Source organism: Lynx rufus, unplaced genomic scaffold, assembly GCF_022079265.1.
Source record: "Lynx rufus isolate CCGP_SWC_20201006 ecotype Redwood Valley unplaced genomic scaffold, mLynRuf1.p SCAF_3, whole genome shotgun sequence".
Classification (NCBI taxonomy): Eukaryota; Metazoa; Chordata; class Mammalia; order Carnivora; family Felidae; genus Lynx; species Lynx rufus.
This window is the reverse complement of record NW_025814845.1, coordinates 69,034,066-69,106,154: the sequence shown is the minus strand read 5'-3', so window position 1 is coordinate 69,106,154 and position 72,089 is coordinate 69,034,066. Positions and strand designations below refer to the sequence as shown.

Below are 72,089 nucleotides of genomic sequence, written 5' to 3'. Positions count from 1 at the left end.
GAAGTGTGAGATCATGCCCTGAGCTGAAGTCAGACGCTTAACCTACAGCCACCCAGACTCCCCATGCCTTGCTTCCATTATTGAGCCATTATTGAGAAATGTGCAAACCAGACATTCACACTGTGGGGAGACAATAGATGCAGATGGGGAACTCAAGTATGAAGGAAGGGACAAGTGTGTCTGGGTAAATGCTTTGACAGTGTAAAAGAATCAAAGTCCTGTTACTTTGAAGGCGTTATAGCAGCTCCATCATTTCAACCACATACATGTCCTGTTTTTTTCAATATCTTAGGGGCATTATTCTGAACAACAGTTTTCATTTTGTGCTAGAGATGTGGGTATACGTACCAATAGTGTTGATCAAAGGCCAAATACCTTAGCTTGACACTTTAATAATTTAAATACAACCTGATGAAATTCATTTCTGTCTGACAAGCCTTCAGCAGTTGGCACATCATGTCCTGCTGGGTTGCTGATGCGTATTCCACCTCCTGGCTTCCTTTCTGTTTGAGGTCTGAGGTTTGAGGCTTGTCTTGGGCTCTGAGGTCAGAAGATCTGGGAGAGTCTCAGCTCCATGTGACCTTTAGTAGCCATGTGATCTAGGGCAAGAAACAGGCATTCAGTGTTTCATGTTCCTCCTCTCTAAAGTAAGCGTACCAGGAGTTGCAGGCTCATAGAATTATTGTGAGAATTAAATGAGATAAATAATGAAATCGTGCAAAATGCATAGCACAATTAAAGCCTTTAATAGGCTATTTGTCACGTCCTCCTCAGTCCCCCAGCACACTGCAACACTATCTAATAATGGTAACTCCTAACAGAAGTTAGCTTTTATTTAGAACACAATGTATAACAGAATGCATTGTAACTCTAGGGTCCAACCACCAAGAAGCTTAGTTACTCAAAGCACCGTAAAAATATCAGATAAGATATTCTTTTGTTGCCAGCCCATAGGCCAACTGCCACCAGGGGAAGATAGTTGGTGAACAATAGAATGGAGTGACAGACCACAAAAATAAAGCAATAGAAGGTGTGACTAGCTTAATGGTATAATCAGTTTTACATAGTTTCTTATGTAGTCCCTGCATTTGCCAATTGATTTTTTTTTTGCTTACCCTTTGAAGTAGTATTTAAAAAATAAATGCTAGGTTTTTGTCACCGGTTTTGTTTTTATTTGCCAGATGCCTCTCGGGTATAATAAATAGAGCAAAGTCAAGAGACTAAATTGCAAAAGAAAATTTCTACCTGCCAGACTTCCAGGTCTAGCTGTTTTGAAATTAAGTAGCTAAGATTAAAAAGTTCTTTTTTCCATTTTGGCACATAGATTACAAAACTACTCTTTTTTTCACATCTGATGTAAAAAACACGTAGTTCTTTAATGATCCTTGCATGCAAACCTTCCTTTGTAACTCTTAATGATGCAGATATTTGTCTTATTTTTAAAGGTGAAAGCAGAAATTGGAGATGTTAGTATTTTAGTAAATAATGCTGGTGTAGTCTACACATCGGATTTGTTTGCTACACAAGACCCTCAGATTGAAAAGACTTTTGAAGTTAATATACTTGCACATTTCTGGGTAGGTATGACTTCTTTTACAAGAACATTCCCTTTTGTAAAACCCAAAGACTATGTTTAAAGTAGAGCTTTCAGTAGACATAAAGATGTGTCAAATCAATACTGAAGTTTTCTCCAGGCACTAAGGATAATGTCATACAAAGAGGTCATTTTTGAGGGTGCCTGGCTGGTGCCATCAGAAGAGCATGCAACTCTTGATCTCAGAGTCATGAGTTCGAGCTCCATGTTGGATGTAGAGATTACTAAAAAAAATAAAGAAACTTTAAAAAAACAAGTCAATTTTCTTTTATTTTTTAAGAATTTTTTAGTGTTTATTCATTTTTGAGAGAGAAGGGGGGAGGGACAGAGAGAGAGGGAGACACAGAATCTGAAGCAGGCTCCAGACCCCAGGCTCCCAGCTATTAGCACAGAGCCTTACATGGGGCTCGAACCCATGAACAGCGAGATCATGACCTGAGCCAAAGTCGGGCGCTCAACCAACTGAGCCACCCAGGTGCCCCCCAAAGAAGTCAATTTTCTTTCTTCCCTTTTTTTTTAATGTTTATTTATTTTTGAGAGAGAGAGAGACTGAGCATGAGTGGGGGAGGGGCAAAGAGAGAGAGGGAGACACAGTCTCCAAAGCAGGCTCCAGGCTCCAAGCTGTCAGCCCAGAGCCTGTCGTGGGGCTCGAACCATGAGATATGACCTGAGCCAAAGTCGGAAGCTCAACTGACTGAGTCACACAAGTGCACCCAAACAGTCAATTTTCATGCTGTGGTCAAATCTCATCAACCATTTTCCCTCCCCGCCCCTTAAAAATATTAATAATAATAATTAATTAATAATAAACTTCAGCTGTTATATATGTTTTAATTTTGAACTGGATTCTTAAAAAAAATTAAAAACAAAAATAAACTAGATTCTCACATCTCTATGTGATCTTATTTATGAAAGAAGGAATTAGAGATAATCCAAGTCCTCGTCTGTGGTTCTGTTAAAAGTGAGCCCAGTTTGCTTTTCAGATTCTCAGGAGACTCAGGCCTTGAGTATTTTCTGGCCCCAAAGCTGCAAACTTTATTATAAATCTCACCATTCAAGGTCTATAGATTATATATATAGAGAGAAAAAAAAAAAAGAATTTCTGAAGAGGCTGAAAATTGCCCAAATAGCCCATTCCTGAAAGGGCCTCTCAAAGTTTTCTTGGATGTCAGTTTGGGAAGCATAATCTCAAAAGAATGTTGGAGTTGGTAAAAATGCAGTATTATCTTATGTCAGTATTTCCAAGTTATTGACCTATGTCTTTGTATTTTTATAACTTACAAGTTTGCCTGTCTTTCTGCCTCTGTTAGAATGTAGGGCATTGCCTTAATTGTTTTTGAATCCTCATCACATAATAGGTGCTCAGTAAATATTTATTGCATTCGGTGACTACTAGAAGATTGCTGTTCACTTCAGTATTTTGGTAAATGACATAACCAAACTATTTGCTAACAATTTCACATTGCATATAAATTCTTTTGATAACTATAGATTATTATATCTATTCAATATATGAAATGATAGAAAGTATCAGTGACAAAAGGTAAAGAGAGGACCAGGGCATATTAGAAGTTCACAATTGAAGTGAAATGGATTCTTAAAGTTTTCAGTATCCATTGCCTTGCTTAATTAGTTTTTCTAATCCAGGCATCCTATCCATTTGCCTCATGTGGCCACATTTGGCAGTTAATCTAAATTTTTTTTTCTTTTATACTAGGAAAATGTTAATGAAGTATAGCTTTGTCTGGAAATCTTCCCAATAGGTCTACAAAATCAGAAATAACAATATACCATTGTCTCTTAATCAACACTATTTCTAGACTACAAAAGCATTTCTTCCAGTGATGATGAAGAATAATCATGGCCATATTGTCACTGTGGCTTCAGCAGCTGGGCATACTGGGGTCCCCTTCTTACTGGCATATTGGTAAGTCAGGATGTGGTTCCTTAATTTGTTCCTAACTTGTATGTGATTTCTTACCCTAATGAAAACTACCATTAATGATGATAAACTTGAAGTTGCCGAAATAGTCAGTTGCACAGTCTCTTGTACAATAGCTTTATCAATCATTAATCCTCTCCAGGCTGACCATTCTAGAGGTGGCTGCAGGGAAATTGTCCAATTAGAAGGCAGCTCTTAAAGCACTTCTCATCCCTTGTAGGAGCAAGAAATTATACAACAAGAGTAATCTTTTTGTACCATGAATAAAAGTTAATAATTTTTAATAAAGTAACTTTGTGGAAACAAAGTAGTATAAAGAGAAAGTATAATCCAGGATTCTAAATGTTGTAAACATCTAAATAGTGGAATTGTTGTAAAAAAAAAAAAACTATAATAGTTATCCATTTAGAAATCCCTGCCATTGTAATAAGTGAAGAACTTAACTATCACAAGCAGGTAACAGTAATGGTGTGCTCCACTGTATACTGTAAAGACAATTCTTTGCAATATAGTGAGGCCACCATAGCCAACAGGAACCTACGAGTTGCACACACCTCAACAGTGCTTGGCCAATTTCTAGAAACAACAGATATAGTTGTATGCGTATAAATATATAAACACAGGCATGGGTGGGTATCTTGTTTTTATATAATATCTACACGTGTATACATACATATGTATGCATATATATAAAAGATATATATCTTGCATTTAAAAGTTTGCAAGGTGGGAATGCAAGCTGGTGCAGCCATTTGAAAACAGTAAGGAGGTTCCTCAAAAAATTAAAAATAGAACTACCCTACAACCCAGCAATTGCACTACTAGGTATTTATCCAAGGGACATATGCACCCCAATGTTTATAGCAGCACTATCAACAGTAGCCAAAGTATGGAAAGAGCCCAAATGTTCATCGATGGATGAATGGATAAAGAAGAAGTGGTATATATATACAATGGAGTATTACTCAGCAATCAAAAAGAATGAAATCTTGCCATTTGTAACTACGTGGATGGAACTGGAAGGTATGATGCTAAGCGAAATTAGTCAGAGAAAGACAAATATCATATGACTTCACTCATATGAGGACTTTAAGAGATAAAACAGATGAACATAAGATAAAGGAACACAAAAATAATATAAAAACAGTGAGGGGGACAAAACATAAGAGACTCTTAAATATGGTGAACAAACAGAGGATTACTGGAGGGGTTGTGGGAGGGGGATAGGCTAAATGGGTAAGGGGCATTAAGGAATCTACTCCTGAAATCATTGTTGTGCTATATGCTAACTAATTTGGATGTGAATTTAAAAAAATAAAATTAAAAAAAAAGAAAAATATGATAAGATGGTCCACAGTAATTAACTCATATATATTAGTATTTCCCAATATGTTAAGGAAAAGGCAGGTATATCTACTGAAAGTGCCCAAGGAACAGCTTGAACTTTTTAGGTAGGTTAACCAATGAAGAAACTTATATTCTATAATTAAAATAGAATCAACTTTTATCCAGAGAATGCAGTAATTTAGCCTTAATGACTGACATTTGACAGGGGAGACCAAGGTCATTCTAAGACGTCTGATTCTTAAGTTGCACTCTTTACAATCTTTCCACAAAACTCATCTCCCATAGGAAACCAAATCAAATCATTATTTGATATGCCTTAAGGTTACTAAAGATGAGGAGAATAAATTGTTTTAGTGTCTAGACATTTTCCTTTAACAAAAGTTGTTAATATCCTGGTCAGAAACCATGCCTAATTATGTGTTCTCTACTGCACTTGGACCTCAATACCTATTAAGTAACAACAGCAACAAGAGGGGTGTGTGGTTCCCAGCCTCATCCCTAGACTGTTGCAAAACTCCTCTGTCACATGGTATGCATAAGCTAAGACTTTCCCATCCAGTCCAAAAGGAAATAGTCCAGAAACAATTCAGTTATCTTTTACCTGAGGGTCCCATATACTGTGGGTATAGTAAGTAATTCATGAATGTTTATCTTCCTTGAAAAGTCAAGATGAGCTTCCTGTGCTTCTGTTTATCTGTTTTGTTTTGTGTTTACTATTTGATCTCTCATGAACAGTTCATTGTAGCTTTATCCAGAAGCCATTGAAATGAGAGTTATCTAATTATCTTTGAACTTTACTGCAGTGGCAGAAATCATTCTAAGCATTGTAATTTGTGTATTACATATCTTAGTGATGTTAAAGATGGAATTTATTTTCTAATGTGACCTTGTGGCATGTACTATAACCCCCAAAAGCCTGTAACTATATTTTCTAATATGGCACAAAAAAGTATATAGACACTTATTAAATCTGGAATTATGTGAAAAAAATAAATAAAAGTTTGCAAGGATATATACCAAGCCATTTTACTCAAACCACACCTAGAGAGTGGTTATTCTTTGGTAATGACAAGTAATTTTATTTTGTTCATCTATATTTTCTGTCTTCCTTTCCTTCCCTTCCCTCCCTTTTCCTTTCTTAACATATATTTGTTTTCTAATAGTTTCTAAAATGGGGTGCCTGGGTGGCTCGGTTGGTTGAATGTTTGACTTTTGTTTTTGGCTTAGGTCAAGATCTTACATTTCATGAGTTTAAACCCTACATTGGACCCTGCACTGGTAATGGGAAGCCTGCTTGGGATTCTCTCTCTCTCTCTCTCTCTCTCTCTCTCTCTCTCTCTCTGCCCCTTCCCCACTTACTCTCTCCATCTCCCTTGAAATGAATAAATAAACTTAAAAACATTTTCTTATGAACATAGACTTGGATTGAGTTTTTGGGTTTTGGGGGGGTTTTGTTTGTTTTTTAAGATGAAATAGCTGTTGAAGCAGTTACAGAACAGATGTGTGATGCAGATCATGTATTGTCTCTTTCAAACCCAGTTTAGGTTAGGTGATTGTCTCCTGGCCATCAAAGGCTCACATCATTTGGCATTGTTTTCCTTGATGAAAGCTAGCTGCAGGTGTTGCTACTCAGCTACTACACGAATTTCTACTCTTTGCCAGATTCTTAGTCCCCAGGCATTGAGGTAACCCAAGAGAATCAGAGGATCCAACAAGGGCTGTGAATGCCCTGTCATGCTTCCTCCTCTTTGCCATGGTAAATACTGTAACTCTCTTGATTCTAATTTGATTCTACTCCACTGAATGTTTAGCTATGAAAACCAAGAGAGAACATGTTCTGTATGAGAAACTATTGATAGTGCTTTCAGCAGAAGTAAAAGTTCTCATCAAGTGTTGTCAAAGCAGGAACGACACACACAGTTTGTGCGCAGATTGCACACTACACAATTCTAGGGGGCACTGTGCATATTCGGGTCCCCTTAAACTTAAAAAATCTTCCAGGAGATGGCAGTAAAGTAGCTTTAGAAGAGGAGTAGGTTTTTCTGACTCACACAAAGGTACCCTTTGGGCTAGAAATAGAAATGTGCTGTGACTATCTGGATGTATATATGACTGAACCCAAAAGGCCTGTATATAAACTTGTAAGATTCTGGCAGGTGGGTGTGAGGACCTCACCCTGCGGCTGCCCAAGACAAACCTCCAGGTTCCCTTACTTGTTAAATCTGCCACTTGCCAATCTGGAGTGGCCTGCCTCTTTCTTTGCTCTCTCCCCGCCCTCTGTGTGCAGGGGAGGGGTGGGGGCAGTTTCAGATCGTACCCAAGGAGCTCCAGAGGAGATTGCAAACCAACAACCCCCACAGTGCTTCAGCTTCCTTTTTGGTAAATGGGGATCATAGTAATACCTATTTCAAAGAGTTGTTGTGAGGAGCAAATGCAGTTAATACATCGGAAAAACTGAGGACAGTGCCTGACATGTAGTAATCAATTTTACGTGCGATTATTTTTGTGTGGTTTTTCAAGTTAAGATTTACATTTTTCTTTCTGTTTTTTTTTAATTTTTTTTTTTTAATGTTTATTTCTGAGACAGAGAGAGACCGAGCATGAGTGGGGGAGGGGCAGAGAGAGAGGGGGACACAGAATCGGAAACAGGCTCCAGGCTCTGAGCTGGCAGCACAGAGCCGGACGCGGGGCTCGAACTCACGGGCCGGGAGCTCATGACCTGAGCCGAAATCGGACGCTTAACTGACTGAGCCACCCAGGCACCCCAAGGTTTACATTTTTCATGAGTAAAACTAGCCATCTATCTTTTAAGCCTTCAGTATATATCTAAGGTTTAAAAGAAAAAAAAAGTTGAAAGAGAACTTTGCATAGCTTTGTATTTTCCAAAGCACAGGTTAATTGGCAAGAATTTACAGCTACTTTGTGTAATTGCTAATAAATACAGACTTAGAGAAAAATAATCTAGTAATTGATGGCGCTGAGTTGCACATTTTAAAATGGTTAAAATGGCAAATTTTATGTTATGTGTATTGTCACACAATTTAAAAAAATTTTTTAATGTTTATTCACTTTTTGAGAGAAAGAAATAGAGAGTGGGGGGGGTGGGGCGGGTGCTGAGAGAGAGGGAGACACAGAATCCAAAGCAGGCTCCAGGCTCTAAGCGGTCAGCACAGAGGCTGATGTGGGGCTTGAACCCACGAACCATGAGATGATAACCTGAACTGGAGTCAGTCACTTAACCGACTAAACCACCCAAGCACCCCTATTTTCACATAATTTTTAAAAATCAGTAATGTAATATTCCAAAAACCACTGAATTATACACTTCAAGTGGGAGAATTATATGATACATGAATTTATTTCTCAATAAAGCTGATTTAAAAAGAAAAAAAAACCTAACTGGAAAATTAATGTCTGCTTAAAATATTATTAATTTGCCTCTCTTGGCAAATGAAGGAGCTGTGACAGTAAGAATTGCTTTGCATTTTGATTTATTTATTTGACAAATATTTTTTGAGCAGCTATTATAAGCCAAGCACTGTGGTAGGCCCTGGGGATTCCTTGGAAACCAAAATAGTCACAGACTTATAGTACAAGTTTGAGGGACAGACGTTAAAAAAAAAAAAAAAATTCACCCAAACAAGTATTTAATCACAAATCCAAAACAGGCTGTCATGTAAAACTGAAGATTACTACATAATGAAATAATTTAGACTAGGGGTCAGGAAAGGCCTTGTTGAGGAAGTGAAGCAGAGTCTGAAAGGGAAAATGGGACTTGTCCAGGAGAATTTACCCAGGAATTCCCTGGATGTATTAAATAATTAACAGGCTATGGAGACATTAAATCTTATGGAAACAGCAACAACAAAAACCAACGCTTCACCAGTTTTCCTAGCAAGACCTTTAAACCCACTCAGTTCTCGCTCCAATAAGTGTTCTGTGTCAATGCTTCTTAGACTTTAATGCCTATAAATTTACCTGAGGATCCGTAATGCACATTCTGATTTGGTAGGTCTGGGCTGGACCCTGAGACTCAGCTGATGGCCATGAGGCTCGGCGGAGGACCACACTTAACTAAAGAAAACAGACATCTGAATTCAATAGATACCACAGCTTTCTCTAATTATCTTCTGGCCTCTCTGTTTATTTCCAGTTCAAGCAAATTTGCTGCTGTCGGATTTCATAGAGCTTTGACTGAAGAACTGGCTGCCTTAGAAAGAACCGGAATCAAAACAACATGTCTCTGCCCTAATTTCATAAATACTGGCTTCATCAAAAACGCAAGTACCAGGTAAGTTGAGACAGAAATGAAGACGACAAAAGGATTGGTGATTGCTATGAATATCAGCCATTCCGTGGGTTTTCTTAAATATTTTAATCCTTAAAACACCTGACATTCAATTCCCTTAGCTCATCTCAATTTCAGCTCCTGTAGATTGTGGGAAAGCAGGTGAGGCAAAGAGAAGGGGAGAATATATGTAAACATAAATATGAGGAACTCAGGTGAACTTGGTAATCTTCCTTTTTTTTTCTTGTCCTGAGCAGTGGTTTTCTGACTTAAGTATACATACCTTTCACCAGGAGTGAGTGCTTGGGAACCATGTAGAGGTCCGACTCCCAGAGATGTTGATTGCTTGCGTTTGGCTAGGAGAGGGTAGTGGTGGGGAAGGGGACTTGGGACTCTGTTTAACAAGCATCATCGGTAATCTAGAGATTATCCTCCATAGTGAGCACTAGTCTTTACTTAGTTAAAAAATAGCTTAGTTAAAAAAAAGCTTAGGGTTTGTGAGTTGAAACCCCATATTGGGCTCTCTGCTGTCAGCTCAGAGACCTCTTTGTTCGGATCCTCTACCTCTCTGTCTGCTCCTCCCCTGTGTGCACTCTCTCTCTCTCTCTCAAAAATAAATAAACATTTTTTAAAAACTTATAAAACTATAAAGGATAAGCTCTGAGGTTAGTTTTTTTTTTTTAAGTTTATTTATCTTGAGAGAGACAGAGACAGCACAAGTGAGGATGGGCAGAGAGTGAGAGAGAGAATCTCAAGCAGTCTCCGAGCTGCCATCGTAGAGCCTGATGTGGGGCTCAAACCCATGAGGCTGTGAGATCATGACTTGAGCTGAAACCGAGAGTTGGATGTTAACCATTTGAGCCACCCAGGTGCCCCAGAGGTTAATTTTTAATGTTTCTTTTCTTTGGGAGTAGTTTTAATGTCTTTGTAACATGATGCATAACTTTAAAAAATTCCAACATACAGAAAAATACGAATAAGTAAGAAAGTTTATTTTTAAATTGCCTTGAAACCTTCTATCTACTGCAAACTACTCAACATTTTGATGAACATCCTTCCAGACATCTCTCCATGTATAGCTTAAATGTCTAAATTATATGTAACTGGCATATATTACACGTGGGGTTCTGAAAACTGTATGTAAACTACTTATTTCCCTCAGCCTTATGTCATGGACATCATTTCATGTCAGTAAAGACAGAACTTTATCATAAATTGTGTTGGTTACTTAGTCTGAACATTAGTATCTACTAGTGATTTTTACCCTGGCACAGCTGCAATGAACACCCTAGTGATAAAGTTTTGGGGTGATGGGGGGTTCGTAAGGTCCAGAGTTGACAGCCAAGAAAGAATTCTTGAAGACGTTTTTGGTGCCAAACTAGTGATTTTATTAAAGCATGGGGACAGGACCCATGAGCAGGAATAGCCACATGGGGTTGTGACAGGTAACTCATTGTATACCCTCAGGTTGGGGCAGAGTCAAGGATAGAGTTAGTCTCTAAGGTATTTTGGAAGCAAGGTTTTTAGGACCTTGAGTGGCTAGCTGTTCCTAGGGAAACACCACTTATTACCATTTAATAAAACCCCAGTCATGAGACTCTTCAGATGTATATGGGGGGGGGGCATAAACTTGGAGGATGATTGACAACCTATATCTTGGGGCAGTTGAGATAAAGGAAGTAGACTTACAGGATCCTCAAGGTTGTCACAGTGTTAAGCCAAGGTTCTCTTTTGCCCCTAGCAAACTGTCATCATCCAGGCAGCTGAGCCCCTATAGAGGGAGGTCACTCTGCTGGTTTGAAGGACTTGTCAATGGGCTGTAGGCAGTAAGGGAATTTAGTTTTTCATTTGTCTTAGTTTCCCACATCACCATGGCAATTTTCTTTGTTCTTCGGTAGCCATGAGTGTCTGAGGAATATCACACACATTCCACCTGGGGGGTGGGGGGAGTGGGTATGTGTGTGGCAGCCTGTATTTTGCCCTCAGCTTGCCCCAAGCTCCCTCATCACTAATGCGCACATATTTTCACATTTTGGTGGTGTCTCCTTCAGGTAGATTTTAGAAGAGGGATTACTGGGTCAAAGGGTGTACACATTTTAAATATTCGTACGTGCTGCCAAACTGCCCCCGAAGTGTTTCACCAATCTGCACCTGTACCCACGAGGGAGGAAGAGTGCCACTGCTTTTCTACTTCCTCAGCAGCCTGCCTTCTGGTGATGTTCTGCCCTTTCCATACAGGAAGGATCATCTTTGTTTCCTGATGACCTAGTAGCTACATTAAAGTGTTTTCTTATGTTTTTTGGTAGTAGGGCTTCTTTCCTTCTTTTTTTTTTTTTTTTAGGTTTATTTATTTATTTTCAGAGAGACACAGCACACACACAAGGGGGGGGTGCAGAGAGAGAGTGTGTGCGAGAGAGAGAGAGAGAGAGAGAGAGAGAGAGAGAATCTCAGGCAGGCTCCCCACTGTCAGTGCAGAGCCCATGAACTGTGAGATCATGACCTAAGCCATAACCAAGAGTTGGATGCTTAACCAACTGAGCCACCCAGGTGCCCCTTTTTAAATTTTATTTAAATGTTTATTTTTTGGTAGTTTGACGTCTTTTTTTTTTAATTTTTTAAAATGTCCATTTATTTATTTTGAGAGAGAGACTGTGCAAGCAAGGGAGGGGCAGAAAGGGGAAGGTGGAAAGAATGCCACGCAGGTTTTGTGCTGTCAGCACAGAGCCTGACACAGGGCTCGATCCCATAAGCCATGAGATCATGACTTGAGCCGAAATCTAGAGTTGAATACCCAGCTGACTGAGCCACCCAGGCACCCCAGTAGTTTGACTTCTTTTGTGAATTGCCTGTTTCATGACCTCTGCTCACCTTTTCTATTGAGCAATAGAGTTTTAAATTAATATCTATAAGTTCATTGTACATTCAAGATACTATCTTATATGTCATACACATTGCATATATTTTTCCCCAGTTTGCTATTTGCCTTTCAACTTCTTTTTATTTAGTTTTACATTAAAACTTCTCAGTTTATTTTCCATCATGGCCTATAGGTTTGGCGAGATATTTATAAAGGTCTTTTTCAGCCTAAGCTTATAAAAATACCCACCTATATTTATTTCTCCAGTACTTTTATGGTTGGATTTTCACATTTGGAGCTTTGCTCCACACAAAGCCTCTGACTCTTGATTTCAGCTCAGGTCATGATCCCAGGGTCATGAGATCGATCGAGCCCTGTGTCCCTGCTTGGGATTTTCTCTCTCTCTCTCTCTTTCCCTCTTTCTCTCTCTCTCTGCCTGTCTCCTCTGCTTGCATGTTCTCGCCCTCCTTCTAAAATTAAAAAAAAAAAAAGTCACCGTATAGCTTGTTTTTCCCAAATAGTTAATGCATTATTTTGCATTATTTATTAAATAATACATCATTTCCTTCACTACTTTGAAATGTTATCTTTATAGTAAATCTGCATACATACTGGGATCTATCATGCTGATAAGATTCAATTTTTATTTATTTATTTTTTAATGTATGTTTAGTTTTGAGAGAGACAGAGTGTGAGCAGGAAAGGGGCAGCAAGAGAGGGAGACACAGAATCTGAAGCAGGTTCCAGGCTCTGAGCTGTCAGTATAGAGCCCTACATGGGGCTTGAACTCACAAACCACAAGATCATGACCTGAGCTGAAGTCAGATGACTTCACCAACTGAGCCACCCAGGTGCCCCTAAGATTCAATTTTTAAATTTCATTTTGCCTCTTTCCCCCAATTCATCTGCCTTTGGTAAAAATATATTTTAAATTAATGAAGAATATTCAATGTGGCACTTTGGGAAAATATCAGGTTCTATTTAAATACATCTTAATGTAAATATGTCTACCCACAGGTATAGAGTAGAAAGCCAACGTCAAGTAGAAATTTGGTAGCTGTGCAAAGATCTGATGCCCTACAAAGAATCTATCAAATTGTCCTAAAAGTCCCTTTTTAAGATACAATTTTGTTAGAAAACAAAAGCATATTTATTTCAGAAGACCTAGTGTTTAAACTCATCTGTATTAATCAAATAAATCCTAATTGGACTCTGAAGAGAAAACAAAAGATGAATTATTTCGGGGTCCTGAGAAATGGAACTTATCAGAAGTAGAAAGAGGATAAAACTTCATTAAACTGTCAAACAAGTACTGTATGATCTCACTTAAGTGTGGAATCTAAAAAAGCTGGACTTATAAAAACACAATAAAATGGTGGTTACCAGGGGTGGGGGAATTGAGGAGATAATTGTTTCAGGATATAAGCTTGCAACCAGTAAGTTAACTCCTGGAGTTCTAATGTGCAGCATAGTGATTATAGGCAGCAATACCATATTATAAACATCAAAGTTGCTAAGAAGCTAGATCTTAATTGTTCCCATCACACACAAAAAATAACCATGTGATATGATAGAGGTGTTAACTAATTCCACAGTGATAATCATATTGCAATATATAATTGTATCAAATCAACACATTGTACACCTTAAACTTACATGTGATATGTGATGTGTCAATCATATCTCAATAGAACAAATAAATTTTTTTAAGAGTTCATTAAAATTAAAAGGGAGTGTCAGAGAGAGGAGTACCATCCTCAAGGGTAAGATTTGCCAATTTCCTCCATTATTTAATTATTTTCAGGGGGAAAACTCTCATTGGACCCTAATATAATATTTTGAGTCAACTTTTTCACTCAGACTGTCTTTCAGCAGTTAAAAACAGGTACCATATTTTTATAAAATTATAATTGGGTTTTTTAACCTTGCCCCCAGGACAAGGCTACATAAACTAACGTTCCTCGTGGGCAAGAGTGCCCTCTCTGGCAAAGCTCTACTAGTGACAATTAAAAAAAATAATTGGGGGAAATAAATAAATAATAATTGGGAAGCTTGCTATGGGGGGAAAAGGATAAATCGAAGTTGGCAGGAGTCTAGGCCAATCACAGGAATATAACCTGGTTTAGCAAGGGTCTGGGTCTTGGTCCCTGCCACATGAACCCCTTTGAAGATAAACTGATACTAGAGTAGATACCAACGGTGAAGTTGGTTTTAATCTAGAAACTTAGTGCTAATTAGAAGACAGATCTTACTCTATATTGTGGACACTAAATAAAATTTGTAATTTTTTTTAATATTTTTAATGTTTATTTATTTTTGAGAGACAGAGAGAGACAGCATGAGTGGGAGAGGGCAGAGAGAGATAGAGAGGGAGACCCAGAATATGAGCAGGCTCCAGGCTCTGAGCTGTCAGCCCAGAGCCTGACGCGGGGCTCGAACTCACAGACCGTGAGATCATGACCTGAGCCGAAGTTGGACGCTCAACTGACTGAGCCACCCAGGCGCCCCAAAATTTGTAATTTTCTTAAAACTCATGACAATGCTTTTGCTTGTAGAGATTAAGTAATTTACCTGTAAGGAACAGAACTGAGCCTCAGGCCAAACCTTTTCCCTTTTTACACAGAGGAGGGCCTTTCTGAAAGAAGGAAACTAAACAAACCTCAAAATGATTGATTCCAAAGAATTTGTATCATATTAATGTTGGGACTTACATTCCCTTTTCAAGCACATCAAAGATACCGTTTATTGATTCTTATATTTACACATCTAACACACTGCAAAGAAACTGGTTTACTATAGCAGTTATAATTCAACATAATCTGAGTTAATTGGAATTAAGTGTAATCAGGTGTTCTGAGTAATTTTTTTTTGACAGCTAAGAGTTATTTGCATTAAATAAACTTGGATATCAAGAAATCGTTTTATTAAAAACATTTTTTGAAAGCCTGCTAAATAGGTGCCCAACTAGGCGTAGATACCTTATATAAATAACCTCTAATCTCTAATCTAGGAGGACTAGATTTGGCACCAGGACATAGTTTGCCTATCCTTGCTCTAATGTTTATCTGCAAGATAAGTCTTACAGTGCCCATTTTATGAACAAAGAAACTGTAAGTTGGAGAAGTTAAGAAGATTGCTCAAGGTCACACAGCCTGAAAGTGGCAGACTGGAATTCCTACTAGCTCCCTAACTCCAAATGCCCTGCTATTCCTAGCTTTATTTCTTCACATAAATTAAAAAAAATTTTTTTTCAATGTTTATTTATTTTGAGAGAGAGAGAGAGAGAGAGAGAAAGAGAGAGAGAGTTGGGGAGGGGCCGAGAGAGGGAGACACAGAATCAGAAGCAGGCTCCAGGCTCTGAGCAATTGTCCTGAGAAACACCATATTTAAAATGTGTACTAGATATGTCATTGGAGGTATCTTTATTGCTTTTGTGATAATGTATAATGATTATAAACAAAATTTAAATAATGTAGAGAAAAGCCCCTTCAAAGCTATAGATGCCGTTAGGTCTAGTTGATTTGTATTTTTGTTCAAGTCTTCTATTTCTTTGCTAATCTTTCTAGTTGTTCAATTCATTTTTGAAAGTAAAATTAATGTCTCCAATTCTTATTTTTATTTATTTATTTTTTTTTAAATTTTTTTTCAATGTTTATTTATTTTTGGGGGGACAGAGAGAGACAGAGCATGAACAGGGGAGGGGCAGAGAGAGAGGGAGACACAGAATCGGAAACAGGTTCCAGGCTCTGAGCCATCAGCCCAGAGCCCGCCGCGGGGCTCGAACTCACGGGCCGTGAGATCGTGACCTGGCTGAAGTCGGACGCTTAACCGACTGCGCCACCCAGGCGCCCTCCAATTCTTATTTTTAAACTGTTTTTTCTCAATTCCATCAATTTTTCTTCATGTATTTTGGAGCTCTATCATTAGGTATATGAACAGTTTTGTTTTTTTTAATTTTTTTTTTCAACGTTTATTTATTTTTGGGACAGAGAGAGACAGAGCATGAACGGGGGAGGGGCAGAGAGAGAGGGAGACACAGCATCGGAAACAGGCTCCAGGCTCTGAGCCATCAGCCCAGAGCCCGACGCGGGGCTCGAACTCACAGACCGCGAGATCGTGACCTGGCTGAAGTCGGACGCTTAACCGACTGCGCCACGCAGGCGCCCCTGAACAGTTTTTTATAAAATGTTCTTCCCTTGGGGCACCTGGTGGCTCAATCAGTTGAGCATCTAACACTTGATTTCAGCTCAGGTTATGATCCCAGGGTCATGGGACTGAGCCCCAAGATTCTCTCTCTCTACGCCTTTCCCCTACTCATGTGCACACTCTCTCCCCAAGATAAAAAAAAAAAATTTTAACGTTTGTTTTAAAAAATAAATAAATAAATGTTTTTCTCTCAAATAAGTTATCTCTCTCTTTCCCATTAGTGATATAAAGAATGTAACATAATCTGAATTTATGAATTAAGTGAAATTGGATATTCTGATGGAGTTTTTTGACAGTCAAGATTTATTTTTGTTTAATATCCTTTTAAAAACATCTATCCTCCTACATAAAATATGCATTAAAATTTTTCTCTAAAAATTTAGTTTTTGTGTGTGCTACAGAAAGATACTAGTTTTTGTTGGCTAGCACCATAAGAAAGAAAATGTTATGAAAGAAGGTGATAGGTAACATTTGTGTCATATGACTGTATTAAGTACTTCCCTACACATTACCAGTGGAGTGCTGAAGTCAGCTTAGACTCATTTGGGGACACAATGTTAATAGCTTGAAATCAGCCATGGTTCTTACACCATAGAAAGTAAATGGTACAAAACAGATAATTCTGTGCCCTAAAGAGCCAGTTGTAAAACATTTACTAGCAAACCACTGCATTAACTCCAGTTTTCAGATTAAACACAAAAACAAAAACTTCTAAACTTTAAAGAGTTGAAATATCTTCCCCCAAATTACTCAGCTACTTAAGTGGTAGTTCGATTAATCAAACATAGTCCTTCTACCTGAAAATACCCTTTGTCCCTAAGTATTCCTATGCCCCACATGCATTCTCCTACCCCACACCAGCAGATGGGCCTGAAGTGTTTTTGAATACTTGCTACAAAATCGGTCATGAACATTTATTTCATAGGATTTACAACTCTTGTACATTAGACTGTCATAGGAAAACATTTTTCCATGTACTGATATTTAATGTTTAAGATTTTATTCTGCCAATAAATTGATTTTCTGGAAGTCTTTTGGTCTTTTAAAAATCATGATATTGAACTTCTTCTGGATTCTGGGAAGATGGCGGCGTAGGAGGACGCTGGGCTCACCGCGCGTCCTGCTGATCACTTAGATTCCACCTACACCTGCCTAAATAACCCAGAAAACCGCCAGAGGATTAGCAGAACGGAGTCACCGGACCCAAGTGCAGACGAGAGGCCCACGGAAGAGGGTAGGAAGGGCGGCGAGGCGGTGCGCGCTCCACGGACTGGCGGGAGGGAGCCGGGGCGGAGGGGCGGCTCGCCGGCCAAGCAGAGCCCCCGAGTCCGGCTTGCAAAAGCGGAGGGGCCTGACGGACTGTGTTCCGACAGCAAGCGCGACTTAGCGTCTGGGAGGTCATAAGTTAACAGCTCTGCTCGGAAAGCGGGAAGGCTAGAGGACAAAGGGAGGGTGAGCTGCGGAGCCCCCGGACGACAGAGCTCAGTTTGGCGGGGAACAAAGGCGCTCGCCAGCGCCATCTCCCCCGCCCATCCCCCAGCCAAAATCCCAAAGGGAACCGGTTCTGGCCAGGGAAATTGCTCGCTCCCCGCAAACACCCAACTCTGTGCTTCTGCGGAGCCTCCGGCAGCAGATCTGACTCCCTCCCGCTGCCACAGGGCCCCTCCTGAAGTGGATCACCTAAGGAGAAGGGAGCTAAGCCTGCCCCTCCAGCCCCCGTGCACCTTGCCTACCCACCCCAGCTAATACGCCAGATCCCCAGCACCACAAGCCTGGCAGTGTGCAAGTAGCCCAGACGGGCCACGCCACCCCACAGTGAATCCCGCCCCTAGGAGAGGGGAAGAGAAGGCACACACCAGTCTGACTGTGGCCCCAGCGGTGGGCTGGGGGCAGACATCAGGTGGGACTGCGGCCCCGCCCACCAACTCCAGTTATACACCACAGCACAGGGGAAGTGCCCTGCAGGCCCTCACCACACCAGGGACTATCCAAAATGACCAAGCGGAAGAATTCCCCTCAGAAGAATCTCCAGGAAATAACAACAGCTAATGAGCTGATCAAAAAGGATTTAAATAATATAACAGAAAGTGAATTTAGAATAATAGTCATAAAATTAATCGCTGGGCTGGAAAACAGCATACAGGACAGCAGAGAATCTCTTGCTACAGACATCAGGGGACTAATGAACAGTCACGAGGAGCTGAAAAACGCTTTAAAGGAAATGGAAAACAAAATGCAAACCACCACGGCTCGGATGGAAGAGGCAGAGGAGAGAATAGGTGAACTAGAAGATAAAGTTATGGAAAAAGAGGAAGCTGAGAAAAAGAGAGATAAAAAAATCCAGGAGTATGAGGGGAAAATTAGAGAACTAAGTGATACACTAAAAAGAAATAATATACGCATAATTGGTATCCCAGAGGAGGAAGAGAGAGGGAAAGGTGCTGAAGGGGTACTTGAAGAAATAATAGCTGAGAACTTCCCTGAACTGGGGAAGGAAAAAGGCATTGAAATCCAAGAGGCACAGAGAACTCCCTTCAGACGTAACTTGAATCGATCTTCTGCACGACATATCATAGTGAAACTGGCAAAATACAAGGATAAAGAGAAAATTCTGAAAGCAGCAAGGGGTAAACGTGCCCTCACATATAAAGGGAGACCTATAAGACTCGTGACTGATCTCTCTTTTGAAACTTGGCAGGCCAGAAAGAATTGGCACGAGATTTTCAGGGTGCTAGACAGCAAAAATATGCAGCCGAGAATCCTTTATCCAGCAAGTCTGTCATTTAGAATAGAAGGAGAGATAAAGGTCTTCCCAAACAAACAAAAACTGAAGGAATTTGTCACCACTAAACCAGCCCTACAAGAGATCCTAAGGGGGACCCTGTGAGACAAAGTACCAGAGACATCACTACAAGCATAAAACATACAGACATCACAATGACTCTAAACCCGTATCTTTCTATAATAACACTGAATGTAAATGGATTAAATGCGCCAACCAAAAGACATAGGGTATCAGAATGGATAAAAAAACAAGACCCATCTATTTGCTGTCTACAAGAGACTCATTTTAGACCTGAGGACACCTTTAGATTCAGAGTGAGGGGATGGAGAACTATTTATCATGCTACTGGAAGCCAGAAGAAAGCTGGAGTAGCCATACTTATATCAGACAAACTAGACTTTAAATTAAAGGCTGTAACAAGAGATGAAGAAGGACATTATATAATAGTTACAGGGTCTATCCATCAGGAAGAGCTAACAATTATAAATGTCTATGCGCCGAATACCGGAGCCCCCAAATATATAAAACAATTACTCATAAACAGAAGCAACCTTATTGATAAGAATGTGGTAATTGCTGGGGACTTTAACACCCCACTTACAGAAATGGATAGATCAGCTAGACACACGGTCAATAAAGAAACAAGGGCCCTGAATGAGACATTGGATCAGATGGACTTGACAGATATATTTAGAACTCTGCATCCCAAAGCAACAGAATATACTTTCTTCTCGAGTGCACATGGAACATTCTCCAAGATAGATCATATACTGGGTCACAAAACAGCCCTTCATAAGTTTACAAGAATTGAAATTATACCATGCATACTTTCAGACCACAACGCTATGAAGCTTGAAATCAACCACAGGAAAAAGTCTGGAAAACCTCCAAAAGCATGGAGGTTAAAAAACACCCTACTAACGAATGAGTGGGTCAACCAGGCAATTAGAGAAGAACTCAAAAAATATATGGAAACAAACGAAAATGAAAATACAACAATCCAAACGCTTTGGGACGCAGCGAAGGCAGTCCTGAGAGGAAAATACATTGCAATCCAGGCCTATCTCAAGAAACAAGAAAAATCCCAAATACAGAATCTAACAGCACACCTAAAGGAAATAGAAGCAGAACAGCAAAGGCAGCCGAAACCCAGCAGAAGAAGAGAAATAATAAAGATCAGAGCAGAAATAAACAATATAGAATCTAAAAAAACTGTAGAGCAGATCAACGAAACCAAGAGTTGGTTTTTTGAAAAAATAAACGAAATTGACAAACCTCTAGCCAGGCTTCTCAAAAAGAAAAGGGAGATGACCCAAATAGATAAAATCATGAATGAAAATGGAATGATTACAACCAATCCCTCAGAGATACAAACAATTATCAGGGAATACTATGAAAAATTATATGCCAACAAATTGGACAACCTGGAAGAAATGGACAAATTCCTGAACACCCACACTCTTCCAAAACTCAATCAGGAGGAAATAGAAAGCTTGAACAGACCCATAACCAGCGAAGAAATTGAATCAGTTATCAAAAATCTCCCAACAAATAAGAGTCCAGGACCAGATGGCTTCCCAGGGGAGTTCTACCAGACGTTTAAAGCAGAGATAATACCTATCCTTCTCAAGCTATTCCAAGAAATAGAAAGGGAAGGAAAACTTCCAGACTCATTCTATGAAGCCAGTATTACTTTGATTCCTAAACCAGACAGAGACCCAGTAAAAAAAGAGAACTACAGGCCAATATCCCTGATGAATATGGATGCAAAAATTCTCAATAAGATACTAGCAAATCGAATTCAACAGCATATAAAAAGAATTATTCACCATGATCAAGTGGGATTCATTCCTGGGATGCAGGGCTGGTTCAACATTCGCAAATCAATCAACGTAATACATCACATTAACAAAAAAAAAGAGAAGAACCATATGATCCTGTCAATAGATGCAGAAAAGGCCTTTGACAAAATCCAGCACCCTTTCTTAATAAAAACCCTTGAGAAAGTCGGGATAGAAGGAACATACTTAAAGATCATAAAAGCCATTTATGAAAAGCCCACAGCTAACATCATCCTCAACGGGGAAAAACTGAGAGCTTTTCCCCTGAGATCAGGAACACGACAGGGATGCCCACTCTCACCGTTGTTGTTTAACATAGTGCTGGAAGTGCTAGCATCAGCAATCAGACAACAAAAGGAAATCAAAGGCATCATTATTGGCAAAGATGAAGTCAAGCTTTCGCTTTTTGCAGATGACATGATATTATACATGGAAAATCCGATAGACTCCACCAAGGGTCTGCTAGAACTGATACATGAATTCAGCAAAGTTGCAGGATACAAAATCAATGTACAGAAATCAGTTGCATTCTTATACACTAACAATGAAGCCACAGAAAGACAAATAAAGAAACTGATCCCATTCACAATTGCACCAAGAAGCATAAAATACCTAGGAATAAATCTAACCAAAGATGTAAAGGATCTGTATGCTGAAAACTATAGAAAGCTTATGAAGGTAATTGAAGAAGATTTAAAGAAATGGAAAGACATTCCCTGCTCATGGATTGGAAAAATAAATATTGTCAAAATGTCAATACTACCCAAAGCTATCTACACATTCAATGCAGTCCCAATCAAAATTGCACCAGCATTCTTCTCGAAACTAGAACAAGCAATCCTAAAATTCATATGGAACCACAAAAGGCCCCGAATAGCCAAAGGAATTTTGAAGAAGAAGACCAAAGCAGGAGGCATCACAATCCCAGACTTTAGCCTCTACTACAAAGCTGTCATCATCAAGACAGCATGGTATTGGCACAAAAACAGACACACAGACCAATGGAATAGAATAGAAACCCCAGAACTAGACCCACAAACGTATGGCCAACTCATCTTTGACAAAGCAGGAAAGAACATCCAATGGAAAAAAGACAGCCTCTTTAACAAATGGTGCTGGGAGAACTGGACAGCAACATGCAGAAGGTTGAAACTAGACCACTTTCTCACACCATTCACAAAAATAAACTCAAAATGGATAAAGGACCTAAATGTGAGACAGGAAACCATCAGAACCTTAGAGGAGAAAGCAGGAAAAGACCTCTCTGACCTCAGCCGTAGCAATCTCTTACTCGACACATCCCCAAAGGCAAGGGAATTAAAAGCAAAAGTGAATTACTGGGACCTTATGAAGATAAAAAGCTTCTGCACAGCCAAGGAAACAACCAACAAAACTAAAAGGCAACCAACGCAATGGGAAAAGATATTTGCAAATGACATATCGGACAAAGGGCTAGTATCTAAAATCTATAAAGAGCTCACCAAACTCCACACCCGAAAAACAAATAACCCAGTGAAGAAATGGGCAGAAAACATGAATAGACACTTCTCTAAAGAAGACATCCAGATGGCCAACAGGCACATGAAAAGATGTTCAGCGTCGCTCCTTATCAGGGAAATACAAATCAAAACCACACTCAGGTATCACCTCACGCCAGTCAGAGTGGCCAAAATGAACAAATCAGGAGACTATAGATGCTGGAGAGGATGTGGAGAAACGGGAACCCTTTTGCACTGTTGGTGGGAATGCAAATTGGTGCAGCCGCTCTGGAAAGCAGTGTGGAGGTTCCTCAGAAAATTAAAAATAGACCTACCCTATGACCCAGCAATAGCACTGCTAGGAATCTACCCAAGGGATACAGGAGTACTGATGCATAGGGGCACTTGTACCCCAATGTTCATAGCAGCACTCTCAACAATAGCCAAATTATGGAAAGAGCCTAAATGTCCATCAACTGATGAATGGATAAAGAAATTGTGGTTTATATACACAATGGAATACTACGTGGCAATGAGAAAAAATGAAATATGGCCTTTTGTAGCAACGTGGATGGAACTGGAGAGTGTGATGCTAAGTGAAATAAGCCATACAGAGAAAGACAGATACCATATGGTTTCACTCTTATGTGGATCCTGAGAAACTTAACAGGAACCCATGGGGGAGGGGAAGGAAAAAAAAAAAAAAAAAAAGGACGTTAGAGTGGGAGAGAGCCAAAGCATAAGAGACTGTTAAAAACTGAGAACAAACTGAGGGTTGATGGGGGGTGGGAGGGAGGGGCGGGTGGGTGATGGGTATTGAGGAGGGCACCTTTTGGGATGAGCACTGGGTGTTGTATGGAAACCAAGTTGTAAATAAACTTCATATAAAAAAAAAAATCATGATATTGGCTAGCCATTAAATTTCATGAAAATTATTCTGGCAGAGGCTAAAACTTTGGATAAAGAGATCAAACACACTAAGAAAAGTTTAGTCAGTGCAACACCATTTGATTGATAGGCTCACAAGACCACAGTGTGAATGAGGGGGTATGCCGTACTGTTTACACAGGTGTTTGTGAGCTTTCATGGAGCCTGGGAATAGTGAAGTCTGGTAGCAATATGCTAGAAAGTTAATTTCCTTCTGGATACTTCAAGGCACAAGCATCCTTCACTTCCTAGATTCATCATCCTATTGCCCTAATACCCTGCCTATTGCCACAGGCTAAAGGAGTGCTTAGTCTTCTTCAACCTTCCACTGCCTCCTCTGGACCAAAAGCTATCGCCTTTATTATTATATTTTCTCTCCTGTTGCTCTCCAGATTTTTCTTATGTAATTCTTCAGAGCCCAGGGTGAACACAGTGTTCTAATAAATGACTGACCTATGCTGAGAATGAAAGATGATATCCTATATATATATTTTAAACTCTGCCCTCCTTCATGTAGTCAATGATCACACTCACTTATAAGCATACTACTATACTTCTCAACTGTCCCAATTTTACTTTACTGCATATGTTTTCTATCTGAATGAACTATTCTATATTTGTTCCTAATGAATCCCATCCAATTCTTTTTGTCTCACTTCTCTTAACTAGTCACACACATTTAAAGTCTACTTCCCCAAAATGTTAGTCAGTTTGGTGATGTTGGCAAATTTCATGAGTGTATTCAATTATGTACCTTTTTTTCTAAGTCATTAATAAAATGTTAAAAACTGACAACCAATTCTTGTGTAACACCCATCCTTTTTTTTTTTTTAAGTTTATTTATTTATTTTGAGAGAGAGAGAGAGAGAGAGAGAGAGAGAGAGCACAATGAGGGGAGGGGCAGAAAGAGACAGATAGAAAGAGAATCCCAAGTAGGCTCCACACTGCAAGCACAGAGCCTGATGTGGGCGTTGAACTCACAAACCGTGAGATCAGGACCGGAGCCGAAACCAAGAGTCAGACACTCAATCGACTGAGCCACCCAGAAGCCCCCCCACCTTTTTAAAATTTTATTTGTTTATTTTCAGAGAGAGAAAGCAAGAGCAGGGGAGGAGCAGAGAGAAAGGGAGAGAGAGAATCCCAAGCAGGTGTCACACTGTCAGTGCAGAGCCTGACACAGGGCTCGAACTCACGAAACCACGAAATCATGACCTGAGCTGAAACCAAGAGTCAGACACTTAACCGACTGAGCGACCCAGGCACCCCTTGTGTAACACCATTCTAAGTGCACATGTTCTAACAAAGGCCACTCTTTAGGGACCACATAGTGCATATGCCAGGGTGTTTAGACAGTGAAGATCCAACATGGAACTAAGTAACAAAGCTGAAAATTAAATCAAGACCTAGTAAATATACGGGTTCCATATGGAGATCAAGGACCTTGAGCTGAGCACACTTTTGTATTTTAATTTTCTCTGACACTTTAGAAATTGTTAACTAAGAGTCTTAGTGTGTAATAAAACTTGTGTAATGGTATTTGACTTTTTCCCCAAGACTTCTAAAGATTTAGAAGTGAATTTGTCAGTCTTAATCTAGCTGATTTATTTTTGAGTCCTGGCTCCTTCTTTAATTCTTATTTGCAAAATAGGGACTGTCGTGTCTCCTTCACAGGCTGTTGTAAAACTTCAGTGAGATGTCCTCTGTAAGAGTGTTTAGCACAATGTGCAGTACATGATAAGCGCTAAATAAATGGTTGTTACTATTAATGCTAAAGCAGCTGCTATTTTTGAGCACTTATAATGGATCAGATGCTACAAAGTCCTTTTTGTTATGAGTCCTGTGGTAATTTATCATTTGTTTAGCACCAAACTAAAGCTAAAGTTTCAGGAAATGTTTTGTTGCTAAAGACTGCTTCTGATTTCAGTTTGGGACCCATTCTGGAACCTGAGGAAGTGGTAGACAAGCTGATGGATGGGATCCTCACTGAACAGAAAATGATTTTTGTTCCATCTTCTATATGCTTGTTAACAGTACTGGAAAGGTAAGTGACAGTTATGTCTATCAGCATTATAAACAAAGATTTATGTATTATATATTTTCACTCAGATTTAAAACCAGACATTTGATAAAGTACAATTAAATGCTATTAAAGTAATAAAAATGATAGGCTTAATCCCTCAGTGTGTTTTTTTTAAGTTTATTTATTTTTTAAAGAGAGTGTGAACAGAGAGGGGGCAGAGAGCGAGGAAGAGAATCTGAAGCAGTCTCTGCACAGCCAGTGCAGAGCTGGATGTGGGGCTCCAGCTCACAAAACTGTGAGATCATGACCTGAGCCAAAATCAAGAGCCAGATGCTTAATCAACTGAGCTACATGAACCCCAGTCCCTCAGTTTTTAAAACCACATTTGTTAGTCCTTGAAGCAAGGTTTATACAGCAGTTGGGTAAATGAACTGAATAATTTCCACAAGTTTTAAAGTTTGTTTTTTTTTTGTTTTTTTTTTTTTTAGAGAAGTGTGTATATTTCTAGAAGTCTTGTCTCATAAATGAATGACTATAAAGAAGAATAGGTGTTTTTTTGTTTCTTTAAAAAAACATTTTTTTTAATGTTTATTTTTGAGAGAGAGAGACAGAGAGACAGAGCTCAAGCAGGGGAGGGGCAGAGAGAGGGAGACACAGAATCTGAAGCAGGCTCCAGGCTCTGAGCTGTGAGCACAGAGCCCAACAGCGGGGCTCAAACTCATTAGCCATAAGATTATGACCTGAGCCAGAGTCCAACACTGAACTGACTGAGCCACCCAGGCACCCCAAAGAAGGATAGTTTTTTAAGCATTGTTACATAATAGAATCATAGGCCAACCATATTAGAGATTTAGGTTTTAGATATTCATTTAAATATACAACAGATAATCATTGAACTCTTGTTTTGTACAAATCATACCGAACCACAGAAATTGTTAAATAATCTTTTACAACTTTAAAGATCCTTGAGCCTTGCTACTTCCATGGACCAGCAACATCAGCACCACCTAGGAGTTTGTTAGAAATACAGACTCTCAAAAAAAATAAAAAAGAAAGAAAGAAAGAAAGAAAGAAAGAAAGAAAGAAAGAAAGAAAGACTCTCTTGGTGTCCTGAACTAGAATTTGAATTCTAGTAAGATCTGCATGTAGTTGATTTGAATACATATTCAAATTTGAGAAGTACTACTTTAGAGCAGTAGCTCTCAGCTTTGGTCACATTGGAATTCGCTTAGGAGTTTTCAAAATACTAACGCCTGAGACCTACTCCCCAAGACTGATGTCATTGGTCTGGAGTGTGGTCTGGTCTCTGAGAGATACAACTTCCCCAGTAATTCTGATGTACAGCCAAGATTGGAAACCACTGGTTTAACCACCTTCCTCATAACACATTGCCTCATTATTCATATGTTAACACTGTGTGACAGTGAGGTTGATCCAGGTAGTGAGGGGAAGGTGAAGAGATGGCTTAGGTTAAAGGAAGAGAGGGAAGGAGGAAGGAAGGGAGGGAAGAGAGAAGAGAGAGGAAGGAAGGGAAGAAGCCTCTTGATCTTTGTCCCTACAGTCAGGCTTCTGCAACATGGTGGGGCATCAGGATCACTTAGGAAGATAATTTTAAAAATATAGATTCTTGGATGTCATCCCTAGAGGCTTTAATATTGGATGTTTTGGTTGGGACCCAGACATCTGTATTTTAACAGGCAACTGCCACAGGCAGTTGGTTGAAAGATCATACTTTGAGAATTACTGACCTAGGAACTGAAAACATTTCAAGAGATCAAAAGCATACACGACACATGTCAGGCTTTTTAGCCCCTTCTACAAGGAATTATGGTTGAACATACCTTAGAGGTTTAGATAATGAAACTCAAGATCACCAAGGATCTCCTTGGTGAGTAACTAAGTTAAAACCTGTGAAGTGTTGAGCGTTTTGCTTGTTACATTTCATAAGTAAGCACTCAGTGATTACAGTCCTTTAGAATGTAAGTCTATGAGGGAAGGAAATTTGCCTGTTTTTCATCACTGTATGTAGCCCCTGTACTTTGGAGAGTTGATGCACACATAGGGGGCACCAAAATGTTTGTTGATTGAATAAATTAATTCTATTTCCTAGACCTTTAGCATAGAGGCACAAAGTTTGTGCTCTGGGGTTAGATGAAGCTGTGTTTGTGACTTGCTCACACACGAACACAGATGAGTTGTTTATTTTTATTTATTTATTTATTTTCATATATGAAATTTATTGTCAAATTGGTTTCCATACAACACCCAGTGCTCATCCCAAAAGATGCCCTCTTCAATACCCATCACCTCCCCTCCCCTCTACCCAACCCCCATCAACCCTCAGTTTGTTCTCAGTTTTTTTTTTTTTTATATGAAGTTTATTGACAAATTGGTTTCCATATAACACCCAGTGCTCATCCCAAAAGGTGCCCTCCTCAATACGCATCACCCACCCGCCCCTCCCTCCCACCCCCCATCAACCCTCAGTTTGTTCTCAGTTTTTAACAGTCTCTTATGCTTTGGCTCTCTCCCACTCTAACGTCCTTTTTTTTTTTTTTTTTTTTCCTTCCCCTCCCCCATGGGTTCCTGTTAAGTTTCTCAGGATCCACATAAGAGTGAAACCATATGGTATCTGTCTTTCTCTGTATGGCTTATTTCACTTAGCATCACACTCTCCAGTTCCATCCACGTTGCTACAAAAGGCCATATTTCATTTTTTCTCATTGCCACGTAGTATTCCATTGTGTATATAAACCACAATTTCTTTATCCATTCATCAGTTGATGGACATTTAGGCTCTTTCCATAATTTGGCTATTGTTGAGAGTGCTGCTATGAACATTGGGGTACAAGTGCCCCTATGCATCAGTACTCCTGTATCCCTTGGGTAGATTCCTAGCAGTGCTATTGCTGGGTCATAGGGTAGGTCTATTTTTAATTTTCTGAGGAACCTCCACACTGCTTTCCAGAGCGGCTGCACCAATTTGCATTCCCACCAACAGTGCAAAAGGGTTCCCGTTTCTCCACATCCTCTCCAGCATCTATAGTCTCCTGATTTGTTCATTTTGGCCACTCTGACTGGCGTGAGGTGATACCTGAGTGTGGTTTTGATTTGTATTTCCCTGATAAGGAGCGACGCTGAACATCTTTTCATGTGCCTGTTGGCCATCTGGATGTCTTCTTTAGAGAAGTGTCTATTCATGTTTTCTGCCCATTTCTTCACTGGGTTATTTGTTTTTCGGGTGTGGAGTTTGGTGAGCTCTTTATAGATTTTAGATACTAGCCCTTTGTCCGATATGTCATTTGCAAATATCTTTTCCCATTGCGTTGGTTGCCTTTTAGTTTTGTTGGTTGTTTCCTTGGCTGTGCAGAAGCTTTTTATCTTCATAAGGTCCCAGTAATTCACTTTTGCTTTTAATTCCCTTGCCTTTGGGGATGTGTCGAGTAAGAGATTGCTACGGCTGAGGTCAGAGAGGTCTTTTCCTGCTTTCTCCTCTAAGGTTCTGATGGTTTCCTGTCTCACATTTAGGTCCTTTATCCATTTTGAGTTTATTTTTGTGAATGGTGTGAGAAAGTGGTCTAGTTTCAACCTTCTGCATGTTGCTGTCCAGTTCTCCCAGCACCATTTGTTAAAGAGGCTGTCTTTTTTCCATTGGATGTTCTTTCCTGCTTTGTCAAAGATGAGTTGGCCATACGTTTGTGGGTCTAGTTCTGGGGTTTCTATTCTATTCCATTGGTCTGTGTGTCTGTTTTTGTGCCAATACCATGCTGTCTTGATGATGACAGCTTTGTAGTAGAGGCTAAAGTCTGGGATTGTGATGCCTCCTGCTTTGGTCTTCTTCTTCAAAATTCCTTTGGCTATTCGGGGCCTTTTGTGGTTCCATATGAATTTTAGGATTGCTTGTTCTAGTTTCGAGAAGAATGCTGGTGCAATTTTGATTGGGACTGCATTGAATGTGTAGATAGCTTTGGGTAGTATTGACATTTTGACAATATTTATTTTTCCAATCCATGAGCAGGGAATGTCTTTCCATTTCTTTAAATCTTCTTCAATTACCTTCATAAGCTTTCTATAGTTTTCAGCATACAGATCCTTTACATCTTTGGTTAGATTTATTCCTAGGTATTTTATGCTTCTTGGTGCAATTGTGAATGGGATCAGTTTCTTTATTTGTCTTTCTGTGGCTTCATTGTTAGTGTATAAGAATGCAACTGATTTCTGTACATTGATTTTGTATCCTGCAACTTTGCTGAATTCATGTATCAGTTCTAGCAGACCCTTGGTGGAGTCTATCGGATTTTCCATGTATAATATCATGTCATCTGCAAAAAGCGAAAGCTTGACTTCATCTTTGCCAATAATGATGCCTTTGATTTCCTTTTGTTGTCTGATTGCTGATGCTAGCACTTCCAGCACTATGTTAAACAACAACGGTGAGAGTGGGCATCCCTGTCGTGTTCCTGATCTCAGGGGAAAAGCTCTCAGTTTTTCCCCGTTGAGGATGATGTTAGCTGTGGGCTTTTCATAAATGGCTTTTATGATCTTTAAGTATGTTCCTTCTATCCCGACTTTCTCAAGGGTTTTTATTAAGAAAGGGTGCTGGATTTTGTCAAAGGCCTTTTCTGCATCTATTGACAGGATCATATGGTTCTTCTCTTTTTTTTTGTTAATGTGATGTATTACGTTGATTGATTTGCGAATGTTGAACCAGCCCTGCATCCCAGGAATGAATCCCACTTGATCATGGTGAATAATTCTTTTTATATGCTGTTGAATTCGATTTGCTAGTATCTTATTGAGAATTTTTGCATCCATATTCATCAGGGATATTGGCCTGTAGTTCTCTTTTTTTACTGGGTCTCTGTCTGGTTTAGGAATCAAAGTAATACTGGCTTCATAGAATGAGTCTGGAAGTTTTCCTTCCCTTTCTATTTCTTGGAATAGCTTGAGAAGGATAGGTATTATCTCTGCTTTAAACGTCTGGTAGAACTCCCCTGGGAAGCCATCTGGTCCTGGACTCTTATTTGTTGGGAGATTTTTGATAACTGATTCAATTTCTTCGCTGGTTATGGGTCTGTTCAAGCTTTCTATTTCCTCCTGATTGAGTTTTGGAAGAGTGTGGGTGTTCAGGAATTTGTCCATTTCTTCCAGGTTGTCCAATTTGTTGGCATATAATTTTTCATAGTATTCCCTGATAATTGTTTGTATCTCTGAGGGATTGGTTGTAATCATTCCATTTTCATTCATGATTTTATCTATTTGGGTCATCTCCCTTTTCTTTTTGAGAAGCCTGGCTAGAGGTTTGTCAATTTCGTTTATTTTTTCAAAAAACCAACTCTTGGTTTCGTTGATCTGCTCTACAGTTTTTTTAGATTCTATATTGTTTATTTCTGCTCTGATCTTTATTATTTCTCTTCTTCTGCTGGGTTTCGGCTGCCTTTGCTGTTCTGCTTCTATTTCCTTTAGGTGTGCTGTTAGATTCTGTATTTGGGATTTTTCTTGTTTCTTGAGATAGGCCTGGATTGCAATGTATTTTCCTCTCAGGACTGCCTTCGCTGCGTCCCAAAGCGTTTGGATTGTTGTATTTTCATTTTCGTTTGTTTCCATATATTTTTTGAGTTCTTCTCTAACTGCCTGGTTGACCCACTCATTCGTTAGTAGGGTGTTTTTTAACCTCCATGCTTTTGGAGGTTTTCCAGACTTTTTCCTGTGGTTGATTTCAAGCTTCATAGCGTTGTGGTCTGAAAGTATGCATGGTATAATTTCAATTCTTGTAAACTTATGAAGGGCTGTTTTGTGACCCAGTATATGATCTATCTTGGAGAATGTTCCATGTGCACTCGAGAAGAAAGTATATTCTGTTGCTTTGGGATGCAGAGTTCTAAATATATCTGTCAAGTCCATCTGATCCAATGTCTCATTCAGGGCCCTTGTTTCTTTATTGACCGTGTGTCTAGCTGATCTATCCATTTCTGTAAGTGGGGTGTTAAAGTCCCCAGCAATTACCACATTCTTATCAATAAGGTTGCTTCTGTTTATGAGTAATTGTTTTATATATTTGGGGGCTCCGGTATTCGGCGCATAGACATTTATAATTGTTAGCTCTTCCTGATGGATAGACCCTGTAACTATTATATAATGTCCTTCTTCATCTCTTGTTACAGCCTTTAATTTAAAGTCTAGTTTGTCTGATATAAGTATGGCTACTCCAGCTTTCTTCTGGCTTCCAGTAGCATGATAAATAGTTCTCCATCCCCTCACTCTGAATCTAAAGGTGTCCTCAGGTCTAAAATGAGTCTCTTGTAGACAGCAAATAGATGGGTCTTGTTTTTTTATCCATTCTGATACCCTATGTCTTTTGGTTGGCGCATTTAATCCATTTACATTCAGTGTTATTATAGAAAGATACGGGTTTAGAGTCATTGTGATGTCTGTATGTTTTATGCTTGTAGTGATGTCTCTGGTACTTTGTCTCACAGGGTCCCCCTTAGGATCTCTTGTAGGGCTGGTTTAGTGGTGACAAATTCCTTCAGTTTTTGTTTGTTTGGGAAGACCTTTATCTCTCCTTCTATTCTAAATGACAGACTTGCTGGATAAAGGATTCTCGGCTGCATATTTTTGCTGTCTAGCACCCTGAAAATCTCGTGCCAATTCTTTCTGGCCTGCCAAGTTTCAAAAGAGAGATCAGTCACGAGTCTTATAGGTCTCCCTTTATATGTGAGGGCACGTTTACCCCTTGCTGCTTTCAGAATTTTCTCTTTATCCTTGTATTTTGCCAGTTTCACTATGATATGTCGTGCAGAAGATCGATTCAAGTTACGTCTGAAGGGAGTTCTCTGTGCCTCTTGGATTTCAATGCCTTTTTCCTTCCCCAGTTCAGGGAAGTTCTCAGCTATTATTTCTTCAAGTACCCCTTCAGCACCTTTCCCTCTCTCTTCCTCCTCTGGGATACCAATTATGCGTATATTATTTCTTTTTAGTGTATCACTTAGTTCTCTAATTTTCCCCTCATACTCCTGGATTTTTTTATCTCTCTTTTTCTCAGCTTCCTCTTTTTCCATAACTTTATCTTCTAGTTCACCTATTCTCTCCTCTGCCTCTTCCATCCGAGCCGTGGTGGTTTGCATTTTGTTTTGCATTTCATTTAAAGCGTTTTTCAGCTCCTCATGACTGCTCCTTAGTCCCTTGATCTCTGTAGCAAGAGATTCTCTGCTGTCCTGTATGCTGTTTTCCAGCCCAGCGATTAATTTTATGACTATTATTCTAAATTCACTTTCTGTTATATTATTTAAATCCTTTTTGATCAGCTCATTAGCTGTTGTTATTTCCTGGAGATTCTTCTGAGGGGAATTCTTCCGCTTGGTCATTTTGGATAGTCCCTGGTGTGGTGAGGGCCTGCAGGGCACTTCCCCTGTGCTGTGGTGTATAACTGGAGTTGGTGGGCGGGGCCGCAGTCCCACCTGATGTCTGCCCCCAGCCCACCGCTGGGGCCACAGTCAGACTGGTGTGTGCCTTCTCTTCCCCTCTCCTAGGGGCGGGATTCACTGTGGGGTGGCGTGGCCCGTCTGGGCTACTTGCACACTGCCAGGCTTGTGATGCTGGGGATCTGGCGTATTAGCTGGGGTGGGAAGGCAAGGTGCACGGCGGCAGGGGGGGCAGGCTTAGCTCGCTTCTCCTTAGGTGATCCACTTCAGGAGGGGCCCTGTGGCAGCCGGAGGGAGTCAGATCGCTGCCGGAGGTTTGGCTCCGCAGAAGCACAGAGTTGGGTGTTTGCGGGGAGCGAGCAATTTCCCTGGCCAGAACCGGTTCCCTTTGGGATTTTGGCTGGGGGATGGGCGGGGGAGATGGCGCTGGCTAGCGCCTTTGTTCCCCGCCAAACTGAGCTCTGTCGTCCAGGGGCTCCGCAGCTCACCCTCCCTTTGTCCTCCAGCCTTCCCGCTTTCCGAGCAGAGCTGTTAACTTATGACCTCCCAGACGCTAAGTCGCGCTTGCTGTCGGAACACAGTCCGTCAGGCCCCTCCGCTTTTGCAAGCCGGACTCGGGGGCTCTGCTTGGCCGGCGAGCCGCCCCTCCGCCCCGGCTCCCTCCCGCCAGTCCGTGGAGCGCGCACCGCCTCGCCGCCCTTCCTACCCTCTTCCGTGGGCCTCTCGTCTGAGCTTGGGTCCGGTGACTCTGTTCTGCTAATCCTCTGGCGGTTTTCTGGGTTATTTAGGCAGGTGTAGGTGGAATCTAAGTGATCAGCAGGACGCGCGGTGAGCCCAGCGTACTCCTACGCCGCCATCTTCCCAGAATCTGTTCTCAGTTTTTAAGAGTCTCTTATGCTTTGGCTCTCTCCCATTCTAACCTCTTTTTTTTTTTCTTCCCCTCCCCCATGGGTTTCTGTTAAGTTTCTCAGGATCCACATAAGAGTGAAAACATATGGTATCTGTCTTTCTCTGTATGGCTTATTTCACTTAGCATCACACTCTCCAGTTCCATCCACATTGCCACAAAAGGCCATATTTCATTCTTGCTCATTGCCACGTAGTACTCCATTGTGTATATAAACCACAATTTCTTTATCCATTAGATGAGTTGTTTAATTTCTTTGAAGCTGTGTCGTCATCTGTCACATGGAGACAGTAAGGCTTTATAGGACTGTGAGTAATAAATAAAATGATGCATTTGGAGTATTCAATTAAAGTTATATACAACTGTTACTATTATAATTAACACAATTATTATCATTGCCCTGATTTTTCTCTGACTGTGAATGTTGAGTGCTCAATTGCCAAGCTTTATTTTAATGCCATCTGATCAGATGTCTGTATATACAGTTGACCCTGAACAACATGGGTTTGAACTTTAGGGGTCCACTTATAGGTGGATTTTTTTATAAGTACAGTACAGTATTATAAGTGTATTTTCTCCTATGATTTCCTTAATAACATTTCCTTTACCCTGATTTACTTTATTATAAGAATATAGTATAGAATACAAATAACATATAAAGCATGTGCTAATTGACTGTTTATGTTATCAGGAAGGCTTCCAGTCAACAGTAGACTATTAGTAGTTAAGTTTTGGGGGAGTCAAAAGATACATGTGTGTTGTTCAAGGGTCAACTATAGTTACACTGATTCATATATTCTGTTTAGATCCCCTCAGACTCATTGGATTGTGACAAGTTCCTCAATATTCTTAAATACAGGCATACCTCATTCTATTGCCTTTTACTGTACTCTCAGATGTATTTTTAACAAATTGAAGGTTTGTGATAATCCTACATCAAGCAAGTCTACCAGCATCATTTTTCCAACACCATTTTCTGACTTCATGTCTCTGTGTCACTCGCAATATTTCAGACTTTTTCAAGATTATATTTGTTACAGTGATCTGTGATCGGTGATTTCAACTTGCTGAAAGCTCATATGATGGTTAGTGCTTTTTAGCAATAAAGTATTTTTTAATTAAGGTGTATAAAATTGTTTTAGACATAATGCTATTGCACCGTAATAGACCACAGTATAGTGTAAACGTCATTTTTATATGCACTGGAAAACCAAAAAATTCATTTGACTCTCTTTATTGTGATATTCGCTTTATTGCTGTATTTTGGAACAAGATCTGCAATATCTCCGAGGTATGCCTTTATAGGGTGGGAAGAAAAATTTGGACCTACCACGTATCCATCATGCACAAAATAGAATATTTAAAGTATTTTATATTAACACATTGATTTTTCACAAGAACAGTGTGGAGTAGGTGTTGTTTCCATTTTCATGTGAGGAGTTTAAACTCAAAAGTTAAATAATTTGTTCAGCATTATGCTCAAAACCAAGTTCATTCTCTGCATTTTCACTTAGCAGTTCTGTTTCTTTAGTCTCTTAGTGGAGCATTTGAGCAATATTTTGGATTACAAAGTGTAAAAGTAGTTCCTGTTCTCACTTCCTTCCCAGTGTGACGTTTCTTGTTTCAAAAGTCTTTAACATCTCAGCTCTTCAGTTCTACACACCTCTTCTCTGGATCTTCTGAAAAATACAGGAGCATATTTATTTCAAAAACTAAATATTTCAAGTGACTCCTACCCTAAAAGGTGGTTAAACCTCCTTCCTTTCCCTTTTGAAACCAAAATGGATTTAATTGAAAAGAACATATAGTAGTGACTCAGAGTTAAAGTTCTTAATCTTGTTTAAGATGATACATGATAAAGGATACACCCATACTGGCAGACTATAGATGTATATTATCTCTACTGATTATGAAACTGCTGACGACAAGAAGTTGCTATTAATATGGTACTGCTTTCCTTCTAATTGTTAAATTAGCTGTCACAGCAGCACATACATTCACTAGAAAATAGTCCAGAGAAGTAAGAGACAAATCATGTCTTCAGTTTTCAGACAAGGCTTGTTTGCACATATTTATCCAAGGCTTGGAAGCCTCCACCCTAAAGGTATTTCCATAACCGGCTGTGGATGAGAAAACAGCATTATAATGGGGGACTTTAGAAATATTCATTATTGGGGTGCCTGGCTGGCTCAGTCAGTAGAGCATGTGACTCTTGATCTCAGGGTCATAAGTATAAGCCCCACATTGAGCATGAAGCCTACAAAAAAAAAAAATGTATGTTCATTATTAGGTGGGGACTAGGGCAATGGGGCTAAACTCTGGTTTTTTAAGAAATATCCAAAAAATTTCCTTATTCGTAAATGAAGAAGAGAAAGAAAAAATAGAGAGAGAGGAAGCCCAACACAATAGTTTCTGTCTTTTATGTGCCTGTTCCACTTTACTCTCATTTTATCACAGGGCTCCCTGACTGTATTCCAGTATGATTTCTACATTGCATATAGCTGCCTAATCATAGAACATATATTAAAAAGTTATTTCTCTCATGCAAAAAAAAAGATGATACATGATAGACATAAGTATTTTAAAAGAATATATTTTACAAGTGAATTTAATATTAATTTCCTAATTATTTTCATGTATCTTTTTTTTAGGATCCTTCCTGAGCGTTTCCTGGCATTTTTAAAACGAAAGATCGATATTAGGTTTGATGCAGTTATTGGATATAAAACTAAAGGACAATAAGTTCTACATGGGCTGCATTCTACATTTAGTTGATGTAAATATATACCTTAAAAATGCCTGCTTTCTAAAACATCATTATATTTAAGTAACATAACTTAAATTCTTCTTCATACGTTAGCCATAGATAAATAAAACTGATTTAGCAGGTTTCAGTGGGTTTCATCTAATATTCACCAGAATTTTAACATTTAGACTTCTGCTTTTCCTAATTATCTTTTTTTTCTTCAGTATCCTCTTTTGAGGCCCTGGCAGTGCACATTTATTACCACCTCTCCTCTAGCTGAAAGCTAATTTCATATAATACAAAGAGGGGAATATCTTAGGAATTGACCTCACAGAAAATGGAGAAAAGGAACAAAAATAATTTTATAATAATTTCTAAGAGTTTGTGGCTTGTGAAGGCTTTGCAAAATTTGTATTATAAATATGTAAGATATAGTGGTGTTTCTAATTTCACTTAAGTTTTATATAATTCACGTGTTTCCTTTTCTGTTCTCCATGAAAACAGAAACTTCAGGCTCTCCAAATTTAATGAAGAACTGTATCTAATGGCATTTCACAGTGAGTTTTATGTGATGTAAGAAATACTGCTCAAACATTTCATCCTGCACATTACCACACTGTTTCATTTCAAAGCCAGACATTTCAGCTCAAGGAAACTAGAGATGGACACATCTTGCAGGTATAGAAGCACCATTGGGATTTGAGGCAGAGAATTAAGAGAATGTACCCATAGTGGCAACAATAAACAAATCAAACTTAAACTTTTGTCTCTGTCTTTTTGTCTTGAAAAGAAAACTTGATTTATCCTTCAAATTAAAGGAAAATGCATTATATAATCAAATATCTTTTTTTATTTTTTTAATATCTGGAAATTTCTTGGATGCAAGTGAGGCTCAGTGAGATGAGAATATGAATTGAAAAAATATTCAGGCTTGTTGGATTTCTATTGAAAAAAAATATTTCCAAGACTGTGTTAATATACACAAACTAAAGAACTTTGATCCTTCCATCAGAAGGTTCATACTTAGAAAACATATAACTCAGAATCACTGACCCTGGTGAAATGTAATAAATGAGTCACATTTAGGTACAGAAATTTCATGGTAAAAGATCTTGATTCTGTTTCTAAACAGAAACATACTTACTTATTTTTACTTTTTTAACTTTTAAAAAAAGTTTATTTGTTTTGAGAGAGAGAAAGAGAGCAGGGGAGGGGCAGAGAGGGAGAAAGAGAATCCGAAGCAGGCTCTGCATCGCCAGCACAAAGCCCAACGCGAGGCTCGAACTCACGAACCATGAGATCATGACTTGAGCCAAAATCAAAAGTCAGACACCTAACTGACTGAGTCCCCCAGGCTCCCCAAAACTTATGTTTATTTAATATGTGTCTGGGGGCGCCTGGGTGGCGCAGTCGGTTAAGCGTCCGACTTCAGCCAGGTCACGATCTCGCGGTCCGTGAGTTCGAGCCCCGCGTCAGGCTCTGGGCTGATGGCTCGGAGCCTGTTTCCGATTCTGTGTCTCCCTCTCTCTCTGCCCCTCACCCGTTCATGCTCTGTCTCTCTCTGTCCCAAAAATAAATAAAAAACGTTGAAAAAAAAATTTAATATGTGTCTGGTACTTTCCTAAACAGTTGGCTTATTGAACAATTAAGTTATGTCATCAGTGCCACTGCAGATGATAAGGATCATAAGATAATCAGCTTAAGGAAGGTTATTATACTGTAGATTCTATAATATATGAAAATGTTTCACAGCAGGTATTCCTGCAATAATGTTCTCCCTGCCCATCAACTACCTTCTAATACAGAGAATCCAAATACAATTGCTGTCAGACTACATTCTACATTCAGTTGATGTAAATACATATCTGAGTCAAAAATGCCTCCTTCAAAAACATTGTCACATTTGGGGCGCCTGGGTGGCGCAGTCGGTTAAGCGTCCGACTTCAGCCAGGTCACGATCTCGCGGTCCGTGAGTTCGAGCCCCGCGTCAGGCTCTGGGCTGATGGCTCGGAGCCTGGAGCCTGTTTCCGATTCTGTGTCTCCCTCTCTCTCTGCCTCTCCCCTGTTCATGCTCTGTCTCTCTCTGTCCCAAAAATAAATAAACGTTGAAAAAAAAATTTTTTTTTAAATAATAAAAAAAAAAACATTGTCACATTTAAATAACATAACTTAGATTCTTCTCCAACATTAGCCATACTCTGGTAGCACTCTACTGGAGTACCTGTGAATAACCACAGAATTTATAGATTTACCTAAACCCTGTCCTGTTAGGTGAGAGTGACACTAGAAGGTTGGAGAGTCTCTTCCAGTCAGCTTGGGACTCATTTTGAAATACATGTAGTGTTTATTATTTTGATTAAGTTATACCTGCTCCAGCTTGCCAAGAATAATGAAGTAGGTGAGGAGGAAACACAGTGAAACTTCAGTAAGGTGACTGAGGCCCCAAGATTACTGATGACTTTCCTCTTTTCACAATAAACATGTTTACCTCTTTTTTTAAGTTTATTGTTAGTATTTATTTATTTTTGACAAAGAGAGAGAGAGAGAGAGAGAGAGAGAGAGAGAGAGCCAGAGCATGGGTGGGGGGGAGGGGCAGAGACAGAGGGAGACCCAGAATTCAAAGCAGGCTCTAGGCTCTGAGCTGTTTGCACAGAGCCCGACGTGGGGCCCGAACTCACAGACTGCGAGATCATGACCTGAGCTGAAGTCGGACACTCAACCGACTGAGCCACCCAGGCACCCCAAAACATGTTTACCTCTTAACACACTTGTCTGAAATTAACACTTGGAAGGATTCTGGCATTAACCGTTATGAGAAATAAGTACTACTTCTTGGATAGTACGCTGACAGAATGGTAATCAGTCCTTTTCATGAATGTTAACCATATGCTAGGCACACTTGGCCATTTAATCTTCCAGCAATTCTGTGTAGTAGGCGTCGAAGGCATTGCTGAAATTCCTGTAGCAAGCAGTAACTCAGAACCTTAGAGGCTGACGCCCTAACTCTGTTGAAAGGTTAATGAATGCTGTAGGAGTTCTGGGTTTTTGTTCTCTGCCTCCCCCCTCCTTTTTTTTTTTTTTCTTGTTGCTGTTGTTAAAAAAAAGCTTGTTCTGATTCACTAACATCAGGCAATTACTGCTTTGACTCTAAGTCTGAAAACTTTTAACTGTTATTTGAATGAATGAATTCTAACTCTGAACCCACGTCCTAACAGTTTAGTGGGAAAACTCATCTCAACCACCAATAGGGCCACTTCTGAGAGTCACACCAAAATCAAAGAGGCTTACATTGCCTTGGGGTAAACAGGAAAGACTTCTCTAATTGTCAACTATCATGGTACTCTGTGGTCCTAATGTAGGACCTTGATAACAGACGGCTCTCTCTTTTGTGGGGTACAGAAATCCTGACTGTTGGTAAGGAACTAACACTCCCTGGAGACACCATAAAGTCTTCCTGAGCCCTTGCTATCACCCTGGAGCCCTGCTATGGGACAACAAGGACTCACTGGCCTCTCCTTATTCCCTTTGAGAATATTCCCATTCTTGCCTTCAGAGGCACTCTTCCCTGTCCCTGTCCCCATGCTACCATTCTCATGCTAGAAATCTATTCTTTTTAATGGAAATAAGGATTAGAAAGAGTAAGGAATCAAGCCAAGGAAAGGGTTAAAATTGACCCTTAGTAGGTTGTCAACATCAACTTGGCTAGCAAGTAAATAGCTAATGAGGATTTTACTGTGGGGGAGGGGAGCAATTATTAAGAGCCTCCTCTCCCAGGCTGGGCAATAGACTTACTCCCTTGAAGAATTCTGGGTGGTAGACATCATTATTCCCATTTCATAGATGAGGTAGCCCAAAGGCATTCACCAAACTTACCTGAAATCACACTGCTACTCAGAGGTCAAGCTGAGGATTTGAGCCCAAGTTTGCTGACTCATTATCCTACAACCTCAGTGGAATTCCTGGATAGTTGAACCATCACCCTAAGCCCCCTCTGCTTCCTTTTACTCAAGCTCCCCTTGGTATTCAGACAATATTCCATAATTAGCCAATGAAAATCTCCAATGGGAATTGAAGTTGTTTCATCTAGGAATTTTTTTTTAATTTTTTTTTCAACGTTTTTATTTATTTTTGGGACAGAGAGAGACAGAGCATGAACGGGGGAGGGGCAGAGAGAGAGGGAGCCACAGAATCGGAAACAGGCTCCAGGCTCTGAGCCATCAGCCCAGAGCCTGACGCGGGGCTCAAACTCACGGACCGCGAGATCGTGACCTGGCTGAAGTCGGAGGCTTAACCGACTGCGCCACCCAGGCGCCCCTAGGAATTATTTTAAGGTAGAATGAAATCCTAAATCCTAGTTGCTCAAGTATTCTACCTAAAAAAAAAAAAAAAACCAACAAAAAACCTAGCCTGGACTGACCCAATATCGCAACAGTCTAAAGTTGCCTGAAATTAAAACGCTGAGCCTGAAAATATTGGGATAGTCTTAATCTGCACTGGCCATCACATCCTTCCCAAAAATAGATATAAATTCCCGGTACACTTTAGAGCCAATGTGACCACTCCAGTTGTTTTTTGTTTTGTTTTGTTTTGTTTTCCTTTTTCTTTCCCTCTTTTTTTTTTTTAATTGGTCTAGGGATGACTGGACAATCTCAGGATGAGAGAGATGTGCCTTTTACTTTCATAGACTTCCCTATAATTGCGGGTGGCCTCGTATAGTAATTCAAGCTAGCATCTTCTCTACACCATCTGTGTTCCCCAACAGAAAATGGCACACCTAACAAGTGTCCAAGCTAAAAACCTGGAATTACACCTGCCTCCTTTTGTTCACCTTCATCCCTCATCTCAGAAAAATCCTCTAGTCCTTGGCACACACGTTAAATATTGGTCACCATTCCCACACTTATATTTCCAGCCTGAATCTCTCCTCTGAATGCCACACACATATGCAAATACCTTCTTGATATCTCTGTCTGTATGACCTGCAGGCATTTCAACGCAATATTTCTGAAACTGAGATTTTCGTGTTGTCCAAAAACTGTTCCAAACCGCATTATTCCAGTTGCTCAAGTCAAAAAATGTAGTGTCATCCTTGATTCCTCTCTCTCACTCCCCACATTCATTACAAAAACAATTCTGTTTGTTCTACCTTGAAAATATATATGGGGGTGCTTGGGTTGCTCAGTCGGTCAAGTGTTCAACTCTTGATTTCAACTTAGGTCATGATCTCTTGGTTCATGAGTTCCAGCTGTGTCAGGCTCCGTACTGACAGCGGAGCCTGCTTGGGATGCTCTGTCTCCCTCCAACTCTGCCCCTCCCTTGCTCTCTCTCTCTCTCTCTCTCAAAAATAGACAAATAAACATCAGATATATCTATATCTATATCCAGAATTCTATCACCTCTTATCACCCCTACTGCCACCACCCTGATGCAAGCCACCATCACCTCTTGTTACCCCCAGCACAGCAGCCAGAATGGGTCTTTAAAGTATGAGTTCACATCATGCTTCAGCTCACAATATCCCATCAGCTTCTCGTCTAAAACTTAAAGCTAAAGTTTTTACCATGACCTAGAAGGTCATATGTAATCTAGTCTTCTTCCCCACTACCTTATTACCTGTATTAGAGTTCTCCGGAGAAACAGAGCCAGTAGGAAATTTTATATACATACATACATACACACATACATACATACATACATACAAGAAGAGATACAGTTCAAGGAACTGAGGAATTGGCTCATGTGATTGTGGGAGGCTAACAACTCTGAAATCTGTTGGGGAGACAGGAAGACGAAACTCTTGGGCACAAGTTGATGTTGCAGTCTTGAGGCAGAATTTCTTCTAACTCAGGATATCTTAGTTCAGGCTGACAATATCAAGGATTTGGTGTCTAGTGAAAGCCTGCCTCCTGGTTTACAACCAGCCAGCCTGTCTTCTTTCTGTGTCTTTACATAGCAGAAGGGGCAAGGGAGGTCTCTGGTATCTCTCTCTCAGTCTCTTTTTTTCCCCAAATGTTTATTTATCTTTGAGAGAGAGAGAGATAGAGCCCTGAGTGGGGCTCTGTGCTGGCAACTCGGAGCCTGCTTGAAATTCTCTCTCCTTCTCTCTCTCTGCCCCTCCCCTCTTTCTCCCAAAACAAATAAATAAACATTAAAAAAAATAAAGACTACTGATCATAGATATTAAGCACAAAATACCTTCACAGGAATACCTAGATTACTGTTACACTGAATAGCTAGAAACTATAACTTATCCATGTTGACCCATAAAACTGTCACACTACCCTCACCTTCTTTCAGTTCACACCCTTGATGCTCCATGACCCACCAGACATATTCCTATCTCAAGACCTTTGTATGTCACTTTTCCCTTTCCAGAATGTTCTTCCTGCAGATACCCACATGGCTAGCTCCATCTTCCCTTTAAGTCTTTTTTCCCTTAGATCTTTTCAGAACTTAGCACTCCTTACCTAAAACCCTGCCTACACAACCATGCCCTACCAGATTCCATTTCTGCCTCTGTTCTCGATTTTTCTCCCTGGCACTTACCATTGTGGAGCATACTATATATCTTCCTTATTTATCATCTTTATTGTCTACATTGGCCCTAGAGCATAAATTTCCCAAGGGAAGTGATTTGTTTTGATGTATTTTGTTCAATGCTGTATCCCCAATGCCTGGAACAGTCCCTAAGACTATAGCAAGAGTTTGATGTATATTTATTAAATTAATGCCCATTTATTCTATTATTCCCTCTCCCAAATATCTCTTTGCCACCACTTTCATTCAGGCCACCACCATCTCTGGCCTGGGTGACCTAACAGCTGTCCAACTGGTTTCCCTCCATCTATTCTTGCCGTTCTTCCAATGCATCCTCCATCCTGTGGCATTTCTAAATCCGATGATGGCAGTCCTCTGCTCAAAACATTTCACTAGCCTTCCTTGATGCTGAGGCTCTCAATGATTGAGGCTCTATGCACCTATACATTATCTTCTCTCTGCCCTACACTCTCTTATCCAAGACAGACCTAGTCCTTCAATGTGCCATGATCTTTCACATCCCAGTGCCTCTACACATGGTTTCCTATATCTGGAGCATTCTTATCCTCTTCACCATGTGGTCAACCCCTGCTCGCCCTTTAGGTCCCATTTATGGCTCACCACCCACCCACCTTCCATCTTCAGGACTGGTGATGCTCACATAGCTCTTTATATTTAGGACCACCATGGCACTATGCACCAGGTGAAGAAGAAAGAGACAAGAGATTTCTATCCTCCCAAGGAAATGGGTAGCCAGAGAACAGAGGTAATTGCTATATAATAATTTGACAGTAAGATATGAAAGACAGGATGGTAAAAGGGGATTGGGTAGGGAAAGATTTCACAGAATATTCTTATAATTGGAGAGATCAGAAGGTAGTTGAAAGCAAAAGAGACAGGTCCTGTAGGCAGGAAGAAGTTGGAATTAATAGGGAAAAAAGAATAATTGGAGGAACAAGGAAAGAAATCTTGAGAAGTACACAATAGCGATCAAGACCCTTTCTTTGCTACTATAAGAAAAAAAGTAGGATTGATATGCAGAGATGAAGCAATGGGTTTCATAAACAGAAAATATGCAGAGGCCTCTACAAGATGTGAACTTGGGATTTGTTCAGGTAGGAACTAGGTTTTGGAGCTTCAAGAAGTTTATAAGACATTTAAGACTACCTAATACTGCTTTATCAGTTTGGTAGGGCACAGAACCTTTGACAATTAAACCTCCAGAAAGGAAGGGGAAATTATTTATTTGAAGAGATTATAATCCTCAACTTATACTTGGCAGACTACTATAGTTAGACTAAGACAGTGGGTTATAGCAATGTACATAAATCCTGTAAATGTCTCATGTTATGGTCTCCAAAGAAATAGTGGTATTTCCCAATAACCACCATTCTACTTTCTATCTCTATGTATCTGACTAATATAGGTTATAAAACTGGAGCCAAACAATATTTGTCCTTTTGTGTCTTTTATTTTACTTGGCATAATGTTTTTAAGGTTCATTCATGTTGTAGCATATATCAGAATCGCATTCATTTTAAAAGAGGAAAGATATTGCATTGTATGTATATATAACATTTTGTTTATCCATTCATCTGTTGATAGACACTTGGACTGTTTCTACTTTGGGATATTGGAAGTCACACCACTTTTAAGTGGAGACTTTTGGAGCATAAATCAGGAGATTTAATGCTCATTCCCATAGTATTGCAAAGGGATTTGATTGCTTTGTATAACCTCCAATCTCCCCCAAACTTAAGAGGGTTTCAGGGAAATGTGCATCTCATGTAAAAAAAAAATTAGTTAACTGAAATATTGATGCTGAGCTTTCATGAATAAATGAATCAAACTAAGCTTGGTTGGCCCATAACTTTATTTAAGTCTCCTTAGGACAATACCTCTACTTTCTCTTTTTTCTTCAATTAAACACACACACACACACACACACACACACACAAACACACACACGTTTACAGAAAGATACCAAGAGACTACCAAGAGACAATTAGCTGAATGCACCATCTCTAGAATTATTTGTAGAATAATTGCACTTAATTGTGCAACACAGCACAAAACTGCTTCTCCGTGAGCAAGTCCAGAGGGCACTTTCTCCAGGATTCCTTTGTCCCTGCGCCAAGCTTTTAGTAGCAATTGCATCATTTCCAAACTCGAGGTGTAGCCAGCCTATCAGAACACATAGAGGAAATCTGGCTTACTTCTGCCAGTCCTATCAACACCTGGAGCACAGCTCTCCCCTGGACCTTTGTGCAGAAGGTGGCTCTTAGCTGCGGGTAGACAAGGATTGAGCCTGTACTTAGCTGCGGGTAGACAAGGATTGAGCCGAGAAGGAGTACAGAGCAGAGCCATGAATATTATCTTGGATCTCCTCCTTCTTCTGCTCACCATCATCTACTCCTATTTGGAGGCATTGGTGAAAATTTTCATTCCCCAAAGGAGAAAATCTGTGGCTGGGGAGACTATCCTCATTACAGGAGCCGGACATGGAATAGGCAGGTCGACTGCCTATGAATTTGCAAAACGGAAGAGCAGACTGGTTCTGTGGGATATTCATAAGGTAATGGATTCATTTGCCCCATCTTTTAAAGTCATAAGTAAGGCATATGTTTCGAAAATTATTTGACTTAGCATCTGCGTGCCTTTGTATTTTTCTTTTTTAATGTTTAACAGCTAACTTCCCTGGTGCCTTATTCTACATGCATTGGGGTGGTTTGACGGAGGGAACATAACTGAGAACTAAGCAGTGATTTTTTTATGCCATGATATTTAAGTTGATAACACAGATTCAGGAGCCAGGCTACTTCCAAGCTTCCAGTTTCCTTATCTTTGAAATGAAGATAATACCTCACAGGATGGGTAATAACAGGTGTTAGCAAACTCCGGCTAATGGAACAAACCTGGTCCTTGGGCAGGCTGTTGAGCTAGCAATGTTTTTTACCTTTTTAAAGGGTTGTCAAAGCAACAAGCAAATAAAGAAACAAAGAAGAACATCCGACAGAACCTCTTATTGCCTCCACTCCCACCCACACAATCCTAAAATATTTACTCTCTCGCAGTTTACAGGAAAAGTTTGTGGACTCCTTGGCAAGAGGATTAAACAAGTGAATTTTATGCACTTAGAACAATGTCTGTCCATACTAAACATAAGCCATTTTAAAAACAACAACAACAACATGCAGTGGGTCAGGCTTTCTCTTGAGCATTTATATTTTTCTTTGTAAACATTATATTAGCTACTCAAAAATAAAACTGAAATTTTGTATCATTTCCCCTACACTTGTGAATTCTGGAAGTCCATAAAAATAATACACAGAAAAATGTGACAGGATTTTTAGGTTGGAAAAACTGTGAAGTTTTTTTAAGAATCAGATTTTCAGGGCACCTGGGTGGCTCAATCAATGATGCGTCCAACTTTGGCTCAGGTCATGATCTCATGGTTCATGGGTTTGAGCTCCACATTGGGCTCTCTGCTGTCAGCACAGAGCCCGCTTGAGACCCTCTGTCACTCTCTCTCTGCCCTCTCCCCATCCATGCTCACTCTCTCAAAAATAAACATGAAAAAAAAATCAGATTTTCCACAGATCACAGTGAGATTTTAATTGCCACTATATTACTACTCTCTGATGTTCTTTGCTGTCATGTCCAGTTGTCCTGTTTCTTAAAGCCTTCAAAAATGTCATTTTGGGGCACCTGGCTGGTGCCCCGATCAGTCGGTAATGTGTACCTCTTGATTTCAGGGTTGTAAGTCCAAGCTCCACGTTGGGTGTAGAGATTACTTAAAAATAAAATCTTTAGGGGCACCTGGGTGACTCAGTCGGATAAGCGTCCAATTTTGGCTCAGGTCGTGATCTCACAGCTCATAGGTTCAAGTTCCACGTCAGGCTCTGACAGCTCAGAGCCTGGAGCCTGCTTCGGATTCTGTCTCCCTTGCTCTCTGCCCCTCCCCTGTTCGTGATCTGTCTCTGTCTCTCAAAAATAAATAAATGTAATAAAAAAATTTTTAAATAATCAATTTAAAAAATTAAACAACAAAAAAAAAGAACAAAAGACCTGGCAGGTGGCATTTCTCTTCCCTACTTCCTCCTCCCCCCACCCAGCCAAGATGGCCCAACACTGGTGGGAAACAGCTCCAACACTCTCCATTTAACTTTCTAACACTGCTTGCCCTGAGTGAGTCTGAGATGCCTGTGGGACATTCTGGTGAAGATATCTAATATGTGGCTGTATATTTAAATTAAAGAGCTTTGTGTTAAAGATATATAAACTCGAGGGGTGCCTGGGTAGCTCAGTTGGTTGGGTGTTAGACTTTGGCTCGGGTCATGATCTTGTGGTTTGTGGGTTCAAGACCTGCATCAGTCTCTGTGCTGACAGCTCAGAGCCTGGAGCCTGCTTCAGATTCCATCTCCCTCTCTCTGCCCCTCCCCCACTCACACTCTGTCTCTGTCTCTCAAAAATAAATAAATGTTAAAATTTTTTTAAATAAAAAATAAAATAAAATCTTTTAAAAAAAAGTCACTTGATCTTAGAAAAGTAGTTCTTCTCTGGTTCTTTCCAGACAGTAAAGAATACTGTACAAGGAAAAGTTGATACATTTTGTATAATATACACAGGCATTTAATAGATGAGTTGATATACAGGGAAGTGATTTGGCATCAGTTGGTCCTTGAAGAGATTCCAATGAGCTTTCTAGAAGGGGACAAGATTTACAAATTGAGAAAACTGCTGTCTGCTGTTCTTAGGCATTCATGAAAGAAAGAAAGAAAGAAAGAAAGAGGAAAGAGAAAAAAGAAAAGAAAGAAAGAAGTATAAATCCAGGAAAAAGTCTTGATAAAATATAACCTTTTAATCTCTTTCTAGCTATGTGTTTGGGAGAGATGACTGATATTTATTACATTTTTTATTTTTTTTATTTAAAAAAATTTTTAATATTTATTTTTGAGAAAGAGAGAGAGAGAGAGAGAGAGTGAGGAGGGGAGGAACAGAAAGAGAAGGAGACATAGAATCCAAAGCAGGTTCCAGGCTCTGAGATGTCAGCATAGACACTTAACTGACTGAGCCACGCAGGTGCCCCTATTGATTACATTTTTTTAAATTCCAGTGACAAGGAATAAAAATGACTTATTTAAGATTCTGCCTGAAGGATGAGTCACCTAACCTCATAGGATATCTTTGAATCCCTGAATTTTATGGTTAAACAATGAAGGTATTAAGGGCACCTGCATGGCTCAGTTGGTTAAGCAACCAACTCTTGCTTTCAGTTTGAATAATGATTTCCTGGTTTGTGGGATTGAGCCCCAAGTCTCTGCGCTGACAGAGCCTGCCTGAGATTCTCTCTCTTCCCCTCCCCCACTTGCATGTGTGAGTATGCTCTCGCTCTCTCTCTCTCAAAATAAAAAAAAAAAAAAAAAAAAAAAACTTAAAAACCAAACATTCAAGGTGTTAAATGATTCACTGTAAGGCTATAAGTGTAACTCAGATCTCCTTTAACCTGTGGAAGGTGCCAGCTCTCTTGGTTATGGCTGACTTCTTTTGCCTTACTTAGAGTCATGTTAGCAGTGTGCCCTCATTCAATCTAAACTGTTGCTTTAGGAACACTCTGAAAAGTGGAGTCACTGCAAACTGGGGTTGAGGTTAAAGCAAGTATTTTTGCTTAAAAAAAGACAAGACATTACATTTTGTAGTTCTCTAGCTCGGGTAGAAGACTGACACATTATTAATTCTTTAATCAAAGCATCTGATGAAAGCTCTGGTCATGAATTCTCTCTACTGACCATGAGTCTAGAGACAAAAAAATGCATGGTGGTTCTTGTAATCTGACAATGAGCAAGCTATGTCTAAACTGGTGAGAGAAAGGGGCGCCTGGGTGGCTCAGTCGGTTAAGCAACTGACTTCGGCTCAGGTCTTGATCTCACAGTTCGTGGGTTCGAGCCCCGCATCGGGCTCTGTGCTGACAGCTCAGAGTCTAGAGCCTGCTTCGGATTCTGTCTGCCTCTCTCTGCCCCTCCTCCACTTGTGTTCTGTCTCTCTCTCTCTCTCTCTCTCTCTCTCAAAAATAAATAAAACATAAAAAAAAAATATTAAAAATAAATAAATAAATAAATTGGTGAAAGAGCTCCTCTCCTCCCTCTTTACTCCTCTGCAAGCCCCAAAAGGCTATGAGGAGATATTGGCTCTGTGACTTTGTGTCCTATGAGGGTCTGTTCTTTGGGATTTCAGGCTGCTACTCTGGGGCTGAGCCTGAGGTAGTGGAATATGAAGGACCCAAGGGAGGCAGCACTGGCTAAGGGAACCACTTGCCACTCATTCAGGGACCGCCTCAAGTAACAGCCACACTGTGAACATCCCGGTGTGAGAAAAGGGCTTTCAGGCGGCCTTGCCTCTTCATCACAGGGAAGAATCTACAAATTGTGAGAGGAAAAAATGTAATTACAAAAATTTTTTTAATGTTTATCTTTCAGAGAGAGAGACAGAGCATGAGCATGAGCATCAGCATGAGCAGGGGAAAGGCAAAGGGAGACACAGAATCCAAAGCAGGCTCCCCACTGTCACCACAGAGCCGGATGTGGGGCTCAAACCCACGAGCTATGAGATCATGGCCTGAGCTAAAGTCAGAAGCTTAACCGACTGAGCCACTGAGGCACCCCAAAAAGTGTAATTTTTAAAACCTTATAATCTCTATAAAATCAACAGATGTCAAAACTTGAAAAGAACTCTAGTTTTCCGGAAATACAGATCAAGAAACATCAGGACAGTTTTATCTTAGGAAAAAGGTCTTTGAATTTAGGCTGAAAAAAAGTTTCTCTATATCCATGTCTTGGGTTTCTGCATACAAAGTTACTATAAGCTTATTACGTGTATGAAGTTGTTACATAGATGAGACTCTAGCTGTGGCCTTTGCCCATTTTCACTCCAAAACACTTGAACATAATATTATATCACCAAGAGTGGTAGCATTGCCTCCCTAGGGAAGGCTTCCTCGAATAAGGATCCTTCTTTCTCCTTCCCTCCTAGTGGCTTAAATCAGAATCATCAAGAAAAGTATGACAGGCAGAGGCATATGGTTTAAAATTACCACTAGTTTAGAATTGCTACCTGGTGCTTTACTGCTACTATATGGTTGGTGCTCAGCAACAATTTGACAATCTGTCAAATGAAAAGCTGAATTTTCTTTTCTTCTGTGTACCCCAACACCTCCATTCATGACCCCACAAAGAGCAACATCTTTCAAGCATGTTCTTCTGTCTATGAGAGTAGTCTGCTTTTAAAAAACTGCTTCTTGAGGAACCTCTAACCCAAGATAAAAAGCTGGAAAAACATGAAGGGTGTTTGGTTTGGTTTGTTTTGTTTAGATGCAGAATGGCTGTTGAGAATGTAGTCAAACAAGATAAAAACCCATATCCAGTATGAGCACTCACTGGCAGAAACACCACATACACTCCCTTTGCAAGTTAGGCAGGCAGTGTCTCTCACGAAGCTTTTGTACAAACAAGGAGGGCAAAGGGGCGCCTGGGTGGCTCAGTCAGTTAGGCGTCCGACTTCAGCTCAGGTCACGATCTCACAGTCCGTGAGTTCGAGCCCCGCGTCGGGCTCTGGGCTGATGGCTCAGAGCCTGGAGCCTGCTTCCAGTTCTGTGTCTCTCTCTCTCTCTGCCCCTCCCCCGTTCATGCTCTGTCTCTCTCTGTCTCAAAAATAAATAAACGTTAAAAAAAAACAAACGAGGGCATTTTGGACACGAATTTTAATCTTTTATTTGTTTGTTTGTTTGTTTTTTTGTTTATTTATTTATTTTTAAAGTAGGCTTCATGTCCAGTGCAGAGCCCAGTGTGGAGCCCAACATGGGGCTTGAACTTGCAAGCCTGAGATCAAGACCTAAAAGGACAGCAAGAGTCAGACACTTACCCTGAGCCACCTAGACATCCCATGAGTTTTAATCTTTAAAGAAATATCTTCTCCAAGTCTTTCTCCCTTTGTCTTGTCCCCTAACTGACCTACATCTTTCTACATTTGTTTTTTCCTATTACAGCACAGTGTTGAGGAAACAGCAGCTGAATGCAGAAAACTGGGGGCCACTGTGCATGTATCTGTTGTAGACTGCAGTAACCGAGAAGACATTTATAACTCTGTAAAGCAGGTGAGATTTCAAACTACAAATTCCTTCAAATAATTTTGTATCTATTTCCATGGACAGTGGAAAGATTCTTTATGGCTGCCTGATTTAAATTCTATTTTAGCCTCTGCTAACTAAGGTGGTTGTATGAATAAGGAAGGATATACATTTCTTTCCTTGTATAGAACCCACTCAACCCTGCCTATTATTATTATTTCATATTACTAACCGATTTCTTTCTGATCAGAAGTTTGAGCAGTGGTATAGAGTGACAGAGAAGAGATTCATCACCAGGAGAAAGAATCACTTTCTTAGTTTTATGTTAATCCTATTACTTTTGCAGTAATTCCTTTTTTTTTCTTTATTTTCTCTATGGTATTTTATTTATGTTGCCAGTAATCTAGTCTTCTATAGAAAATGTAATGTTAGTAATTATTGTAACAATTTTTAAAAGAGTAAATATCAAATGAACCGAACACTCTGATAAACTACTGCATCCTTTAATTTCATCTCTACGATAACTCTATTAACCTGATTTGACAGATGAGCAAACTGAGATTTTGCTCTGCTAAGGAGGAGTTAAGCCAGTCCACGATCATATAATTAGTAGGTGGTAGAAACAAGACTACTCAGCACTATAAAAATGTTTGATCAGAACCAATATATCAATTAATCAACATGAATATTAATTCACTTTATAGATAAAGTTTAAAAATCTATGATTTACATAATATGAAAATTCAGATGTTAAAAAACATAGTTTCTCCTAACTTTATGACAGTGTTCTCTTTGCATCCATTTTTTGGACTAAAGCTCTTTCCAGCCTGAACTCTGAGATTTCTTATCAAGTGGAATAAAGAATCTAATTCGTGGATGACATCAGCCCCAAAAGTTTGAGTTTCTATAACATACCCAGTAATTTTTTTCCCTTCACAGGTAAAGAAAGAAGTAGGAGATGTAACCATCTTGGTGAATAATGCTGGGGTAGTATATCCAGCTGACCTTCTTAGTACCAAGGATGAAGAGATTACCAAAACTTTTGAGGTCAACATCCTAGGACATTTCTGGGTGAGTGTGAGAAACATTTCTGGTTTATGCATGTCTGACTCATCCTCTTAAGGTACATGAAGTTTGTAATTGAGTTCACACCTTTATATTTGCCTAAAATCAAGAATTACCAAATTAATTTGAGTGGAAGAGTCTCTGAGAGAAGGACACAGAGTTTGAAGAGACACAACTCACCAGAATGTAGGCTAGTTGGTCTGTCGTATCCACCAGAATTTAACACAAAACATGGCATGGATGGACCAAGTGCTCAAAAAATACTTGTGGAGTTTTGCTAAGGGTTGTCAGTATATATTTTTTCAGTACTTTATAGGAAATATATACAATATACATTCACTTGTGACCTCATGTCATGAAATTTTAGAACTGAAAGGACAACATAAATCACTACTTCTATGTATGTAGGGGTTGGACATTTTCTGCATGGGACTCAGATAAGCTCTAGATCCATGCTGGAACTTAGATAGATGGCTCTACAAACCTCTTGTAGTTAGTTACTAGAAGACTGAAATATACCTTTGTAGAAAACATTTCCATGGGGGCGCCTGGGTGGCGCAGTCGGTTAAGCGTCCGACTTCAGCCAGGTCACGATCTCGCGGTCCGTGAGTTCGAGCCCCGCGTCAGGCTCTGGGCTGATGGCTCAGAGCCTGGAGCCTGTTTCCGATTCTGTGTCTCCCTCTCTCTCTGCCCCTCCCCCGTTCATGCTCTGTCTCTCTCTGTCCCAAAAATAAATAAACGTTGAAAAAAAAAAAGAAAAAAAAGAAAACATTTCTATGGATTAATCTTACAGTGCCCCGATATCAGTGTAGAGCAAATCTGGATTCTGGAAGAGAGAAGAAAATAGATATGTTCTTTCCATCTTCCCCAACCCCTCACACATGGTAATGAGGATTGATTATTATGACCACAAAAGTACATAGAGACCTCCTGTGTTAGTTGTCTATAGCTGCATAACAAATTTATTAAAATTTAGTGGCCTGAGTTGAGATGGTGGAGTATTACAGGGACACTATGCTTGCCTCATCCCTCGAACTCAGCTAGATAAATATCAAATCATTCTGAACACCCAAGAAATTGACCTGAGGACTCAGGGAACAAACTGCACAAATAGAGGGAGAAAAGAGGCCACATCATGGAAATAGGGACAGACTTCAGTGAGCAGCACAACATCCACAGTGGAGGTTTGAGCTGCTTACACCAAGCCTTGGCCATCTGTGCTCTGCAGGTACTTTTATATGAGGGCAAGTATACCTGAGAGCCAGAGCAGCAGTGGGCCCCTCCCCAGAAGACCAGCACAAACCCCCACATGCACCAAGTCTACTGACCATAGAGTGCTGCAAAGCCTTAGCTACAGTGGAAATAAGTTCTGTCCTCTTTTAACAGAAAGACCAAACCATATTAGTTGAAACTCACCACACAGTGGACAAGGTCCAAATACTCCCCACTGAAGGCAAGGAAAAACTCTGCAGTGTACTGACCTGAGGGAAAGAGCATCCAAAACACAACAGCGGAGTGTGCATAGCATACACTAGAAACACTTCATGAAGCACCAGAACCTGGACCTCTTCTTAATAAAGCCATTACTCTCAGGAGTAGGAAACATAACAGGCTTTTCTAACACAGAGAAGAAAACAAAGATCTAGACAAAATGCCAACACAGAGGAATTCATTCCAAAAGAAAGAACAAAAAAGGTCATGACCAGGGATCTGAAACAGGTATAAGTAATATGCTTGACTCAGAATTTAAAACAACAATGAAAAGGATACTAGCTGGGCTTGAGAAAAGCATAGAAGACACCAGGAGTCCCTTACTGCAGAAATAAAAGACCTAAAAGCTAGTCAAGCCAAAATAAAAAATGCTATAACTGAGATGCAAACACGACTGAATGTAATGACTACAAAGATGGAAGAAGCAGAGGAATGAATAAGTGATATAGGAGATAAAATTATGGAAAATAATTAAGCTAAAAAGAAGAGGGAAAAAAATATTGGATCACAAATGTAGACTTAGCAAACTCAGCAACCCCATAAAGCATAATAGTATTTGCTTCATAGGAGTCACAGAAGAAGAAAGAAGGGAAAAGGGCAAAAGGTTTATTTGAGCAAATTTTAGCTGAAAACTTCCCCAATCTGGGGAAGGAAAAACATATCCAAATCCAGGAGGCACAGAGAACTCCCATCAAAATCAATAAAAGCAAGCCAACACCAAGACATATCATAGTAAAATCTGCAAAAGACTGAGATAAGGAAAAAATTCTAAAAGCAACAAGGGAGATAATCCCTAACTTACAAGGGAAGGCAAATAAGGTTAGCAGCAGATCTAGCCATAAAAACTTGGCAGGCCCGAGGGAGTGGCATGGTATATTCAACATGCTGAATGGGAAAAATATTTAGCCAAGAATACTCTATCCAGCAAGCCTGTCATTCAGAACAGAAGGAGAGATAAAGAGTTTCCCAGACAAACGAAAACTAAAAGAGTTTGTGACCACTAAACCAGCCCTGCAAGAAATATTGAAGAGGACTCTTTGAGTGGGAAAAAAAGACCAAAAGCAACAAAGACTAGAAAGGAACAGAAAAAAATCTCCAGAAAGAATGACTTTACAGATAACACAATGGCACTAAATTCATATCTATCAATAATCACTCTGAATGTAAATGGACTAAATGCTCCAATCAAAAGACATAGGGTATCAGAATGGATAAGGAAATAAGACCTATCTATATGCTGCATACAGGACACTCATTTTAAACCTAAAGATACTTCCAGATTGAAAGTGAAGGAATGGAGACCCATTACCAAGCTAATGGACATCAAAAAAAAAAAAAAAAAAAAAAAAAAAAAAAAAAAGCCAGAGTAGTCATACTTATATCGGACAAACTAGATTTTAAACCAAAGACTGTAATAAGAGATGATGAAGAGCACAGTATCATCATATAAGTCTACTGCCAACAAGAAGATCTAATAATTATAAATATTTATGCCCCAAATTGAAACACCCAAACATATAAATAACATAACATAACATAACATAACATAACATAGCATAACATGACATGACATGACATGACATAAAGAAACTCATTGATAATAATATAATAGCAGTGGACTTTAAACCCCATTTACAACAATGGACAGATCATCTAAGCAAAAAAATCAGTAAGAAAACAATGACTTTGAATGACACAATGGACCAGATGGTCTTAACAGATATATTCAGAACATTTCATCCTAATACACATTTCGTCAGAATACACATTCTTTTTGAGCACACATGGAATGTTTTCCAGAATAGATCACATACTGGGTCACAAATCAGGCCTTAACAAATACAAAAAGATTGAGATCATACCATGCATATTTTGTGACCACAACACTATGAAACCTGAAATCAGCCACAAGAAAAAACTTGGTAAGAGCACGATACATGGAGGTTAAAGAACATCCTACTAAAGAATAAATGGGTTAACCAGAAAAGTAAAGAAGAAATTTAAAAAAATACATAGAAGCAAATGAAAATGAAAACATGATGATCCAAAACCTTTGGGATGCAATAGTCATAAGAGGGAAGTATATATCAATACAGGTCTATCTCAAGAAGCAAGAAAAATCTTGGGTGCCTGAGTGGCTCAGTTGGTTAAGTGTCTGACTTCAGCTCAGGTCATAATCTCACAGTTTGCGGGTTCAACCCGCATTGGGTTCTGTGGTGACAGCTCAGAGCCTAGAGCATGCTTCTGATTCTGTGTCTCCTTCTCTCTCTGCCCCTCTCCTACTCATGCTCTCTCTCTCTCTCAAAAAAAGAAATAAACATTAAAAAAAATCTTTTTAAAAAGCAAGAAAAATCTCAAATATACAACCTAACCTTACCTGTAAAGGAGCTAGAAAAGGAATGAAGCCTAAAAGAAGGAAATAATAAAAATTAGAGCAGAAATAAGTGATATAGAAACAACAGAAAAGAACAGTAGAACAGATCAATGAAACTAGAAGCTGGTTCTTTGAAAGAATTAATAAATTGATAAACTTCTAGCCAGAATTATCAAAAAGAAATGAGAAAGGACCCAAATAAATAAAATCACAAATGAGAGAGGAGAGATCACAACCAACACTACAGAAATACAAACATTTAAAGAAGAATATCATGAAAAATTGCATACCAACAAATTGGGCAATCTGGAAGAAATGAAGAAATTCCTAGAAACATATAAACTACCGAAGCTGAAACAGGAAAAAATAGAAAACTTGAACAGACCCATAACCAGACAAGAAATTGAATCAGTAGTCAAAAATCTCCCAACAAAAAGGGATGTCTGGGTGGCCCAGTTGGTTAAGCGTCCGAATCTTGATTTCAGCGCAGGTCATAATCTCACAGTCAGTGGGTTTGAGCCCTGCATGGGGCTCTGCATTGACAGCAGGGAGCCTGCTTGAGTTTCCCTCTCTCCCACTCCCTCTGCCTCTCCCCTGCTTATTCTCTAAATAAATAAATAAATAAATTTTATTTAAAAAATAAACAAATAAAAAGATTTTTAAAATTTCCCAACAAACATAAGTCCAGGGCCAGATGCCTTCTCAGGGGAATTCTACCAAACACTTAAAGAAGAGTTAATACCTATTCTTCTCAAAGTGTTCCAAAAAATAGAAATGGAAGGAAAACTTCCAAACATATTCTACAAGGCCAGCATTACCTTGATTCTAAAACTGAAGACCCCATGAGAAAGGAGAACTACAGGCCAATATCTCGAATGAACATGGATGCAAAAATTCTCAACAAGATACTAGCAAACTGAATCCAACAATACATTGAAAGAATTATTCACCATGATCAAGAGGGATTTATACCTGAGATGCAGAGGTGGTTCAATATTCATGAATCAATCAACATGATACACCACATTAATAAAAGAAACGATAAGAGCCATATTATTCTCTCGATAGAAGTAGAAAAAGCATTTGACAAAGTATAGCATCCATTCTTGATAAAAAACCTCAACAAAGTAGGGATAGAGGGAACATACCTCAACATCACAAAGGGACCCACAGCTAATATCATCCTCAATGGGGAAAAACTGAGAGCTTTTCCTTTAGGGTCAGGAACAAGACAGGGATGTCTGCTCTCTCCATTGTTATTGAACTTAGAACTAGAAGTCCTAACCTCAGTGATCGGACAACAAAGAGAAATAAAAGACATCCCAATCAGCAAGGAAGAAGTCAATCTTTCACTATTCGACATGATACTCTATGTAGAAAACCCAAGGGGCACCTGGGTAGCTCAGTCAGTTGAGTGTCCGACTTTGGTTCAGGTCATGATCTTGAAGTTCATGAGTTCAAGCCCCACATCGGGCTTGCTGCTGTCAGCACAGAGCCCTTTTGGGATCCTTTGTTCCCCTCTCTCTGTTCCTCCCCCACTTGTGCTCTCTCAAAAAGAAATAAACATTAAAAAAAAAAATAAGATGAAAACCCGAAAGACCCCACCAAGAAATGGCTAGAACTGATACATAAATTCAGTAAAGTTGCAGGATGCAAAATCAACGTACAGAAATCTGTTGCATTTCTATACACCAATAATGAAGCAGCAGAAAGAGAAATCAACGAATCAATCCCATTTACAATTGCACCCAAAACCATAGGATACCTAGGAATAAACCTAACCAATGAGGTAAAATATCTGTACTCTGAAAACTACAGAACATTTTTGAAAGAGATTGAAGAAGACATAAAGAAATGTTAAAACATTCCATGCTCAAGGATTAGAAGAAAAATATTGTTAAAATGTCTGTACTATCCAAAGCAATCTTCACGTTTAATGGAATCCCTAACAAAATACTACCAGCATTGTTTGCAGAGCTAGAACAATCCTAAAGTTTGTATGGAACCACAAAAGACCCTGAACAGCCAAAGCAATCTTGAAATAGAAAAGTAAAGCTGGAGCCATCACAATTATGGATTTCAAGCTATATTACAAAGCTGTAGTCATCAAGACCATATAGTACTGGCACAAAAACAGACACATAGATCAGTGGGACACAATACAAAATCCAGAAACGGACCTACAACTATATGGTCAACTAAACTTCGACAAACCTGTTAAGAATGTCCAGTGGAAAAAAGATAATCTCTTCAGCAAATGGTGTTGGGAAAACTAGACAGCAACATGCAGAAGAATGGAACTGGGCCATTTTTTTACACCATACACAAAAATAAATTCAAAATAGATGAAAGACCTAACTATGAGACAGGAAACTATCAAAATCCTAGAGGAGAACATAGGCAGCAACCTCTTTGACCTTGGCTGTAGCAATTTCTTACTAGACATATTTCCAGAGACAAGGGGAAAAAAGCAAAAATGAACTACTGGGACTCATCAAGATAAAAAGCTTCTGCACAGAGGTGCCTGGGTGGCTCAGTCAGTTGAGCGTCTTGATTGCTCAAGACATTGATTGACTCTTGATTTCTGCTTAGGTCATGATCCCAGGATTGTGGGATTGAGCCACGGGTCAAGCTGTGTGCTGAGTGTGGAGCCTGCTTGAGATTCTCTCTCTCTCTCCCTCTGCCCTTCCCCCCCTACTCTCTCTCTCTCTTAAAATAAAAATAATAAAAAAAAATAAAAACTTCTGTACAGCAAAGAACACAATCAACAAAACTAAAAGGCAGCCTACTGAATGGTAGAAGATGTTTGCAAGTGACATATCAGATAAAGGTTTAGTATCCAAAATCTATAAAGAATTTAGCAAACTCAACACCCAAAAACACAAATAATCCAGTTAAGAAATGGGCAGAATATATGAATACACATCTTTCCAAAGAAGACATACAAATGGCTAACAGACACACGAAAAGATGCTCAACTTACTCATCATCAGGGAAATGCAAATCAAAACTGGGAAGATATACCACCTCATATCTGTCAGAATGGCTAAAATTAACAATACAAGAAACAACAGATGTTGGTGAAGATGTGGAAAAACAGGAACCCTCTTGCACTGTTGGTGGGAATGCAAACTGTTGCAGCCACTCTGGAAAACAGCATGGAGGTTCCTCAAAAAGTTAAAAATAGAACTACCCTGTAATTTAGCAATTGTGCTACTAGGTATTTAGTCAAAGGATACAAAAATACTAATTCAAAGGGGCACATGAACCCCGATGTTTATAGCAGCATTACCAACAATTGCCAAACTATGGAAAGAGCCCAAATGTCCATTGGCTGCTGAATGGATAAAGAGGATGTGATGTATATATACACAATGCAATATTACTCAGCCATCAAAAAGAATGAAATCTTAGCATTTGCAATGACATGGATGGAGCCAGAATGTATTATGCTAAGCAAAATAGTCAGAGAAAGACAAATAACATGATTTCACTCATATATGGTATTTAAGAAACGAGACAGGTGAACATAGGGGGAAAAAAGAGAGAAGCAAACCATAAAACAGACTTTTTTGTTATTATTTTGAGAGAGAGAGCAAGAGCATGAGCAGGGGAGGGGCAAAGAGAGAGGGAGAGAGAGAATCCCAAGTAGGCTCCATGCTCAACTTGGAGCCTGACACAGGGCTCAATCTCACAACAGTTAGCTGAGCTAAAAGCAAGAGTCTGACACTCAACTGACTGACCACCTAAGAGTCTGTGCCCCCAGACTCTTAATGATAGCGAACAAACTAAGGGTTGATGGAGGGAGATGGGTGGGGGATGGGTTAAATGGGTGATGGGCATTAAGGAGGGCGCTTGTTGGGATGAGCACTGGGGGTTATATGTAAGTGATGAATCACTAACTTCTTGTTAAAACAAACAAAAATAATTTAAAAAATTAGTGGCTTGAGGCAACAATAAGTGTTTATTTTCCTTTCACAGTTTCTGTGGGTCAGAAATTTGGGAGTGACTTGATTTCCCAGTTCTGGCTCTATGAATTTGCATGGGGTCCATAGGGTGTGTTTATAAAATTCTCATAAAATATTATTAATATTTCTCACAAAACAGTAAAAGCTTTTTGGAAATAAAGAAAGACTTTTTATTTCCTGTAACATCAATATATAATACATGATGTTACAAATAGGGAGATCCTAAATCTATTCATGATGGATAATGATTGTAAATCAGGACAGAACTCAGCTGTTTCTAGTTAACTTGCTATAGTTACACATGATTTCAACTCTTCTCATTAGAATGGTAAAACCTTAAACTAAAAAAAAAAAGTTACATGATACCAGACTACCATAGGAAATCTTCTCAGTTCTGAAAACTCTGAATTTTTCCCTTGATATTATTGTTCATATGATATATCCATAAAGGAAATATTTGATTGCTTCTGAAGGCAAGACAGAGGAATATTAAGATGAGTTCTTAGCATGTGATATTCAGTGCACAGCCCTCAATGCCAATTTAAACAAATACATTTCAATCTTTTTCATTTCTGTAGAAGTAATCATGAAATCTTGGCACATATTCCATTTCATCACAAAAGTCTCAAATGCTCTTTTTTCTTAAAAATAAAACTACCTACTTTTGAAACTTAACACCTGTGCCATTGTTTTTTTTCTTTCTTCAATGATCTTTAAGATCACAAAAGCACTTCTTCCATCAATGATGAAGAGAAATCATGGCCACATCGTCACAGTGGCTTCAGTGTGTGGCCATGGGGTGATTCCGTATCTTATTCCATATTGGTAAGTATTATTTTCCAGCAATGCCATATAGATAGATGGATGGATACATAATACATACATACATAATACATACATACACACTCACATACTTTTAAGGGTTTATTAGACCTTAGATTCTAATCTTCATAGCAGGGTTATCTATGAAACTGGTTGTAATTGTTTAAAATTTTTTCAGATTTCTGAAAACTCCTCTGTAAAGCAATGAAATGTAATGCCATGTTTCCATCATATCCTGGAATGAGTACATGTTGATAAAAGAAACAGGGAACCCACGGACTAAGAAGTACAACATACAGAAGTCCAAATGAACATAAATGTATTCCATAGCCTGCATGCCCAAGATAAGCTAATTAGGGTGACCCCTGAATCAGAACATTTTCCAGTATTCTCGTGCCATGAAAGATTGTGTGTGTGTGTGTGTGTGTGTGTGTGTGTGTGTGTGTAAGAGAGAGAGAGAGAGAGAGAGAGAGAGAGAGAGGAACAGAGACAGAGAGATTAAGAGAAACCGTCTACCTGATTAAAAGATGCAGATAGTACACTCCATGATCTACCAAGGACACAAAGAGAAAAGGTTGAGAGGCCCTGAGGATACACTATTTGCAAAATATCTTTTCCTTATAAACTTCTTCAATGGCATCTCATTTCCTTACTTCTGCTTTATATCAACTTCATAGAAAAATTTAACTTGCTAACATTTGGTCCAGTTCTTTTTGTAACAGTCAACACATGAGTATCAGTGGGAGGGTGTAGGGGTGCATAATTAATGGATTTATTATTTACTTATACATAATGGTTAAAGTTAAACTGAGTCATGGACAAAATTACTTCTGACACTGAATGTGGTCACAGACACGGCTACATTTCAATGAAGTTAAGGGGTCATTGCACAGACATACGGTGTTTCAAGCTGTCTCTAGCATCTTTTTTTAATGTTTACTATTTTTGAGAGAGAGAGTGAGTGGGGGAGGGGCAGAGAGAAAGGGAGACACAATCTGAAGCAGGCTCCAGGCTCTGAGCTGTCAGCACATCTTAAAACACAAGTAAGAATTTCACAGATTAAACATTTGCTATTGTTTTCATGTTTAGAAATGTGGAATCCCAATATAATAATACTTTTCCGTTTTCTCTTCTCCCTTAAGAAAGCATCCAGTCTTTAACTTTACTGTTCTTCTTGTCACCTGGGTCAAAACTACAATGAATAGGGGCACCTGGGTGGCTCTATCAATTGAGCATCCAACTCTTGATTTCAGCTCATGTCACCTGCATTTAGAAACGAGAAAATCAGGGGTGCCTGGGTGACTCAGTCGGTTAAGCGTCCGACTTTGGCTCAGGTCATGATCTTACGGCTAGTGGGTTCCAGCCCCATATCAGGCTCTGTGCTGACAGTTCAGGGCCTGGAGCCTGCTTCAGATTCTGTGTGTTCCCTGCTCTCTGCCCCTCCCCCGGTCATGCTCTGTGTGTCTCTCTCTCTCAAAACTGAATAATTAAAAAAAAAAAAAAGAAATCAGAAAATCAAAGAAAATAAAGTGATATACTGAAGGCTGCACACACAACACACTCACATCACCTAAGGTCTTTTTACTCCAGATTTTCACAATGAAATTAAGAAGGCAAAGTGGCCTCCAGTGTCAAAAGAGAAACTAGCAACTAAGTTAACAAGAGAGGAGAAATGTATAAGGTCCCACAGAAGTTTCAATGTAGATATTAGTTATGTAGTTTTTCTAAATACGTCTTTCCTGATTCATATTTTTCAAAATAAGACAGCAATTAAAACTGATTAGGCAAGAGTTTGAAGACTGAATGGAAAACCTTACCTGTAGGGTGGAAAAGTAAGCAGTAAGCCAGTTAATACATTACTAGGATTTGTTCTATTGCTATCATCGCTAAGAAACTGGTACATTTAAGAAAAAGTAAATGAAAATTGACCAAGTGGGAGATTTGGAAAATTGGCTTCTACTTATTCTCGAACCAAATCAGCATTGCCTTCTTACAGAAAGCTGGAGAATGTGTTTCACTGTACCTTAGCTAACAATGGTGGGTAATTCTCTTACAGTTCAAGCAAATTTGCTGCTGTTGGATTCCACAGAGCTCTGACATTAGAACTTGAAGCCTTGGGAAAAACTGGAATCCAAACCTCGTGTCTCTGCCCAGTTTTTGTGAATACTGGGTTCACCAAAAACCCAAGCACAAGGTGAGGTCAAAGTCAAGTCAGGATGAAAATATGGCATGAGAAATTGACCTGAAAACTGTAGGAGATTTTTAGGTGGGTCAACTGAGAAAAATAGAAAAAAAGTGAAAAAGGAAAAATGTGTTTTTTTTTAATGTTTATTTCTTTTTGAGAGAGAGACAGATCAGGAGTGGGGTAGGGGCAGAGAGAGGGAGACACAGAATCTGAAGCAGGCTCCAGGCTCCAAGCTGTCAGCACAGAGTCTGATGCGGGGCTCAAACTCACAAACTGTGAGATCATGACCTGAACCGAAGTTGGATGCTTAAAAGACTGAGCCACTCAGGCACCCCAAAATGTTTTTCTTAATGTCGTATTGCCTTTTTCACTTTGAAATGAGATGAACAAAGGGAAAAAATTCATTGAGGACTGGCAGGAGTGACCAGCTACCAATGATTTAGGCAATTGGGGTTTATTTGTGATCAGGTTAAAGGTTCATCACACTCAGGTGCCAAGAGGGAGTGAAGGGGTGGGGCAGGCTGGAGAGGTGTGCTTTTTTTTTTTTTTGCTTTTTTTTAATGTTTATTTATTTTTGAGAGAAAGAGAGAGCGAGCACAGGCAGGGGAAGGAAAGAGAGAAAGAGGGAGACAGAGAATCCAAAGCAGGTTCCAGGCCCTGAACTGTCAGCATGGAGCATAACGTGGGCCTTGAACTCACCAACCGTGAGATCATGACCTGAGCCGAAGTCAGATGCTTAACCAACTGAGCCACCCAGGCACCCCAGTGTGCTTTTTTTCCTTTAAGTTTATTTATGCATTCATTCTGAGAAACAGAGAGAAAGAGCATAGGGGGAGGCGCAGAGAGCAAGAGGAAAGAGAGAATCCCAAGCAGGCTTCTAGCTGTGCTGTTAGCACACAGCTGGACGCAGGGCTCAAACCCACAAACCATGACATCATGACCTGAGGCAAAATCAAGAGTCAGACACCCAACCAACTAAGCCACTCAGGCACCCCTGGATAGATGTGCTTAGCGGATGTCAAGAATGTCCTCTCCTGGAAACCCATTCCCAAGATGAGCGATACCTAACATCGCCCTCTCCCATTTGTGGTTCATCCTCCTCAAATAGAGTATGGAAAGGTACAGATATATGCCCTTTTCCATTTTCCACAGTGCTAGCATGAAGTACTCCAATATCTTTCAAACTTGTCCTAAGAATCATCACCTATGCTTCCATAAACAATAAATGTTCTTAGGGTCTTCCTTAGAGATTCTGATTCAGTAGGCTGCGATGAGCTCCAAGAATGAGTTGTTTTGTTTTGCTTTGCTTTGCTTTACAAGCATACCTACCAGGTGAGTCTGGAGACAGGTTTGGAAAACATTGATGTATTAAATATAATCACAGTATTTGATTACCACCTTGATTACCATTTGATTACCATTACCACCTTGTCCTCTGTGAAAGTGCAAATATTCTTAGAAGCAGCAATAAATTGAGTCCCTAATCCTTTAGTCAAGGTGAACTTCTATGATAACTTTGTCTCTGGTAAAGGAGGATTTGAGACCATAAGAGAGGAGAAATTGGTCCTGAAAGGAGAGTAAAAATGCAGAAAGGTGAGCAGAAGGGTGCTAAAATTAAGATACCTTCTTCACAAATTTGCCTCAATTCTGGTATTTTTCTGCTGCAGGTTAATAAAATCTGAAGCCAGTTTATTTCTGGAGGGGAATTAGTCCTAAATACATTCATTCAAAAGAGCTAACAGATTCTCCTTTAAGCTTAGCCTCATTTGAAGCTATCAACCCTGAACTCTGAATTATCTGGGTTGTCTCTGGAGCTGTGGTCACCCCCTGGCAGGGGAGTCCTTAATAGTGTTAGGCCATAGATACTTAGCAGTAATACAATATTTAAGTAAATACTATGGTACGATTGGGACTCTGGGCTCAGTTTTCTTAAAAAGCAAACTGGGCCTAATAAAAACCCTCCTGGGAAGCATTTAAGCTTAGTGTATGCCAAGAGAACCAGATGAACTGGTAGGGAAGGCACAATAGATGAGAAGAGTAAGGCTAATAAGATCCTAGGTGGTGTGGATGCCTGGGAGCAACCCCAGAGTCTGACAGCCAATGCTGAAGATGTGGGATTGATTACACCCAGACTGCTGGATTCTGAATATTCCTCGGCAAAAGCTAACATGTCCATAAAGTGAGGTTTGGCTCAGAGGCTGGGTTGATGAAACCAGCTAGGAAAAATCAGGGAGACAAAAGGCAGAACCCAATAATTTAGAGAGGTATTGATTTGTATTACTCTCTGCTGGCTTACTACTCAATGCCATGGAAACCTCAATCACATAATAACCTGTAGTATATCACAGAATATGTCAGGGAAGGAAGTTATAAAATTCATTAACTGCTTACTTAACTCTTCTACACAACCTTTTTTCTTTTAATTTTTTTTAACGTTTATTTATTTTTGAGACAGAGAGAGACAGAGCATGAACAGGGGAGGGGCAGAGAGAGAGGGAGACACAGAATCTGAAACGGGCTCCAGGCTCTGAGCTGTCAGCACAGAGCCCGACGCGGGGCTCGAACTCACGGACCGTGAGATCATGACCTGAGCCGAAGTCGGCTGCTTAACCGACTGAGCCACCCAGGCGCCCCTACACAACCTTTTTATTCACTGGCCGTTCAGCCCATGCCTGGACATCTTCATTTTGATGCAACACTTCCAATCCATTTACATTTTAAACTCTAATCATCATCTTGAACTAATGGGCATTCTACACTGGGCCTGTGGTTATGAATAAATATTCAAGAACCCATGTAGGGGCACCTGGGTGGCTCATTTGGTTGGGTGTCCACCTCTTGATTTTGGCTCAAGATCCCAGGGTCATGGGATCAAGCCCCGCATCAGGCTCGAGCTAAGCATGGAGCCTGCTTGAGATTCCCTGCCCACACCTCTCCCCTGCTCTCTCTAGAAAGAAAAGAAAAAAAGAAAGAAAGAAAGAAAGAAAGAAAGAAAGAAAGAAAGAAAGCAAGCCCATGTACACAGTCTTCAGTATAAGCAAGGCTACACCTCCAGTAGCAATGCTATACTCCCTGTGCACATCTGGAACTCTCATTAAATTGCAGTATAGGTGATTCAGAGGTGGATCTCAAGTACGGAATGCCTTCAAATCCAGCTTTATGGGATAACTCCAGAAGAAAGAGAGTATGCTTAGCAAAGCTTTGTATTAAATAAGCCCGAAGAAAGATGTCAGATGTTTCCTTTCTGTCCCATGAGTAATCCTACCCACCATTCTGCCTTGCCTCTTCACATCTGTCATTTAATTCCTCTCCACCCTTTTGATATTTTGACTGAGTGAGCCATAAAACATGCATACCTGGTGTGAAAGTTTAAGACTGTGATAACAAAACATTCCCATGGCATGTGGGGGTGGGGGTTGGTGGGGGCAGGTGGCGTTTGTGCAGTGAATCCTGGAACCTTTTAAATCCTAATTTGGTGATATAAGTTAATTTTCCTGCCTTTGTTAATTAAAATGACAACAAAAAGAACCAAACTTTTTTCTTCTTAATCATAGACTATGGCCTGTATTGGAGACAGGCGCAGTTGCAAGAAGCTTGATAGATGGAATACTTACCAATAAGAAAATGATTTTTGTTCCATCATATATCAATCTACATCTAATACTAGGAAGGTAAGTACAGCACAAAACATCTAAAATGCTAAAACACCAGTGGAACTACTGTCGAGATGAAGAGTCTTTCAGTTGTGAAAGTTGCTGTGGAAACTCTCTGTGCCTGAGGAGAACGGTTACATTGTCTCTGTTATTGCCTTATTCAATCTATAAAAAGAAGAATGATTCATTTGCTCTAACATCTCAGTTTAATCTTTGCCAGAGACTATTTCAATTGAAGGAAACACAGTTGCAAGAGAACACAGTATCGCTAAAAATAAAGGGTCTATTTAAAAGCCTGCTGGAGTTTTGACTGAAATTGCATTGAATCTATTGATCAATTGGGGGAGAAATAACATTAACAATTTTGAGGCTTCCAATCCAAGAAAACAAAGAACCCAAAATATCTTTCCATTTTGTTCTTTTATCTTCTTCAGTATCTCCACACAACATTTTATAGTTTTCAGTGTAAAAGTCTTACACAGCTTTTATCAGGTTTATCCCAAAGCATTTCATGTTTTTGATGGTATTTCAAAAGGCAGTTTAAACAATTTTTCTATTTCCCATTGTTTGGTGCTGGTGTGTGTGTTTGATTTTTGCATTTTATCTTGTATTTTAGCAACCTTGCTAAACTCATCTCTAGCAGTTTTTTGTAGATTCTAACAGATTTTTTTTTACAGATTATTTTAGATGATAGTATTGTCGGCAAATAAAGACACTTTTACTTCTTTTCCAATCTGTATGGTTTTTCTTCTTACTATATGACACTGGCTAGAACTTTGCATGCAATGTCACATAGGATTGGTGAGAGCATACATCCAAGTAGTCTTCTTGAGCTTAGAAGAACAGTACTCAGTATTTCACAGTTAAGTATAATGTTAGCTGTAGATGTTTTTTCATAGATGCTTTTTATCATGTTGAGGAAGTTCCCTTCTGTTACTATTTTGATGAGAGTATTTACCAAGAGTAAATATCAGTTGTCAAATGCTTTTGCTGATGATATTAAGATCATATGTTCTTTCCATTTTAGTTTGTTGATATGGTGAACTACACGGATTCATTTTAAAGAATAAACCACCCTCGCATTGTAATGTCTTTGTCTGATATTGCATCATGATAATATTGACTTCATAGAATGAGTTGGAAAGTACGCCCTCTTCTTCTCTTTTCCAGAATATCTTGTGTGGTATTGGCATTATTTTTTCTTTAAACATTTGGAGAATTCACCAGTGAAGCCATCTAGGCCTGGTGCTTTCTTTAAGGGCAAGTTTTTAACTATAAATACAATTTCTTTAAAACCTATAGGGCTTTTCAGGCTGCTTATTTCTTCTTGGTAATGTGTGTCCTTCAGAGAATTTGTCCATTTCATCTAAGTTGTCAAATTCATAGGCATAAATTTATTCAAAATCTTCCCTTATTGTACTTGTAATATGTTTAGAATGTCTGATTCCTGATATTGGAAATTTATATTTTTATTTTTCTGTTCTCATCAGTCTGTCTAGAGGTTTATCAATTTAGTGATTTTTCCAAAGAACTAGCATTTGGTTTCTTTTATTTTTTTATCTATTTTTTTGTGTGTTCTATTTCACTAACATCTGTTCTGATCTTTATTATTCCTTTTAGTCTATTATTCACTTATTGGCTCTTCTTTTTCTAGTTTGTCAATGTAGAAACTGAGTTCATTGATTTTTTTTTCCAGCATAGGCACTTAGCGCTATAAATTTCCCCCTGTGTACTGTTTTTAGTTCTGTCCCTCAAATTGTGACATTCTATGTTTTCATTTATATTCTGTTAAAATGCTTTCTAATTTCCCTTTTGTATCATGGTTTACTTAGAAATGAATTTAGTTTCTAACTTTTTGGAGATTTTCTAGACATTTTTCTGATTTCTAATTTAATTAAACTTTGTATGACTTGAATGTTTTAAATTTACTGAGACATGGTTAAGTTCAGAACATGGTTTATCTTGGTAAGTGTTCCACATGCACCCAAAAAGAATGAGTATGCTGTATTGTTGAGTTTTCTATAAATGTCAGCTTATGTCAAACTGGTTGATAGTGTTGTTCAAATCTTCTGTATTTTTCGCTGATTTTCTGTTTATTTTATCAATTATTGAAAGGAGGCTCAAAATCTGTAGCTATTGTGAATTTGTCTATCTTCTTTGCTTTTCTTTCCATTCTCGCTTCACGTATTTTGAAGCCGTTTTATTATGTGTATAAGCAATTAGGATTATTTTGTCCTCTAAATGAGTTAACTACTTTGTCATGTTGGAAGTGACCTTGTTTATCCTTGCTATGAAATCTACTGATATTAATATAACCACTTCAGCTTCTTTATATTAATATTATCTTACTGAATCTTTTTCTGTCCTTTTACTCTTTTTCTGTCCTTTTACTCTGTCTTTTACTCCTATTTGTTTCCTTATATCTGAAATGTGCTTTTGTAAGCAGTATATAGGTGGTTGTTTGTTTGTTTGTTTTTTACTCTAATTTGACAATCTATCAGGGGCAATTTAATAGGGGGTATTTAGACTCTTTACATTTAATATGATTATTGATATAGTTAGATCTAAAACTTACTTTAAAGCTTGCTATTTGTTTTCTATTTATCCCATTTAATCTTGGTTCCTTTTTTTCTCTCTGCCTCCTTTTGGTTTGATTGAATACTTTCATGTTTTTATTTTATTTCCTTTGTTGGCTTACTAGCTATAATGCTTTGTTTTGTTACTTTAGTTATTGCTTTAGGGTTCATAGTACGCATCTTTAACTTATCACAGCCAATCTCCAAATGATATTAAACAACTTCATGTACAGTCTAAGAACCTTACAATGGTATACTTCTATTTCTCCCTTCCTACTTTAGGCTATGATTGTTGTACATTTTACTTTGACTACATAGTTTTTGTTTGTTTAAACAGCCAATATCTTTTTAAAGAGATTTAAATAACAAAGAAAATTCTTAAATGTTCATCCATGTGGTTAATATTTCTAGTGCTCTTTATTCACTTGTATAGATCCAGACCTCTATCCGGTATCATTTCCCCTCTGCCTGAAGGGTATCCTTTAACAGTTTCTCAGGGAAGTTCTGCTGGTTATGAATTCTTGCACCTTTTGTATGTTTAACAAACTCTTTATTTTGCCTTAAGTTTTAAAAGATACATTCACTGATCTAGGTTGGTAGATTTTTGTCTTTCAGTACTTAAATGATATTCTCTACCACCTCCATGATTTCCATATTATCTCTGCTAGAGGCTGTTCTATCATTTTTAAAGGAGCACAATATAATAAAGTTGATTAGGAACGAAGGTCCCACCTAAGTTCAAAAACCACTTTACCACTTACCAGTTCTTTGACCATGGATAAGCTATTTAGCCTCTATGGCCTCATATTTTCCATATATAAAATGGGGATGGTGATAATACCTCCTGTCTAAGCATACCATAAGAATAAAATAACATAACGCAAGGAAAGCCCCTGCCATTAAAAAAGACACAGAAGTCAGATGTTAAGGGTTTAGGAGGTAGAACTTACATAGAATTCTAGCAAGAGGGGGTGCTTGGCTGGATCAGTTGGTAGAGCATGCAACTCTTGATATTGGGGATATAAGTTCAAGCCTCACACTGGGTGTAGTGATTACTTTAAAAGACCTTTAAAAAAAATGCTAAGAAGAAATAGGATTATTTACCCAGAAGAGATAATCTTCAGCTTTCTTCTGAGGGACAGTTTATAATAAATTGAAATTATATCAATGAGAACTATACAAACTTGATAAGCTCTTGGGTCATTTTGAAACAAATTCATATAAACTGCTAATTTGGAATAGACCAATTCAAGAACAGTGGACAAACTGCATTGCTGCGTCAATTTCAATCTTCCATTTTAGCTTAAATAGACTAACTTAAATTAGCCTAACCTTGACCTCGTAGCAACATCATCTCAAGAGTTGACTAAGTGTTTTGTTGCCAAGCAACTGTAGGAAATGAGTTTCGTGGGATTCCTCCTCTCTTGGGGCTCAAACCAGGTCATATTAATGTAGAAAAAATCAAAATCATAGAATATTTGCATATGAACAAGAGAATGAGCATCCCTATCCTGTCAGAGTTGGAGAATAAGTATCCCTGTACAATAAACAAGAGTCTCAAAATCTTTGGTACTATTGTGGAGCTGTCATGGTGGTTTGTTACTGAGCAACTGGGAAATATAGTTAATATTCTCCACATAAAATTCCTTTTACAGACATAGACAATTTTGTGAGCAGATGCAAGTATTAACATGGAGGTTTCCTTGTGAGAATAGTTACAAGGCATGTACAAGTTCTCTTATATTTGTCTTTCTCTCAGCCAGAACTTCCCTGCCTCTCTGCTTATTCATCCATCTTCCACTCTACCTAAGGCAAGGATGTAAATCTTGCATTAGTCAACAATACCAAAGTATTTTTCAATATGACTTTCTTTGCAGATGACTACATCTGCTTTCTTATATTCACATGTCGGCTCTTCCTTTCATCTGCCTGCTCAAATCTTACCCATCCTTGAACACTTTTGAAGTTTCCCTTCACTATTCCAGCCCATATTAATCCTCCTCACAGTTATAGTCCTTAGTTAGAGAAGGCTAATATTTTTTAATAATTATTTCAAGGTGATCTCTCATCTCATTTTAGCCTCTCCGCTCAACAATAAGCTCCTCAGGCAGGAGCTGTTTTTCGAGGACTTTTGTCTACCTTATTATAAAGTACATAATGGATATTCAGTAAATAGTTAAGGAGGGGTGGAGGGAAGGATGGAGTGGGTTCTGGTGGTGTCTCTCTGTGAATGCTTAATATCAGGGTTCATGGACAGTTTCAGCAGTAAGTCCAGACCTTCAGTTTCAGATCTTTATCACATATAATCTCATATAAGATTTTACTAATATGAGAAGGCTTGAAGAGTGGTATATATCAGTGCTTTCCTTATATATCTATAGTATTTGAATGATGAATATTAAAACACACACACACACACACACACACACACACACAGGAAAGAGAGGTTGCTGTGAAGGAAGAAAGGAAGAACAGAGAAAGATTAAATGCAAACCAGATAACTCTCAAGGTATTCTAACTGATGACAAAAAAGAACTTCGGTGTCAAAAATTTTTAATTGAAAACTTTTCTACTTTTTTTCCCATACAGATTTCTTCCTGAACGTGCCTTGGCAGCTATAAATCGTTTACAGAATATTCAATTTGAAGCAGTGATTGGCCACAAAACCAAAAGGAAATGAATAAACGAGCTCCAGCCAGAAATGCAGCTTAATGATGTAAATCTAAGTTTAGAATTAATGCTTCAAAGCTTTATTTCACATTTTTTCAATAATGTTAATAATAAAAACATTGGTTTGACATTAGCAGCAGTCAAATGAACAAGACTAATTACCTGTCTTTCTCAAGAATATTAATGTAGTTTTACTAGTCAGATCCATTTTTCATTCCACACCTCTTAAAAACTTTTATGCTTACATAAACATACTTAAAAGGT

At 39.2% G+C, this 72,089-nt stretch overlaps 2 protein-coding genes across 3 annotated transcripts in view; both read left to right on the top strand.

Annotated features, from left to right (window-relative positions):
- Positions 1 to 37,122, top strand: part of HSD17B11 (hydroxysteroid 17-beta dehydrogenase 11) — a 46,890-nt gene extending 9,768 nt beyond the window's left edge. The window contains exons 3-7 of the mRNA XM_047091363.1: positions 1,446 to 1,577; positions 3,415 to 3,521; positions 9,037 to 9,174; positions 25,190 to 25,306; positions 36,268 to 37,122. Coding sequence (XP_046947319.1) covers positions 1,446 to 1,577; positions 3,415 to 3,521; positions 9,037 to 9,174; positions 25,190 to 25,306; positions 36,268 to 36,358 — 585 coding nt within the window. The 3' untranslated portion in view covers positions 36,359 to 37,122. The remainder of the gene's footprint in view (positions 1 to 1,445; positions 1,578 to 3,414; positions 3,522 to 9,036; positions 9,175 to 25,189; positions 25,307 to 36,267) is intronic.
- Positions 37,123 to 45,264: 8,142 nt separating this feature from the next.
- HSD17B13 (hydroxysteroid 17-beta dehydrogenase 13) lies at positions 45,265 to 71,835 on the top strand. Of its 2 annotated transcripts, XM_047092003.1 has the most exons (7): positions 45,265 to 45,474; positions 50,941 to 51,048; positions 51,961 to 52,092; positions 60,638 to 60,744; positions 62,798 to 62,935; positions 66,481 to 66,597; positions 71,745 to 71,835. In XM_047092003.1, the coding sequence occupies exons 1-7, from the start codon at positions 45,265 to 45,267 to the stop codon at positions 71,833 to 71,835; spliced, it is 903 nt and encodes a 300-aa protein (XP_046947959.1). The 2 variants fall into 2 exon arrangements, with proteins under 2 accessions (XP_046947959.1, XP_046947960.1); XM_047092004.1 differs by lacking the exon at positions 50,941 to 51,048.
- Positions 71,836 to 72,089: the final 254 nt, after the last annotated feature.

Excerpts from the sequence above, each read along its gene's own strand:
- HSD17B13 (XM_047092003.1), top strand. The coding sequence starts at position 45,265 with ATGAATATTATCTTGGATCTCCTCCTTCTTCTGCTCACCATCATCTAC. Across the intron at positions 51,049-51,960 it reads TTTATAACTCTGTAAAGCAG|GTAAAGAAAGAAGTAGGAGA; the intron begins GTGAGATTTCAA and ends TTCCCTTCACAG. Across the intron at positions 66,598-71,744 it reads CTACATCTAATACTAGGAAG|ATTTCTTCCTGAACGTGCCT; the intron begins GTAAGTACAGCA and ends TTTCCCATACAG.